The 72,089-nt window shown below is 44.3% G+C and overlaps 3 long non-coding RNA genes across 4 annotated transcripts; all 3 read right to left on the bottom strand.

Annotated features, from left to right (window-relative positions):
* Window positions 1-12,277: 12,277 nt before the first annotated feature.
* On the bottom strand, window positions 12,278-22,042 carry LOC134419957 (uncharacterized). The gene is made up of 3 exons (XR_010028205.1): window positions 21,878-22,042; window positions 15,038-17,793; window positions 12,278-13,892 (listed from the first exon to the last, which is right to left on the bottom strand). It is a non-coding gene; the product is annotated as an uncharacterized LOC134419957 (long non-coding RNA).
* A 5,482-nt stretch (window positions 22,043-27,524) lies between these two features.
* Window positions 27,525-37,302, bottom strand: LOC134419958 (uncharacterized). The gene is made up of 3 exons (XR_010028206.1): window positions 37,133-37,302; window positions 30,293-33,048; window positions 27,525-29,698 (listed from the first exon to the last, which is right to left on the bottom strand). It is a non-coding gene; the product is annotated as an uncharacterized LOC134419958 (long non-coding RNA).
* Window positions 37,303-42,661: 5,359 nt separating this feature from the next.
* Window positions 42,662-50,553, bottom strand: LOC134419960 (uncharacterized). 2 transcript variants are annotated; one of them, XR_010028209.1, is made up of 7 exons: window positions 50,372-50,553; window positions 47,810-47,874; window positions 47,128-47,191; window positions 46,363-46,438; window positions 45,935-46,244; window positions 45,477-45,594; window positions 42,662-44,320 (listed from the first exon to the last, which is right to left on the bottom strand). It is a non-coding gene; the product is annotated as an uncharacterized LOC134419960 (long non-coding RNA). The 2 variants fall into 2 exon arrangements; XR_010028208.1 differs by having other exon boundaries at window positions 42,663-44,320; window positions 50,387-50,553.
* Between the last annotated feature and the right edge of the window lie 21,536 nt (window positions 50,554-72,089).

The raw sequence follows: 72,089 nt of genomic DNA on the forward strand, positions 1-72,089 counted from the left end.
GGCTCTGATGGATGACATGGCAACAGAGAATTAAAAACTCCTCGACAGGATTACATCGACTTCTAGGAAAAGACAAAAGCTTAGGACCCTTCTGAAATCTACTTTTAATCCAAAGCACGGGGATTGTCAGCATGCTGCACCTTCCAGCTTTTCAAAGCAGCTTACCTCTGAAGACCAGGAAACATTGATTTCTACAGAAACAATGGGCAACCCCCAGGCTAATGTCAGCACTACTGTTTAATAGGGGACCTGCCAGCGTGCCAGTCCAGCTTCAAGTGTGCTTTACTTCAGTCTAACGTCCCCACAAAATTCTTCTCACATCTTCCAACCCTGAAATCTTATTTTCCCCTAAATCTTCTCTTCATTAGCAATTTCCAAGTAACATGGTATTTTTACAACATTCAAAAATGTCATGCTGGACTGTGCTAGAGAGTAATCTGCAAATATAAGCTTAGCAAAGTTTGAATTGACTTGAACAGAGAAAAAACCTACAAGTGAACACCTACACCTGCCTACAAAGAGCTAACAAGCCCCTGGCAGCTGCCAGCATCAAAGCACAGCGGATGTTTCTAATACAGGGTAAGGATAACAACATCACCTTCTGTTCTCTCCAGCTTCTTTTCCCTGCAGTCATATTTTGCTTCTTATGATTTTTTTAGTCTCTGTATCTTCTTGGACAGCACCGAGCCCGATGACAAGGATACGAGAGTCTTTCCCTGCCGTAGGGAGAGAACCAGGAAAACAGTTAAAATAAGAACAGGGCAGTTTGAAATTCGTACTTGCAACGAGAAGCAGCGCCTAACCAACAGAACAAAAGTAAACAAAGCACGACACCTCCCTGGGGACAGAAGACTTATAAACTCTCCAGGATTCACAATTCTAGCCACCAACCCCTTCAGGACAGCAGGCAAGTGTCCCCTGGGGTGGTGCTGCACCAAAGAACCATCTGAGAGGTTCCAAAGAGTGAAATGCACAATATTTTGCAAAGACAAAAAATCCTGCAAAATAACAAAAATACAATAGATGTAAACTACAGGGCAAGAGTACAAGTGTTCACTTTAAGAGCTGGAACCATCCAGGTGAGCACCTGATAACTGGATCCTCACCAGAGTTTGAACCCTTCAGGACACAGAAGGGTTTTCCCCAGGAATTTCACAGACTGAGTTTTGATAGAAGCACGCTCGCCGGATTCTCAGAAATGTCGCCCATTCTCCAGGTGTCTGGAGAGAACTGCAAATGGCTCTCACGTAGTTGGAGCTGGTTCTGTAAGGTCTCAGGGTGAATTTCACCAGATGCAACTGAATTGGGCAACTCCCAGTGAGACAGAGGGAACCCAAAGCTTGTTTTACCCAAACCTTGGGTAAGCAGAGCTGCAGCAAATACTGAGGAAACAGACATAACAGGGTAAAAATAATAAAACTATTGCTTTTTCTTTAATCTTGCCTTTTTTTTTTTTTTTTATTCAGATGAGCAAAACAATGAAGGAGAAGGTGAAAAACTCACCATTACTGAACATTTCATCATCTCTAAGCTGAGCATCCTTAGCATAGAGGACTCCAGAGTTAAAATTCACTGATCCCTGGGAAATAAAACCAAATATATGACAAACAGTCAAACAGAAGGCGTAAAAATTTGTTTCCTCTACGGACTTTCAAGTACGTATCTTTGTATATATCCTACACATTACAACATACACTTTACACCATCTCCTAATATATAATAATTTACCTTTAAACTTTGATAGTATAGTGTGGAGAAATGGCTCCATGACAGAGGTCACGCAGACATTCGCTCGTTAGCCGACCAGGAGCTGGGAAAGTACCGAACACAGGTATTTTTGAGTTTTGCACCTGCAAGATAGCGTGTGCCTGGGCCTAGCTGGGTAGGATAACAAGTAGACAGAGAGACGTGGGAAATAGGGAATGTAGGCCCAAAGGAATGAGGAAGAGTTGATGGTATAGTTTAACCAATAGATCGCTTGGCTTACAGAATATTCATAAGCTTATTATGTGCTGTATAAGTGTCTGATACTCTCTGCAATAAACATAGCTTGCTGATCTCATATTGAGTGTCCGAGTCTTCCCTCACCCAAGAGTATAGCATAAAATTATTAACTAAAATTGGTGATCTATTATTATTATTAAGTTGTGCTTAAAGTTATTTTTGCTGTCATGTTCAAAACAATTTTTTTTTTTTTACTGTAATGAATGAGCAATTGATCTCAAAGTCATCACAAGCCCATCAAAAAAACAAAGCTCTATTCACCGGGCAGGTCTGTGAGCTAGAGGGTAGTTAGGCTTGTACTTACCTCTTGCTGTTCATGAACCAATAAATCCTGTCAACAAAACCAGGATCTTTAGCCCACTCCTATTAAAGATTCTACAAGGATGATGGTTTGATTTGTGTTTAGAAGTTTAGATTTAAAATGGCCAGTTCAATGGATAAATAAAGACAGTTGAAGTAGTATTACTTTACTATTATTATTATTATTATTATTGGTATTAGTATTATCAGCTACTGGAAGAAACAAACCAGTAGTATCTATACTTAATTACTTCTATTTCCAGAAAACAATAAAGAAAAAGAACCAAACCAGAAAAAGTCACTTCCTACCTTTTGTATCTCAGGATGATGAATTTCTCTTGGGCACTTCTCCAATTTATCAAGACTCATAGCACTGAAAGGCAAACAAAACAGTGCTTTATAGAAGGCCAAGTGCACGTTTCAAGGCTGAACCACCAACTGATTGCAGTGACAGCAGTTACAACATGAATCAGTCCAAGGGCCTCTCTTAAATGGAATGGAATGTTTTGTGGAACTGCCATTTCTTTCCCAAAATACTAACTTCCAACACTTCCTAAACTTATTTTGCATTTTAAAAACAGAAATTAGTAAGACTCTGTGTGGACATCAGGTTTATTTCCTTCTAATGCACAGAGCTCTGTTCCATCATCCTTCACTTTGGCTCTACACAGAATCATGGTGAGCTTTTTAGGAGTGCTCAATAATCAATTCTATTTCTTTTCCTAGTTCTCTCTCTTCTTCAATAATTAAAGGCAAGTCAAATGAAAAATGACAAGTTCAGCATCAGAGTCACACTTTTCCCCTTTGTCTGCTCAAGAACAGGCTTTAAATCCACTTATTGCTGCCTTCAACGATTCAGACTTGCAAAACCATTCTTACATGTTTTACAGGTTTATCATAAAACCCACAGAACACAAGCTCTGAATTACAGGAAAAGGTACACAGGCAAATATCTAAACTGATTACTTATTTGAAAACACATACCTTAATTCAGATTGCACCCAGAATGTTTCTGTGGGACACTAAGGGAGACATATTTTGTGAGTACCCTGTAAACGAGAAAAGCTAGCATAGATTACAGGACATACTCACTTTTTCTGCATATTCAGATAGAATTATTAATAAAAACAATTAAGTTTAAAAAGAAGGAAGATAACCAAGGTAATTTTACTCAGCTATATTTACTCCCGATTTAGAGAAAAAAAAAAAGGCCCGGGTGCTGCAAAGAAAAAAAAAGTGAACCACAAACGCTTACAGTAGAATTTTAAAACAATCGCTTGGATAAAAGAATCTTATGGAACGTGAAGTAGAAAAAAAGTGAAACCACTATCAGACCTGCCTATTTTCTCACCAGTGTACAAGAAAATCCTAAAAGCAGTATGAAGTCACTGCCTAAAACCGGTCATGGGATGTAACCAAGAACAATTTAGGCATTTGCTAATCTAGACAGAAACCTTTTCTGGATGCTAGTGTCAAATCACAAGTTTTGTCTTTCAGAAGCTCGACAATGCTGGAAAGCATTTTCTCCGGGGCTCGGGAGGGCAGGGGCGGAAGGGGGGGTGACTTTGCAGCTCGCACCTGTGCCATCCGAAGCACACAGCCCGCCCGCTCCCTGCGCTGGGCATTCTCCCGGCCATCTCTGGGTGTCCCGCTCAGCGCCGCTCCATCCGCTGTCACGGCACAAAGAGCCACGAGCACTAACGCAGGCAGCAGCCCCGTCATGCCGGCGATACCGCAGCGCTCCCTGCTCGCAGCGCCCAACACGCGGCGGAGCCGCCTCCGCCCGCAGCACCGGCAGCAGCCCGAGGGAGACGGCTGCAGCTCGGGGGCTCCTCCGGCGCCTCCGCCAGCCCGAGGGCAGCCGCCCCACCGGGACCGCGGGAGCACCCGGCGCCGCTCGCCCGGGGCGGCTCCTGCAGCTCCCGGCCCGCGGCAGCAAAGCACCGCCTCGCCCTCCGCCATCGGCGGGCGGCAGCGCCCCCGCCCCCGGCACCACTGTGTGCGGCCGAGGAACCGGGCGGACGCTCCTTCCGCGCTGCTCAGCTCCGCGCGGGCGGCCAGACGGAGGCTGCGCTCCTCCAGCGTCGCTGTCCCGCGCGGGAGAGGCGCCGGCAGCTGCGCGCGCACAGCCCCGCGCGACCGCCTGGCACGCCAGCCACTCATGTGCCGCGTCGGCCGTTGCGTCACACGCCGCGTCGGTAGCACGGCCTGCCGGGAGTTGTAGTCTCGGGCTGACAGCCACCGCTCCGTCCCCCGGGAGCCACCGGGACCTGCACTCCCTCCTGGGCATCAAACGGGTCCTTCGCCCCAGGGCGGGGAAGGACCTGAGGCAGCACCGCTCCTCCCGAATGCCCTCTCTTTTTCCTTCCAACTCTTTTTACTTTTTTCACTCTGTTTTTCACCACTTCCCTTCCCTTTTCCTTTTCCCTTTCCCTTCCCTTTCCTTTCCCCTTTCTTGTATTTCTAATCTTGGTTTACCTTTCCACCTTTAGAATAAAAAAGCAGCAGTAGAAACTTTCAGGCTACCCGAGAGTAAAAAAAAAACTCTGCAAAACGAAAATGATTTAAAGAAAACTATTTATTCCCTGGGAGCCTGAAATTTTCTACTGCTGCACGTGACACAGAGCTTTTATTCCTTCTTATAGATAGTTGATATTTTATATAAATTTATAGTTTATATTGATGCATTATATTAATAACTATATATAATATGCACCTTATTCAAAAAATATACGGGAATTATTTTTTAAATTATTTACCATATCTACTGCTACAACTTATTTTTCCTTATATTTCTAATTTTTATATAAATCTTTAATGTGTTTATGATATATTTCTATACTTATATTTCTACCTTTATATTATTTGTATTTGTAATTTTTACACTAAAACACCTGCTTTGGCAAAGAAAAAACAAAACCATCCATTATTTTAAACTACCTAAATTTTTTTTATATTTATATTTATCATAATATACAACAAATGATAGATATAGATAGATAGATACATATATCACATACATATTTATATCTATTTTATATCCATTTCCTATAATATATTTAATAAAATATATGCAGTATTACGTGTATTATATACTTTACAATTCATGTTATTTTACATTTACAATTTATTATTAATTTTTGATATATCTGCATATAGTTGCAATACATTTATATATTTGTATTTTTGTTTGGGTTGTATTTACATTTATATTCTCTATTCATATATCTATAAACATACACAATACTCTATTAAAATTAGAGTAACTTATTGTAACATATAATGACTTATGTTACATGTTAAATTTTAAAAATTGACCGAATATATAAAAATAAAATTGGCCCATTCCCATTGCTACACATCTATTTCTTTTGTTTCAATATAGTTAGAGTCATAATTGCATATTTAAAATCCAATTCCTAAATGAAATGACAGAACAAACAGCATCAAATTCCCACCAATATCTTCCAAAAACATCAAGATACCTCCAACACCCAAACAAGTGTCAGCGAAAAAACAAAGAACACTCTTTTCAATAACAATTCTCATCACGACAGAAAAATGGAACCAAAATAAAAGAAAATCCTATAGAAACACACACAGAAAATTACAAAAAGTACTAAAAAAAAGTCAAACCAATCTACTCAACTCAAGACAGTGCCACTCACCCTGAACGACGTTACTAAAAAAAAATAAAAAACAACAAAATTCTACCTCTACACTAACTCAAAGAATAAACAATCCTCTGTAAAGATAACTTTAAAACCTGAACTAATTAACAAAATGGAAAAACATCTCAACCACTAAAAACTAAGAAATTAACTACCCAAATAAATAAATACTTTAAAAACCCACCATATAAATACCCATGTTTCCAAAAAAAACCCTGATAAACAATACGCAAATACATTAAAAGACAACAACAACAACAACAAAGGAAAATAAAGAAACCAACAACAAGAATAATACCAAAAAACAGATAAATCTGCAACAAAAAAATTATTCCCCACTGAATAAACCCATAGTGCCTCAAGTTATCAAAATAAAAATACCACCTAGAAACAAACACAAAGACTAAAGACAAACGTAACCATAAACAATGTCCCCCAAATTACCCGTAACCATAAAACATACACTACAATCAAACAAACCAAACAAATAAAAGCCCTGGAAGACGATAAACACACATGCAATTATCGAGATTAAAAACCCGCTGCTATGAACGACAGGACGCTACCCCAAGCCCCCCAAAACAAACACTACACACTCACGCTAATAAAAGCCACCGCAACAGAATTAAAATGCGAACCGCTGCTTCGCGCTACGACCCGTAAAAACCATTGCGCGCCCTTCTAAACATAATACCCCGGCAAAAAAATATATATCCGACTACAAAACTCAATCCAAAACAAACCATTATCATCCCTACCGGCACCGAGAACCGTGCCCACTCAGGAAGAACACCGTATCCCTTAGCGGACACCCGCTGCAAACCGAACCCAGCGATGCCATCAACGCCTCCAAAGCGCCTCCGAGCCACGGCACCGCCGAACTTGGAGCGGCCGAACCCCGCGCTCGCTGCCGGCCCCGGACGGAGCGCGGCTCCCGGCAGGAAAGCGGCTCCTGCGGCGGCTGCTCCGGTACGCGGGGCCGGCGCCGTCCCGGGGAGCCCCGCCCGCTGCCCCTGCCCGGCGGGGCCGGCACCGGGCCCGGGGCTACCGGCGGCGCCCGAGCCCCGCGCCCGGAGCGGACGGAGCGGCCGGCACCGCCCGGGCCGGCGCAGCAGCGCCCGCGCCGCCTCTGCCGCCCTTGGCCGGCCCGGCCCGGCTCCGCTCGGCTCCGCACGGCTCGCACCGGCGCAGCTCCGCCACTGCCGCCCTCGGCCGGCCCGGCCGCGCCGAATCCCCCGTGCGCCCCGGCAGCTGCCCGGGCCGTGCCAGCAGCGCTCCCGAGCGGGAACGTTCCGGGCCGGGCCGCGGGCACGAGGAGCGCCCTCCAATGCAGCGGCACAGCCCCATTGCAGCCCTGCAAACGCTGCCGGAGCTGCGGCTTCCCGCAACCAACCCCGAAACCGCAGACGGGGCGCACCTCACTTCAACAAGGGCAAAGAAATGTGTTCTCCCCTAAAATTTCACCCCCTAGAAGAGCAGAAAAGTAGGGGCGCTCCCCAAATGAAAGCCTTCGACTGATGGGAAAGGGCGATTTCGACCTCCATTCAAACCCTTGAAAAGGAGGGACACCAGGGCTGCCCCCGCCATTTAAACCCGAGGGTGGTGCAAATGGGGTGGCTGCCTTCAAATCAAACCCATAATGCCACAAGAATACTTTTCCCATTCCCCTTAGAATAGAACGCAGGGATTCCCTGTCACCCCCGGGATACCCCAACAGCCTGCAAAAGGCAGCTTTTCCTGCAATCAACACCCTTAAAACCACAAGTCAAGAGGGATCCCCTCAGGTCAAACGCAGACAATAAGAGAAGAGGAGCTGCTTCCTTCTCCTTAATCCCTTTTGTCCTCGCAAGCTCCATTTTTGTTCCTGGGGATCCGGGGAGGGACTGGCAAGATGAAATTGCAAAGGGGAAGGAGAAAATTCCCCGCTCCAAACCCACACGGGCTCACCTGTTCGGCTGCTGCTCCCCGGCACAAAGATTCGTCCCTCGGCGCCTCCTTTAAGCGATGCTCCACGTACCCAAGCGCGGATCCAGGTGGTGCCCCCGACCCTGTGGGAAGCTCCCGCAGTCCTTCCATGAGACAGCGCCGGGAGCGCCCCATAAACCCCTCCACTCAGCAGCTCCGTGCAAAAGGGAGCTGAGGCAAAGCCTCCCCCTAAAACAGCCTCGCCCCGGCAGGAGCCGGCCCCTCATCATCCTCACACTCACACCTGGGCTGCTCCGAGCCCCCATCATCCTCACAGCTCATACCTGGGCTGCTCCGAGACCCCATTATCCTCACACTCACACCTGGGCTGCTCCGAGCCCCCATCATATATTTTTCATATTTATATTCGCATTTATATTTAGAATTTATATTACTCTATAATAAAAATTATATTATATATTGCATCTCTTCATGTTACTTGCATAGATTTCTATTTCTATTCATAGTTTGGTATTATATCTTTATATCTCTATATATTTATTATATATTTCTGTATGTCGATTTACATTTCTATAGTACTTATATTATTTAAAATAAAACCCCTGCCTCTAACGAAATAAAAAGCAAAGACACCCCTTTCTTTAAAACACATTTAAAAGTTTAAAAATAATTTTGTTTGTCATAATTCTATTCACATCTATATTTGTAATTTTCGTTTGTTATATTTATAGATATTATATATATTGGAGAGAATACCTTTTTATATAATAACATATAGATTCTTTTGACACAATAGATTTCTTTTACTTATATTTATATGTATTAAATATTTATTGATATCGACATATATATGATATATTTGCATTTCTAGTTTTATATTTTTTATGAAATCTCCAGCCCATACCCCAATAAAAGCCAAACAATCCCCAATTTATTTAAACTATATTTAAACATAAATCCTGTCACGGCTGCATTGCACAGCAGTGCCCCAAGCTAATCTGACACTTGTTCATCCCCTGGACCTGAAACTGAACCCGCTCACCTTGATCGCACCTGGCAGAACCATTTTCGTACCTTTTTCTGGCATGTCTTGGTTTTGTTTTCTTTTGTCTTGAGTTTTTGTGGCCTTTATTGCCTCTCTTTTTTTCTGGCACTTCTTGGGGTTTTTTCTTCGTTTCTTCTTGCCCATCTTGGTGTTTTTTCTGGTTTTTCCTTGCCCCCCTTGGGGGTTTTTTTCAGGTTTTTTTTTTTTTTCCTGGGTTTTCCTTTTCTGGATTTTTTCTTTGCCATCTTGGTTTTTTTGTTGCGATTTTTTTTTCTTGCCCATCTTGGGGTTTTCCTCTGGTCTGTTTTCAGGGATTTTTCTTGCCCATCTTCGTTTTTTTTTTTTTTTTTTGTTGGTTTTTCTTTTCTTTTCTTCTTCTATTTTTTTTCCCCCTAGGTTTCTCCTTGCCCTCCTGGTTTTTGGGTTTTTTTATCTTCTTATCTTCCTTCCTTCCTTCCTTCCTTCCTTCCTTCCTTCCTTCCTTCCTTCCTTCCTTCCTTCCTCTCCTTCCTCTCCTTCCTCTCCTTCCTTCCTCTCCTTCCTTCCTCTCCTTCCTTCTTTTTTCCTTTCATTTCCTTTCCTTATTTTCTTTTTTTCTTTTTCTTTCTTTCTTTCCCTGCATTTCTAATCTTGGTTTTCCTTTCTAGCTTTAGAATAAAAAAGCAGCAGTAGTAACTTTCAGGCTACCTGGGAGTAAAAAAACCTCCAAAACGAAAATGATTTAAAGAAAACGATTTATTCCCTGGGAGCCTGAAATTTTCTACTGCTGCACATGACATAGAGCTTTTATTCCTTTTTATAGATAGTTGATATTTTATACTTTATACAGCGCCCCCTGCCGTGTGCACCGGCGCTCTGCAGGCACAGCGATCCCTGCCGTCTGCACAGGCGCACTGCATGCAGAGCGCTGCGGCGTCGTTCGGTTCTGTTTAATGAAACTCGGCTGAATTCGGCGTGGTTCGGCTCTTGGTCTAAACTCGTTTCAGTTCGGCTCTTCGGCTAAACTCGGTCGTATTCGGCACATTGTCTAAATGCGGCTCAAGTCGGCTACACTCGGCTATCGGTTCCAGTCGGCTATCATCGGCTCTTGGTGTAAACTCGGCTGTTTTCGGCCGCACTGGGCTCTTCGGCTCAACTCGGCTGTTTTCGGCCACACTCGGCTCTTCGGTGAAACACGGCTGTTTTCGGCCGCACTCGGCTCTTCGGGGAAACTCGGCTTTTTCCGGCCACACTCGGCTCTTCGGGGAAACTCGGCTCTTTCCGGCCACACTCGGCTCTTCGGGGAAACTCGGCTCTTTCCGGCCACACTCGGCTCTTCGGGGAAACTCGGCTCTTTCCGGCCACACTCGACTCTTCGGCTCTTCGGAACTATTCGGCCCGGCTCGGCTCCCTCAGGGCGGGAAAGCGGACGTGAGAGGACCCCGGCACAGCGAGGCGTTTACCCAGATGCCTCTCACAAACCCGCCAAAATACGCCCGCCCGCGGAGCCCCTGAGCCCACAGCATGTCTCGGGTACACATGAAACGCCACAGAAAAATCCGTCGGGGCCGCCATGACGTCGGTATTCCGTGCAGGCAGTGCAGTTAAACACCCACACGGTCCTCCACTTCCCCGCCCTTTTCGCCGCCATGCTGAGAAGGTCAAACAAAACTCCGCGACATCGCCCACGCGCCACTCCCAAGCTGGCCGCCTCTAGCTGCACGGCTGCAGTACCGCGCTCTGCCCACAAGGCGGCAGCACTGCCGCCCGCCCCAGCCGGGGGCGCAGCGCGCCTCGGGGCTGCGGCAGCGAAGGCGGCAAAAAAGAACAGGGGCGACCCCCGCCGAAAACTGCTCTGAAATAAATGCCCCAAAACAACCGGGAAGAGGGAAAAAAACCGTCTGCCTCTAATCTAATAGGATAAAAGACAAAACAAAACAAAACACAACACAAAAAAAATTATTAAAAAAAATATTTAAATATTTTTTAAAATATTTTTTCATATTAATATTCACATTTCTATTTACAACGTATATTGATGTACACTGTCCATTTATACATTTCTTTTTATAAATACATTTCTATTCCATATTGCATATATCCCTAAAACTTAAATTTATTTGTATATTTTTATAAATATTTTCACATAGTAAGTATACATTTCTGTTACGATTTTTACTTCGGTAACACTTGGATTATTTAAAATAAAACCTTTGCCTCCATCCACATTAAAGCCAAAAAGAACCCCTTTCTTCCAAACTGTACTTAAATATTTTATAAAATTCTATTTTTCAGGTTCATATTCACATTTACATTTAAAATGTATACTTATGTATACTGTTATTTGTATTCTTCATTACATCACTTCCTATTATTTGTATTTATTTATATTTTGTGTTTATATATATATTTATATCTTGATTGTATATCTCAATATTTAGAAATATATAACAATATCTACATTCATACTATTTAAAATAAAAACCCTGCCTCTAACACAACAATAAAAAAAAACCGAACCCTTTCTTTTAAAAAATATTTAAATAGATTTTATCCTAATGTTCAATTGTTATATTCATATTTGTATTTATAATGTATATTAATGTATATTGCTTACTTATATATTTATCTTTACCAATGTCAATTTATAAATAAATTTATATTCTATATTACATCCGATGCGAGTAGGTATTTATATTTTTTATATTTTTTTATTCATATTTTTATATGGATTAAATATTTCTGCGTCAAGATTTTTACTTCTGGAACACGTATAATATTCAAATTAAAAACCCTGCCTCTACTTAAATAAAAGCCAAAACATTCCATTTCTTTTAAACGATATTTACATATTTTTATATTTATATTCCCATTTATAATTTATATTGCCATTTAATGTTATTTATATTCCATGCCACAACTCCTCATATTACTTACATATATTTATATTTAAATTTATATTCATAGTTTAGCAATTTCTCTTTATATATTTATTATATATTTCTATCTTAAGATCCACATTTCTATATTGCTTATATTATTTAAAATAAAACTCCTGCCTCTAACCAAATAAAAACCAAGGACACCCCTTTATTTGAACCAGATTTAAAATTTACGAAGTAAATTTATTTTTCAAAATTATAATGATATTTATATGGATATTTTTATTTATTTTATGCATAGATTTTATCTATATTAGAGGGAATACCTTCTAATATAATCATAGAAATATATTTTCTGTATTATACATATTTTCTTACTTATATTTCTTTAAATTAAATATGTATAGATATTTGTATTTCTATATATATTTGTATATCTGAATTTATATTTTATTGCTATCATTTAAAAACCCCAGCCTATACCCTAATAAAACTGCCCAATTTACTTTAACTCTATTTAAATATTTTTATATTTACAATCTATATTTATATATCTTTGTGTATATATATATAAAATAGACTATCATTTATCTATATGATAACATGTTACAATTATATACCATATATTATAGTTTTATGTATGTATCTGTTATCTATATTTATGTTTACCACTCTAATGTTATATTTATTTTTAAATGTATATTTATTTCTATTTTCATCTCTACATTAAACCATGTCAGTTCATTAACCCGACGCACCAGAGCCACAACAATACTGTACCTTTGTCAGCACCGGCACGCAGCACACGCCCATCCCATCGCAGCACAGCAAAACAAAACCTATTTCTGTTACTAACGGAACAAATATCCCACAACGTCACTGAACCCTAATAAAAACTCAAATAAACCTAACTGTAAATAAATTTTAAATCCCACTATAAAGTAGCCCAAAACCTCCGCACATGCTCATCATAAACTTCCTCCTAAACCAGTATCTCAAAAACCCCAAAAAACTCAAACACACCTTGAAAATGACACAACTGCTAATAAAAACAAACACCCATTAAAAATTAAATCAAACCAACGCACTAGACTCAAAACTGCACAACTGACCCTAAACATTACTAAAAAAAGTCCCCAAAGCTCTACCTTTATGTTAATGCACAAATAATAACATGTAATCTATAAAAGTTATTTCAAAAAATTAAAAAAAATAATTAAAACCATGAAAATAAAAAACCTAAACTATTAAAATATTAAAAAATATCACTACCTAAATTAAAAAACATATTGCCTATAAAAACCCACCATATAAATGCCCCTGTCCCAAAAAATAAAAATAAAAAAAGCTATTGAACCACAAAGAAATCAGAACTTAGGAACACCAAAACCATAATGTTCAAGAACTCACACCACATCCCTTATCATACACCAACTACAAACAAGATAAAGCAATACAATGAATTCTTAAAAACCACCTTAAAACCACTACATTGAAAAACATTTCAAAAATTAAAAACTGCATCTAACAAAAGCCATCTAATAAATTCACACCCAAAACTCCAGCAGCCCAGCTGGCCCTACCAAAGCTCTAGGTTCATACATACAGTAAACAAAACCAAAATCCCAGTAATACCCATCAGAAATCTATGAAAGAACCCTACTGAAATTAATCCTGCCTCAAATACAAACCAACCCATCCAGAAAGTCAGCTTCACTCAAAAAACAATTTACACAGAGTTAATAATACCAAGAAATGAAACAACACACCATATACCACCAATGAATATCATAGTGAAGGAAAAAAAAAACACTACATTTTTTCCTTTTTGTTTTTTAAACTAACTTCTTTTATTAGCTAGAACAAAAGATTTTGCCAGGACTGTAACAACAACAACAACCTCTTTTTCTTCTTCTCCTTCTGAGATGTCCCTTCTCACTCCCAAATTCCTCTCAACTCCTGAGTTTACATCCAAGCAAAAAGCAAAATTCCTGCACTCGTCCCTCCGATGCTCCTGTCAGATTCTCTGTTTCCCTCCACATCTTCTTACACTTTCAGTCCTCACGCTGTCCCGCCGTGATGAGTCTGACAGAAGAATTGGCACATGTTAACAGAGCATTTCCCTCCCTCCCTCCGCTTTCCTCAGCGCATTTCAATCCATCCCAGGCCTGCAGTGATGCACGCTCACCCCAAAGCTCACAGCAAGCATGCAGCAGCTCAGGCTCACTCGGCTCCAGGGCCCAGAGCCTGCAGGCCCTGCAGCTGCCACACGGATGGACCTGGTTCCCTCCCCGGGTGCCCAGAGGGAAACCTGAGGGCAGGCGTCCACCCCGAGGGGGCACCCGCAGCCCCGGGCAGGCATGGAGTCGCCGGCTGCTCTCTGGGGACGACACCCTCCCTGCAGGCCACACTGCCTCGGCCTCTCCCTCCCTGGGGGACAGGCACCTCCAGGGTCTGTGACCAGCCCCCTTCCGTCAGCATCCAGGGGCTCTGTCAGAGCCAGAGGGCTCAATTCGTGGTGAGTACCGATGGCACACAAACGGCAGCCCGAGGAAATCGTGTTCTGGCCTCTAAGTGCTTGGGACAGGGTCTGATTTTTTGTTTTGTACTTGTATGATGATTAGTACAACAGGGCTCTGATGGATGACATGGCAACAGAGAATTAAAAACTCCTCGACAGGATTACATCGACTTCTAGGAAAAGACAAAAGCTTAGGACCCTTCTGAAATCTACTTTTAATCCAAAGCACGGGGATTGTCAGCATGCTGCACCTTCCAGCTTTTCAAAGCAGCTTACCTCTGAAGACCAGGAAACATTGATTTCTACAGAAACAATGGGCAACCCCCAGGCTAATGTCAGCACTACTGTTTAATAGGGGACCTGCCAGCGTGCCAGTCCAGCTTCAAGTGTGCTTTACTTCAGTCTAACGTCCCCACAAAATTCTTCTCACATCTTCCAACCCTGAAATCTTATTTTCCCCTAAATCTTCTCTTCATTAGCAATTTCCAAGTAACATGGTATTTTTACAACATTCAAAAATGTCATGCTGGACTGTGCTAGAGAGTAATCTGCAAATATAAGCTTAGCAAAGTTTGAATTGACTTGAACAGAGAAAAAACCTACAAGTGAACACCTACACCTGCCTACAAAGAGCTAACAAGCCCCTGGCAGCTGCCAGCATCAAAGCACAGCGGATGTTTCTAATACAGGGTAAGGATAACAACATCACCTTCTGTTCTCTCCAGCTTCTTTTCCCTGCAGTCATATTTTGCTTCTTATGATTTTTTTAGTCTCTGTATCTTCTTGGACAGCACCGAGCCCGATGACAAGGATACGAGAGTCTTTCCCTGCCGTAGGGAGAGAACCAGGAAAACAGTTAAAATAAGAACAGGGCAGTTTGAAATTCGTACTTGCAACGAGAAGCAGCGCCTAACCAACAGAACAAAAGTAAACAAAGCACGACACCTCCCTGGGGACAGAAGACTTATAAACTCTCCAGGATTCACAATTCTAGCCACCAACCCCTTCAGGACAGCAGGCAAGTGTCCCCTGGGGTGGTGCTGCACCAAAGAACCATCTGAGAGGTTCCAAAGAGTGAAATGCACAATATTTTGCAAAGACAAAAAATCCTGCAAAATAACAAAAATACAATAGATGTAAACTACAGGGCAAGAGTACAAGTGTTCACTTTAAGAGCTGGAACCATCCAGGTGAGCACCTGATAACTGGATCCTCACCAGAGTTTGAACCCTTCAGGACACAGAAGGGTTTTCCCCAGGAATTTCACAGACTGAGTTTTGATAGAAGCACGCTCGCCGGATTCTCAGAAATGTCGCCCATTCTCCAGGTGTCTGGAGAGAACTGCAAATGGCTCTCACGTAGTTGGAGCTGGTTCTGTAAGGTCTCAGGGTGAATTTCACCAGATGCAACTGAATTGGGCAACTCCCAGTGAGACAGAGGGAACCCAAAGCTTGTTTTACCCAAACCTTGGGTAAGCAGAGCTGCAGCAAATACTGAGGAAACAGACATAACAGGGTAAAAATAATAAAACTATTGCTTTTTCTTTAATCTTGCCTTTTTTTTTTTTTTTTTATTCAGATGAGCAAAACAATGAAGGAGAAGGTGAAAAACTCACCATTACTGAACATTTCATCATCTCTAAGCTGAGCATCCTTAGCATAGAGGACTCCAGAGTTAAAATTCACTGATCCCTGGGAAATAAAACCAAATATATGACAAACAGTCAAACAGAAGGCGTAAAAATTTGTTTCCTCTACGGACTTTCAAGTACGTATCTTTGTATATATCCTACACATTACAACATACACTTTACACCATCTCCTAATATATAATAATTTACCTTTAAACTTTGATAGTATAGTGTGGAGAAATGGCTCCATGACAGAGGTCACGCAGACATTCGCTCGTTAGCCGACCAGGAGCTGGGAAAGTACCGAACACAGGTATTTTTGAGTTTTGCACCTGCAAGATAGCGTGTGCCTGGGCCTAGCTGGGTAGGATAACAAGTAGACAGAGAGACGTGGGAAATAGGGAATGTAGGCCCAAAGGAATGAGGAAGAGTTGATGGTATAGTTTAACCAATAGATCGCTTGGCTTACAGAATATTCATAAGCTTATTATGTGCTGTATAAGTGTCTGATACTCTCTGCAATAAACATAGCTTGCTGATCTCATATTGAGTGTCCGAGTCTTCCCTCACCCAAGAGTATAGCATAAAATTATTAACTAAAATTGGTGATCTATTATTATTATTAAGTTGTGCTTAAAGTTATTTTTGCTGTCATGTTCAAAACAATTTTTTTTTTTTTACTGTAATGAATGAGCAATTGATCTCAAAGTCATCACAAGCCCATCAAAAAAACAAAGCTCTATTCACCGGGCAGGTCTGTGAGCTAGAGGGTAGTTAGGCTTGTACTTACCTCTTGCTGTTCATGAACCAATAAATCCTGTCAACAAAACCAGGATCTTTAGCCCACTCCTATTAAAGATTCTACAAGGATGATGGTTTGATTTGTGTTTAGAAGTTTAGATTTAAAATGGCCAGTTCAATGGATAAATAAAGACAGTTGAAGTAGTATTACTTTACTATTATTATTATTATTATTATTGGTATTAGTATTATCAGCTACTGGAAGAAACAAACCAGTAGTATCTATACTTAATTACTTCTATTTCCAGAAAACAATAAAGAAAAAGAACCAAACCAGAAAAAGTCACTTCCTACCTTTTGTATCTCAGGATGATGAATTTCTCTTGGGCACTTCTCCAATTTATCAAGACTCATAGCACTGAAAGGCAAACAAAACAGTGCTTTATAGAAGGCCAAGTGCACGTTTCAAGGCTGAACCACCAACTGATTGCAGTGACAGCAGTTACAACATGAATCAGTCCAAGGGCCTCTCTTAAATGGAATGGAATGTTTTGTGGAACTGCCATTTCTTTCCCAAAATACTAACTTCCAACACTTCCTAAACTTATTTTGCATTTTAAAAACAGAAATTAGTAAGACTCTGTGTGGACATCAGGTTTATTTCCTTCTAATGCACAGAGCTCTGTTCCATCATCCTTCACTTTGGCTCTACACAGAATCATGGTGAGCTTTTTAGGAGTGCTCAATAATCAATTCTATTTCTTTTCCTAGTTCTCTCTCTTCTTCAATAATTAAAGGCAAGTCAAATGAAAAATGACAAGTTCAGCATCAGAGTCACACTTTTCCCCTTTGTCTGCTCAAGAACAGGCTTTAAATCCACTTATTGCTGCCTTCAACGATTCAGACTTGCAAAACCATTCTTACATGTTTTACAGGTTTATCATAAAACCCACAGAACACAAGCTCTGAATTACAGGAAAAGGTACACAGGCAAATATCTAAACTGATTACTTATTTGAAAACACATACCTTAATTCAGATTGCACCCAGAATGTTTCTGTGGGACACTAAGGGAGACATATTTTGTGAGTACCCTGTAAACGAGAAAAGCTAGCATAGATTACAGGACATACTCACTTTTTCTGCATATTCAGATAGAATTATTAATAAAAACAATTAAGTTTAAAAAGAAGGAAGATAACCAAGGTAATTTTACTCAGCTATATTTACTCCCGATTTAGAGAAAAAAAAAAAGGCCCGGGTGCTGCAAAGAAAAAAAAAGTGAACCACAAACGCTTACAGTAGAATTTTAAAACAATCGCTTGGATAAAAGAATCTTATGGAACGTGAAGTAGAAAAAAAGTGAAACCACTATCAGACCTGCCTATTTTCTCACCAGTGTACAAGAAAATCCTAAAAGCAGTATGAAGTCACTGCCTAAAACCGGTCATGGGATGTAACCAAGAACAATTTAGGCATTTGCTAATCTAGACAGAAACCTTTTCTGGATGCTAGTGTCAAATCACAAGTTTTGTCTTTCAGAAGCTCGACAATGCTGGAAAGCATTTTCTCCGGGGCTCGGGAGGGCAGGGGCGGAAGGGGGGGTGACTTTGCAGCTCGCACCTGTGCCATCCGAAGCACACAGCCCGCCCGCTCCCTGCGCTGGGCATTCTCCCGGCCATCTCTGGGTGTCCCGCTCAGCGCCGCTCCATCCGCTGTCACGGCACAAAGAGCCACGAGCACTAACGCAGGCAGCAGCCCCGTCATGCCGGCGATACCGCAGCGCTCCCTGCTCGCAGCGCCCAACACGCGGCGGAGCCGCCTCCGCCCGCAGCACCGGCAGCAGCCCGAGGGAGACGGCTGCAGCTCGGGGGCTCCTCCGGCGCCTCCGCCAGCCCGAGGGCAGCCGCCCCACCGGGACCGCGGGAGCACCCGGCGCCGCTCGCCCGGGGCGGCTCCTGCAGCTCCCGGCCCGCGGCAGCAAAGCACCGCCTCGCCCTCCGCCATCGGCGGGCGGCAGCGCCCCCGCCCCCGGCACCACTGTGTGCGGCCGAGGAACCGGGCGGACGCTCCTTCCGCGCTGCTCAGCTCCGCGCGGGCGGCCAGACGGAGGCTGCGCCCCTCCAGCGTCGCTGTCCCGCGCGGGAGAGGCGCCGGCAGCTGCGCGCGCACAGCCCCGCGCGACCGCCTGGCACGCCAGCCACTCATGTGCCGCGTCGGCCGTTGCGTCACACGCCGCGTCGGTAGCACGGCCTGCCGGGAGTTGTAGTCTCGGGCTGACAGCCACCGCTCCGTCCCCCGGGAGCCACCGGGACCTGCACTCCCTCCTGGGCATCAAACGGGTCCTTCGCCCCAGGGCGGGGAAGGACCTGAGGCAGCACCGCTCCTCCCGAATGCCCTCTCTTTTTCCTTCCAACTCTTTTTACTTTTTTCACTCTGTTTTTCACCACTTCCCTTCCCTTTTCCTTTTCCCTTTCCCTTCCCTTTCCTTTCCCCTTTCTTGTATTTCTAATCTTGGTTTACCTTTCCACCTTTAGAATAAAAAAGCAGCAGTAGAAACTTTCAGGCTACCCGAGAGTAAAAAAAAAACTCTGCAAAACGAAAATGATTTAAAGAAAACTATTTATTCCCTGGGAGCCTGAAATTTTCTACTGCTGCACGTGACACAGAGCTTTTATTCCTTCTTATAGATAGTTGATATTTTATATAAATTTATAGTTTATATTGATGCATTATATTAATAACTATATATAATATGCACCTTATTCAAAAAATATACGGGAATTATTTTTTAAATTATTTACCATATCTACTGCTACAACTTATTTTTCCTTATATTTCTAATTTTTATATAAATCTTTAATGTGTTTATGATATATTTCTATACTTATATTTCTACCTTTATATTATTTGTATTTGTAATTTTTACACTAAAACACCTGCTTTGGCAAAGAAAAAACAAAACCATCCATTATTTTAAACTACCTAAATTTTTTTTATATTTATATTTATCATAATATACAACAAATGATAGATATAGATAGATAGATACATATATCACATACATATTTATATCTATTTTATATCCATTTCCTATAATATATTTAATAAAATATATGCAGTATTACGTGTATTATATACTTTACAATTCATGTTATTTTACATTTACAATTTATTATTAATTTTTGATATATCTGCATATAGTTGCAATACATTTATATATTTGTATTTTTGTTTGGGTTGTATTTACATTTATATTCTCTATTCATATATCTATAAACATACACAATACTCTATTAAAATTAGAGTAACTTATTGTAACATATAATGACTTATGTTACATGTTAAATATTAAAAATTGACCGAATATATAAAAATAAAATTGGCCCATTCCCATTGCTACACATCTATTTCTTTTGTTTCAATATAGTTAGAGTCATAATTGCATATTTAAAATCCAATTCCTAAATGAAATGACAGAACAAACAGCATCAAATTCCCACCAATATCTTCCAAAAACATCAAGATACCTCCAACACCCAAACAAGTGTCAGCGAAAAAACAAAGAACACTCTTTTCAATAACAATTCTCATCACGACAGAAAAATGGAACCAAAATAAAAGAAAATCCTATAGAAACACACACAGAAAATTACAAAAAGTACTAAAAAAAAGTCAAACCAATCTACTCAACTCAAGACAGTGCCACTCACCCTGAACGACGTTACTAAAAAAAAATAAAAAACAACAAAATTCTACCTCTACACTAACTCAAAGAATAAACAATCCTCTGTAAAGATAACTTTAAAACCTGAACTAATTAACAAAATGGATAAACATCTCAACCACTAAAAACTAAGAAATTAACTACCCAAATAAATAAATACTTTAAAAACCCACCATATAAATACCCATGTTTCCAAAAAAAACCCTGATAAACAATACGCAAATACATTAAAAGACAACAACAACAACAACAAAGGAAAATAAAGAAACCAACAACAAGAATAATACCAAAAAACAGATAAATCTGCAACAAAAAAATTATTCCCCACTGAATAAACCCATAGTGCCTCAAGTTATCAAAATAAAAATACCACCTAGAAACAAACACAAAGACTAAAGACAAACGTAACCATAAACAATGTCCCCCAAATTACCCGTAACCATAAAACATACACTACAATCAAACAAACCAAACAAATAAAAGCCCTGGAAGACGATAAACACACATGCAATTATCGAGATTAAAAACCCGCTGCTATGAACGACAGGACGCTACCCCAAGCCCCCCAAAACAAACACTACACACTCACGCTAATAAAAGCCACCGCAACAGAATTAAAATGCGAACCGCTGCTTCGCGCTACGACCCGTAAAAACCATTGCGCGCCCTTCTAAACATAATACCCCGGCAAAAAAATATATATCCTGTTATGAACAAAAACTCGGTTAATATTTTTTATGAGAAAAAGTTTCAAAAAGGCAGCCAGACCACTGGCCCTGCCCAAGTTCTGTGTGTTTTGTTATTGTAATCACGGGTCGTTGTCGTTAATGGTTGTTTTTGTATTAGTAAAAGCCCTGGCCGGGGCGAGGTAATGGCCCTTCTCCTGGGTGGGGACCTTGCCCGAAGCTAAGTTGTACCTTTCCCAGAATAGTGAAGACACCTGAGAAGGTGGGGGGGGGGGTTATGCAAAGTGACTCGCAAGACCAGAATGCTTTGTGAGACCCCCATCTCCAAACTCATGGAGAAACCCCAAAAACAACGAGCCACCTAAGAGTTGAGAGACTAGAGTGATGTCTGGACGTGAGGAACCGAGTGCTGAGCCTGCAGAGACGCAGAACACCTTCGGACCCTCTCGCCCTGACCATGGGAGTTGACCCCGGAGCTGAGACCAGGCCGACTGAGTGAGAGAAACCAACATCTGACACCATCTTATGGGATCAGGAGACCCAAAAAGGCTCCCAAGAGGATCTGATCCCCAGCTCTGCCCCTGGTGGACAGAGCTGCGCATATCCTCCTCCTCTGAGTCGCCCTGGGAGACGACGGACGCTGCAGACCCGTCGAGCCGCCCAATCCTGAGCTGATCACTTTTTAATTAAGGCATTACACAGCAGAAGAAGTCTCCTGGCCCTGTTTATTTCATATCCGACTACAAAACCCAATCCGAAACGAACCTTTATCATCTCTACCGGCACCGAGAACCGTGCCGCTCAGGAAGAACACCATATCCCTTAGCGGACACCCGCTGCAAACCGAACCCAGCGATGCCATCAACGCCTCCAAAGCGCCTCCGAGCCACGGCACCGCCGAACTTGGAGCGGCCGAACCCCGCGCTCGCTGCCGGCCCCGGACGGAGCGCGGCTCCCGGCAGGAAAGCGGCTCCTGTGGCGGCTGCTCCGGCACGCGGGGCCGGCGCCGCCCCGGGGAGCCCCGCCCGCTGCCCCTGCCCGGCGGGGCCGGCACCGGGCCCGGGGCTACCGGCGGCGCCCGAGCCCCGCGCCCGGAGCGGACGGAGCGGCCGGCACCGCCCGGGCCGGCGCAGCAGCGCCCGCGCCGCCTCTGCCGCCCTTGGCCGGCCCGGCCCGGCTCCGCTCGGCTCCGCACGGCTCGCACCGGCGCGGCTCCGCCACTGCCGCCCTCGGCCGGCCCGGCCGCGCCGAATCCCCCGTGCGCCCCGGCAGCTGCCCGGGCCGTGCCAGCAGCGCTCCCGAGCGGGAACGTTCCGGGCCGGGCCGCGGGCACGAGGAGCGCCCTCCAATGCAGCGGCACAGCCCCATTGCAGCCCTGCAAACGCTGCCGGAGCTGCGGCTTCCCGCAACCAACCCCGAAACCGCAGACGGGGCGCACCTCACTTCAACAAGGGCAAAGAAATGTGTTCTCCCCTAAAATTTCACCCCCTAGAAGAGCAGAAAAGTAGGGGCGCTCCCCAAATGAAAGCCTTCGACTGATGGGAAAGGGCGATTTCGACCTCCATTCAAACCCTTGAAAAGGAGGGACACCAGGGCTGCCCCCGCCATTTAAACCCGAGGGTGGTGCAAATGGGGTGGCTGCCTTCAAATCAAACCCATAATGCCACAAGAATACTTTTCCCATTCCCCTTAGAATAGAACGCAGGGATTCCCTGTCACCCCCGGGATACCCCAACAGCCTGCAAAAGGCAGCTTTTCCTGCAATCAACACCCTTAAAACCACAAGTCAAGAGGGATCCCCTCAGGTCAAACGCAGACAATAAGAGAAGAGGAGCTGCTTCCTTCTCCTTAATCCCTTTTGTCCTCGCAAGCTCCATTTTTGTTCCTGGGGATCCGGGGAGGGACTGGCAAGATGAAATTGCAAAGGGGAAGGAGAAAATTCCCCGCTCCAAACCCACACGGGCTCACCTGTTCGGCTGCTGCTCCCCGGCACAAAGATTCGTCCCTCGGCGCCTCCTTTAAGCGATGCTCCACGTACCCAAGCGCGGATCCAGGTGGTGCCCCCGACCCTGTGGGAAGCTCCCGCAGTCCTTCCATGAGACAGCGCCGGGAGCGCCCCATAAACCCCTCCACTCAGCAGCTCCGTGCAAAAGGGAGCTGAGGCAAAGCCTCCCCCTAAAACAGCCTCGCCCCGGCAGGAGCCGGCCCCTCATCATCCTCACACTCACACCTGGGCTGCTCCGAGCCCCCATCATCCTCACAGCTCATACCTGGGCTGCTCCGAGACCCCATTATCCTCACACTCACACCTGGGCTGCTCCGAGCCCCCATCATATATTTTTCATATTTATATTCGCATTTATATTTAGAATTTATATTACTCTATAATAAAAATTATATTATATATTGCATCTCTTCATGTTACTTGCATAGATTTCTATTTCTATTCATAGTTTGGTATTATATCTTTATATCTCTATATATTTATTATATATTTCTGTATGTCGATTTACATTTCTATAGTACTTATATTATTTAAAATAAAACCCCTGCCTCTAACGAAATAAAAAGCAAAGACACCCCTTTCTTTAAAACACATTTAAAAGTTTAAAAATAATTTTGTTTGTCATAATTCTATTCACATCTATATTTGTAATTTTCGTTTGTTATATTTATAGATATTATATATATTGGAGAGAATACCTTTTTATATAATAACATATAGATTCTTTTGACACAATAGATTTCTTTTACTTATATTTATATGTATTAAATATTTATTGATATCGACATATATATGATATATTTGCATTTCTAGTTTTATATTTTTTATGAAATCTCCAGCCCATACCCCAATAAAAGCCAAACAATCCCCAATTTATTTAAACTATATTTAAACATAAATCCTGTCACGGCTGCATTGCACAGCAGTGCCCCAAGCTAATCTGACACTTGTTCATCCCCTGGACCTGAAACTGAACCCGCTCACCTTGATCGCACCTGGCAGAACCATTTTCGTACCTTTTTCTGGCATGTCTTGGTTTTGTTTTCTTTTGTCTTGAGTTTTTGTGGCCTTTATTGCCTCTCTTTTTTTCTGGCACTTCTTGGGGTTTTTTCTTCGTTTCTTCTTGCCCATCTTGGTGTTTTTTCTGGTTTTTCCTTGCCCCCCTTGGGGTTTTTTTCAGTTTTTTTTTTTTTTTCCTGGGTTTTCCTTTTCTGGATTTTTTCTTTGCCATCTTGGTTTTTTTGTTGCGATTTTTTTTTCTTGCCCATCTTGGGGTTTTCCTCTGGTCTGTTTTCAGGGATTTTTCTTGCCCATCTTCGTTTTTTTTTTTTTTTTTGTTGGTTTTTCTTTTCTTTTCTTCTTCTATTTTTTTTCCCCCTAGGTTTCTCCTTGCCCTCCTGGTTTTTGGGTTTTTTTATCTTCTTATCTTCCTTCCTTCCTTCCTTCCTTCCTTCCTTCCTTCCTTCCTTCCTTCCTTCCTTCCTTCCTTCCTTCCTTCCTTCCTTCCTTCCTTCCTTCCTTCCTTCCTTCCTTCCTTCCTTCCTTCCTTCCTTCCTTCCTTCCTTCCTTCCTTCCTTCCTTCCTTCCTTCCTTCCTTCCTTCCTTCCTTCCTCTCCTTCCTCTCCTTCCTCTCCTTCCTTCCTCTCCTTCCTTCCTCTCCTTCCTTCCTCTCCTTCCTTCTTTTTTCCTTTCATTTCCTTTCCTTATTTTCTTTTTTTCTTTTTCTTTCTTTCTTTCCCTGCATTTCTAATCTTGGTTTTCCTTTCTAGCTTTAGAATAAAAAAGCAGCAGTAGTAACTTTCAGGCTACCTGGGAGTAAAAAAACCTCCAAAACGAAAATGATTTAAAGAAAACGATTTATTCCCTGGGAGCCTGAAATTTTCTACTGCTGCACATGACATAGAGCTTTTATTCCTTTTTATAGATAGTTGATATTTTATACTTTATACAGCGCCCCCTGCCGTGTGCACCGGCGCTCTGCAGGCACAGCGATCCCTGCCGTCTGCACAGGCGCACTGCATGCAGAGCGCTGCGGCGTCGTTCGGTTCTGTTTAATGAAACTCGGCTGAATTCGGCGTGGTTCGGCTCTTGGTCTAAACTCGTTTCAGTTCGGCTCTTCGGCTAAACTCGGTCGTATTCGGCACATTGTCTAAATGCGGCTCAAGTCGGCTACACTCGGCTATCGGTTCCAGTCGGCTATCATCGGCTCTTGGTGTAAACTCGGCTGTTTTCGGCCGCACTGGGCTCTTCGGCTCAACTCGGCTGTTTTCGGCCACACTCGGCTCTTCGGTGAAACACGGCTGTTTTCGGCCGCACTCGGCTCTTCGGGGAAACTCGGCTCTTTCCGGCCACACTCGGCTCTTCGGGGAAACTCGGCTCTTTCCGGCCACACTCGGCTCTTCGGGGAAACTCGGCTCTTTCCGGCCACACTCGACTCTTCGGCTCTTCGGAACTATTCGGCCCGGCTCGGCTCCCTCAGGGCGGGAAAGCGGACGTGAGAGGACCCCGGCACAGCGAGGCGTTTACCCAGATGCCTCTCACAAACCCGCCAAAATACGCCCGCCCGCGGAGCCCCTGAGCCCACAGCATGTCTCGGGTACACATGAAACGCCACAGAAAAATCCGTCGGGGCCGCCATGACGTCGGTATTCCGTGCAGGCAGTGCAGTTAAACACCCACACGGTCCTCCACTTCCCCGCCCTTTTCGCCGCCATGCTGAGAAGGTCAAACAAAACTCCGCGACATCGCCCACGCGCCACTCCCAAGCTGGCCGCCTCTAGCTGCACGGCTGCAGTACCGCGCTCTGCCCACAAGGCGGCAGCACTGCCGCCCGCCCCAGCCGGGGGCGCAGCGCGCCTCGGGGCTGCGGCAGCGAAGGCGGCAAAAAAGAACAGGGGCGACCCCCGCCGAAAACTGCTCTGAAATAAATGCCCCAAAACAACCGGGAAGAGGGAAAAAAACCGTCTGCCTCTAATCTAATAGGATAAAAGACAAAACAAAACAAAACACAACACAAAAAAAATTATTTAAAAAAATATTTAAATATTTTTTAAAATATTTTTTCATATTAATATTCACATTTCTATTTACAACGTATATTGATGTACACTGTCCATTTATACATTTCTTTTTATAAATACATTTCTATTCCATATTGCATATATCCCTAAAACTTAAATTTATTTGTATATTTTTATAAATATTTTCACATAGTAAGTATACATTTCTGTTACGATTTTTACTTCGGTAACACTTGGATTATTTAAAATAAAACCTTTGCCTCCATCCACATTAAAGCCAAAAAGAACCCCTTTCTTCCAAACTGTACTTAAATATTTTATAAAATTCTATTTTTCAGGTTCATATTCACATTTACATTTAAAATGTATACTTATGTATACTGTTATTTGTATTCTTCATTACATCACTTCCTATTATTTGTATTTATTTATATTTTGTGTTTATATATATATTTATATCTTGATTGTATATCTCAATATTTAGAAATATATAACAATATCTACATTCATACTATTTAAAATAAAAACCCTGCCTCTAACACAACAATAAAAAAAAACCGAACCCTTTCTTTTAAAAAATATTTAAATAGATTTTATCCTAATGTTCAATTGTTATATTCATATTTGTATTTATAATGTATATTAATGTATATTGCTTACTTATATATTTATCTTTACCAATGTCAATTTATAAATAAATTTATATTCTATATTACATCCGATGCGAGTAGGTATTTATATTTTTTATATTTTTTTATTCATATTTTTATATGGATTAAATATTTCTGCGTCAAGATTTTTACTTCTGGAACACGTATAATATTCAAATTAAAAACCCTGCCTCTACTTAAATAAAAGCCAAAACATTCCATTTCTTTTAAACGATATTTACATATTTTTATATTTATATTCCCATTTATAATTTATATTGCCATTTAATGTTATTTATATTCCATGCCACAACTCCTCATATTACTTACATATATTTATATTTAAATTTATATTCATAGTTTAGCAATTTCTCTTTATATATTTATTATATATTTCTATCTTAAGATCCACATTTCTATATTGCTTATATTATTTAAAATAAAACTCCTGCCTCTAACCAAATAAAAACCAAGGACACCCCTTTATTTGAACCAGATTTAAAATTTACGAAGTAAATTTATTTTTCAAAATTATAATGATATTTATATGGATATTTTTATTTATTTTATGCATAGATTTTATCTATATTAGAGGGAATACCTTCTAATATAATCATAGAAATATATTTTCTGTATTATACATATTTTCTTACTTATATTTCTTTAAATTAAATATGTATAGATATTTGTATTTCTATATATATTTGTATATCTGAATTTATATTTTATTGCTATCATTTAAAAACCCCAGCCTATACCCTAATAAAACTGCCCAATTTACTTTAACTCTATTTAAATATTTTTATATTTACAATCTATATTTATATATCTTTGTGTATATATATATAAAATAGACTATCATTTATCTATATGATAACATGTTACAATTATATACCATATATTATAGTTTTATGTATGTATCTGTTATCTATATTTATGTTTACCACTCTAATGTTATATTTATTTTTAAATGTATATTTATTTCTATTTTCATCTCTACATTAAACCATGTCAGTTCATTAACCCGACGCACCAGAGCCACAACAATACTGTACCTTTGTCAGCACCGGCACGCAGCACACGCCCATCCCATCGCAGCACAGCAAAACAAAACCTATTTCTGTTACTAACGGAACAAATATCCCACAACGTCACTGAACCCTAATAAAAACTCAAATAAACCTAACTGTAAATAAATTTTAAATCCCACTATAAAGTAGCCCAAAACCTCCGCACATGCTCATCATAAACTTCCTCCTAAACCAGTATCTCAAAAACCCCAAAAAACTCAAACACACCTTGAAAATGACACAACTGCTAATAAAAACAAACACCCATTAAAAATTAAATCAAACCAACGCACTAGACTCAAAACTGCACAACTGACCCTAAACATTACTAAAAAAAGTCCCCAAAGCTCTACCTTTATGTTAATGCACAAATAATAACATGTAATCTATAAAAGTTATTTCAAAAAATTAAAAAAAATAATTAAAACCATGAAAATAAAAAACCTAAACTATTAAAATATTAAAAAATATCACTACCTAAATTAAAAAACATATTGCCTATAAAAACCCACCATATAAATGCCCCTGTCCCAAAAAATAAAAATAAAAAAAGCTATTGAACCACAAAGAAATCAGAACTTAGGAACACCAAAACCATAATGTTCAAGAACTCACACCACATCCCTTATCATACACCAACTACAAACAAGATAAAGCAATACAATGAATTCTTAAAAACCACCTTAAAACCACTACATTGAAAAACATTTCAAAAATTAAAAACTGCATCTAACAAAAGCCATCTAATAAATTCACACCCAAAACTCCAGCAGCCCAGCTGGCCCTACCAAAGCTCTAGGTTCATACATACAGTAAACAAAACCAAAATCCCAGTAATACCCATCAGAAATCTATGAAAGAACCCTACTGAAATTAATCCTGCCTCAAATACAAACCAACCCATCCAGAAAGTCAGCTTCACTCAAAAAACAATTTACACAGAGTTAATAATACCAAGAAATGAAACAACACACCATATACCACCAATGAATATCATAGTGAAGGAAAAAAAAAACACTACATTTTTTCCTTTTTGTTTTTTAAACTAACTTCTTTTATTAGCTAGAACAAAAGATTTTGCCAGGACTGTAACAACAACAACAACCTCTTTTTCTTCTTCTCCTTCTGAGATGTCCCTTCTCACTCCCAAATTCCTCTCAACTCCTGAGTTTACATCCAAGCAAAAAGCAAAATTCCTGCACTCGTCCCTCCGATGCTCCTGTCAGATTCTCTGTTTCCCTCCACATCTTCTTACACTTTCAGTCCTCACGCTGTCCCGCCGTGATGAGTCTGACAGAAGAATTGGCACATGTTAACAGAGCATTTCCCTCCCTCCCTCTGCTTTCCTCAGCGCATTTCAATCCATCCCAGGCCTGCAGTGATGCACGCTCACCCCAAAGCTCACAGCAAGCATGCAGCAGCTCAGGCTCACTCGGCTCCAGGGCCCAGAGCCTGCAGGCCCTGCAGCTGCCACACGGATGGACCTGGTTCCCTCCCCGGGTGCCCAGAGGGAAACCTGAGGGCAGGCGTCCACCCCGAGGGGGCACCCGCAGCCCCGGGCAGGCATGGAGTCGCCGGCTGCTCTCTGGGGACGACACCCTCCCTGCAGGCCACACTGCCTCGTCCTCTCCCTCCCTGGGGGACAGGCACCTCCAGGGTCTGTGACCAGCCCCCTTCCGTCAGCATCCAGGGGCTCTGTCAGAGCCAGAGGGCTCAATTCGTGGTGAGTACCGATGGCACACAAACGGCAGCCCGAGGAAATCGTGTTCTGGCCTCTAAGTGCTTGGGACAGGGTCTGATTTTTTGTTTTGTACTTGTATGATGATTAGTACAACAGGGCTCTGATGGATGACATGGCAACAGAGAATTAAAAACTCCTCGACAGGATTACATCGACTTCTAGGAAAAGACAAAAGCTTAGGACCCTTCTGAAATCTACTTTTAATCCAAAGCACGGGGATTGTCAGCATGCTGCACCTTCCAGCTTTTCAAAGCAGCTTACCTCTGAAGACCAGGAAACATTGATTTCTACAGAAACAATGGGCAACCCCCAGGCTAATGTCAGCACTACTGTTTAATAGGGGACCTGCCAGCGTGCCAGTCCAGCTTCAAGTGTGCTTTACTTCAGTCTAACGTCCCCACAAAATTCTTCTCACATCTTCCAACCCTGAAATCTTATTTTCCCCTAAATCTTCTCTTCATTAGCAATTTCCAAGTAACATGGTATTTTTACAACATTCAAAAATGTCATGCTGGACTGTGCTAGAGAGTAATCTGCAAATATAAGCTTAGCAAAGTTTGAATTGACTTGAACAGAGAAAAAACCTACAAGTGAACACCTACACCTGCCTACAAAGAGCTAACAAGCCCCTGGCAGCTGCCAGCATCAAAGCACAGCGGATGTTTCTAATACAGGGTAAGGATAACAACATCACCTTCTGTTCTCTCCAGCTTCTTTTCCCTGCAGTCATATTTTGCTTCTTATGATTTTTTTAGTCTCTGTATCTTCTTGGACAGCACCGAGCCCGATGACAAGGATACGAGAGTCTTTCCCTGCCGTAGGGAGAGAACCAGGAAAACAGTTAAAATAAGAACAGGGCAGTTTGAAATTCGTACTTGCAACGAGAAGCAGCGCCTAACCAACAGAACAAAAGTAAACAAAGCACGACACCTCCCTGGGGACAGAAGACTTATAAACTCTCCAGGATTCACAATTCTAGCCACCAACCCCTTCAGGACAGCAGGCAAGTGTCCCCTGGGGTGGTGCTGCACCAAAGAACCATCTGAGAGGTTCCAAAGAGTGAAATGCACAATATTTTGCAAAGACAAAAAATCCTGCAAAATAACAAAAATACAATAGATGTAAACTACAGGGCAAGAGTACAAGTGTTCACTTTAAGAGCTGGAACCATCCAGGTGAGCACCTGATAACTGGATCCTCACCAGAGTTTGAACCCTTCAGGACACAGAAGGGTTTTCCCCAGGAATTTCACAGACTGAGTTTTGATAGAAGCACGCTCGCCGGATTCTCAGAAATGTCGCCCATTCTCCAGGTGTCTGGAGAGAACTGCAAATGGCTCTCACGTAGTTGGAGCTGGTTCTGTAAGGTCTCAGGGTGAATTTCACCAGATGCAACTGAATTGGGCAACTCCCAGTGAGACAGAGGGAACCCAAAGCTTGTTTTACCCAAACCTTGGGTAAGCAGAGCTGCAGCAAATACTGAGGAAACAGACATAACAGGGTAAAAATAATAAAACTATTGCTTTTTCTTTAATCTTGCCTTTTTTTTTTTTTTTTTATTCAGATGAGCAAAACAATGAAGGAGAAGGTGAAAAACTCACCATTACTGAACATTTCATCATCTCTAAGCTGAGCATCCTTAGCATAGAGGACTCCAGAGTTAAAATTCACTGATCCCTGGGAAATAAAACCAAATATATGACAAACAGTCAAACAGAAGGCGTAAAAATTTGTTTCCTCTACGGACTTTCAAGTACGTATCTTTGTATATATCCTACACATTACAACATACACTTTACACCATCTCCTAATATATAATAATTTACCTTTAAACTTTGATAGTATAGTGTGGAGAAATGGCTCCATGACAGAGGTCACGCAGACATTCGCTCGTTAGCCGACCAGGAGCTGGGAAAGTACCGAACACAGGTATTTTTGAGTTTTGCACCTGCAAGATAGCGTGTGCCTGGGCCTAGCTGGGTAGGATAACAAGTAGACAGAGAGACGTGGGAAATAGGGAATGTAGGCCCAAAGGAATGAGGAAGAGTTGATGGTATAGTTTAACCAATAGATCGCTTGGCTTACAGAATATTCATAAGCTTATTATGTGCTGTATAAGTGTCTGATACTCTCTGCAATAAACATAGCTTGCTGATCTCATATTGAGTGTCCGAGTCTTCCCTCACCCAAGAGTATAGCATAAAATTATTAACTAAAATTGGTGATCTATTATTATTATTAAGTTGTGCTTAAAGTTATTTTTGCTGTCATGTTCAAAACAATTTTTTTTTTTTTACTGTAATGAATGAGCAATTGATCTCAAAGTCATCACAAGCCCATCAAAAAAACAAAGCTCTATTCACCGGGCAGGTCTGTGAGCTAGAGGGTAGTTAGGCTTGTACTTACCTCTTGCTGTTCATGAACCAATAAATCCTGTCAACAAAACCAGGATCTTTAGCCCACTCCTATTAAAGATTCTACAAGGATGATGGTTTGATTTGTGTTTAGAAGTTTAGATTTAAAATGGCCAGTTCAATGGATAAATAAAGACAGTTGAAGTAGTATTACTTTACTATTATTATTATTATTATTATTGGTATTAGTATTATCAGCTACTGGAAGAAACAAACCAGTAGTATCTATACTTAATTACTTCTATTTCCAGAAAACAATAAAGAAAAAGAACCAAACCAGAAAAAGTCACTTCCTACCTTTTGTATCTCAGGATGATGAATTTCTCTTGGGCACTTCTCCAATTTATCAAGACTCATAGCACTGAAAGGCAAACAAAACAGTGCTTTATAGAAGGCCAAGTGCACGTTTCAAGGCTGAACCACCAACTGATTGCAGTGACAGCAGTTACAACATGAATCAGTCCAAGGGCCTCTCTTAAATGGAATGGAATGTTTTGTGGAACTGCCATTTCTTTCCCAAAATACTAACTTCCAACACTTCCTAAACTTATTTTGCATTTTAAAAACAGAAATTAGTAAGACTCTGTGTGGACATCAGGTTTATTTCCTTCTAATGCACAGAGCTCTGTTCCATCATCCTTCACTTTGGCTCTACACAGAATCATGGTGAGCTTTTTAGGAGTGCTCAATAATCAATTCTATTTCTTTTCCTAGTTCTCTCTCTTCTTCAATAATTAAAGGCAAGTCAAATGAAAAATGACAAGTTCAGCATCAGAGTCACACTTTTCCCCTTTGTCTGCTCAAGAACAGGCTTTAAATCCACTTATTGCTGCCTTCAACGATTCAGACTTGCAAAACCATTCTTACATGTTTTACAGGTTTATCATAAAACCCACAGAACACAAGCTCTGAATTACAGGAAAAGGTACACAGGCAAATATCTAAACTGATTACTTATTTGAAAACACATACCTTAATTCAGATTGCACCCAGAATGTTTCTGTGGGACACTAAGGGAGACATATTTTGTGAGTACCCTGTAAACGAGAAAAGCTAGCATAGATTACAGGACATACTCACTTTTTCTGCATATTCAGATAGAATTATTAATAAAAACAATTAAGTTTAAAAAGAAGGAAGATAACCAAGGTAATTTTACTCAGCTATATTTACTCCCGATTTAGAGAAAAAAAAAAAGGCCCGGGTGCTGCAAAGAAAAAAAAAGTGAACCACAAACGCTTACAGTAGAATTTTAAAACAATCGCTTGGATAAAAGAATCTTATGGAACGTGAAGTAGAAAAAAAGTGAAACCACTATCAGACCTGCCTATTTTCTCACCAGTGTACAAGAAAATCCTAAAAGCAGTATGAAGTCACTGCCTAAAACCGGTCATGGGATGTAACCAAGAACAATTTAGGCATTTGCTAATCTAGACAGAAACCTTTTCTGGATGCTAGTGTCAAATCACAAGTTTTGTCTTTCAGAAGCTCGACAATGCTGGAAAGCATTTTCTCCGGGGCTCGGGAGGGCAGGGGCGGAAGGGGGGGTGACTTTGCAGCTCGCACCTGTGCCATCCGAAGCACACAGCCCGCCCGCTCCCTGCGCTGGGCATTCTCCCGGCCATCTCTGGGTGTCCCGCTCAGCGCCGCTCCATCCGCTGTCACGGCACAAAGAGCCACGAGCACTAACGCAGGCAGCAGCCCCGTCATGCCGGCGATACCGCAGCGCTCCCTGCTCGCAGCGCCCAACACGCGGCGGAGCCGCCTCCGCCCGCAGCACCGGCAGCAGCCCGAGGGAGACGGCTGCAGCTCGGGGGCTCCTCCGGCGCCTCCGCCAGCCCGAGGGCAGCCGCCCCACCGGGACCGCGGGAGCACCCGGCGCCGCTCGCCCGGGGCGGCTCCTGCAGCTCCCGGCCCGCGGCAGCAAAGCACCGCCTCGCCCTCCGCCATCGGCGGGCGGCAGCGCCCCCGCCCCCGGCACCACTGTGTGCGGCCGAGGAACCGGGCGGACGCTCCTTCCGCGCTGCTCAGCTCCGCGCGGGCGGCCAGACGGAGGCTGCGCCCCTCCAGCGTCGCTGTCCCGCGCGGGAGAGGCGCCGGCAGCTGCGCGCGCACAGCCCCGCGCGACCGCCTGGCACGCCAGCCACTCATGTGCCGCGTCGGCCGTTGCGTCACACGCCGCGTCGGTAGCACGGCCTGCCGGGAGTTGTAGTCTCGGGCTGACAGCCACCGCTCCGTCCCCCGGGAGCCACCGGGACCTGCACTCCCTCCTGGGCATCAAACGGGTCCTTCGCCCCAGGGCGGGGAAGGACCTGAGGCAGCACCGCTCCTCCCGAATGCCCTCTCTTTTTCCTTCCAACTCTTTTTACTTTTTTCACTCTGTTTTTCACCACTTCCCTTCCCTTTTCCTTTTCCCTTTCCCTTCCCTTTCCTTTCCCCTTTCTTGTATTTCTAATCTTGGTTTACCTTTCCACCTTTAGAATAAAAAAGCAGCAGTAGAAACTTTCAGGCTACCCGAGAGTAAAAAAAAAACTCTGCAAAACGAAAATGATTTAAAGAAAACTATTTATTCCCTGGGAGCCTGAAATTTTCTACTGCTGCACGTGACACAGAGCTTTTATTCCTTCTTATAGATAGTTGATATTTTATATAAATTTATAGTTTATATTGATGCATTATATTAATAACTATATATAATATGCACCTTATTCAAAAAATATACGGGAATTATTTTTTAAATTATTTACCATATCTACTGCTACAACTTATTTTTCCTTATATTTCTAATTTTTATATAAATCTTTAATGTGTTTATGATATATTTCTATACTTATATTTCTACCTTTATATTATTTGTATTTGTAATTTTTACACTAAAACACCTGCTTTGGCAAAGAAAAAACAAAACCATCCATTATTTTAAACTACCTAAATTTTTTTTATATTTATATTTATCATAATATACAACAAATGATAGATATAGATAGATAGATACATATATCACATACATATTTATATCTATTTTATATCCATTTCCTATAATATATTTAATAAAATATATGCAGTATTACGTGTATTATATACTTTACAATTCATGTTATTTTACATTTACAATTTATTATTAATTTTTGATATATCTGCATATAGTTGCAATACATTTATATATTTGTATTTTTGTTTGGGTTGTATTTACATTTATATTCTCTATTCATATATCTATAAACATACACAATACTCTATTAAAATTAGAGTAACTTATTGTAACATATAATGACTTATGTTACATGTTAAATATTAAAAATTGACCGAATATATAAAAATAAAATTGGCCCATTCCCATTGCTACACATCTATTTCTTTTGTTTCAATATAGTTAGAGTCATAATTGCATATTTAAAATCCAATTCCTAAATGAAATGACAGAACAAACAGCATCAAATTCCCACCAATATCTTCCAAAAACATCAAGATACCTCCAACACCCAAACAAGTGTCAGCGAAAAAACAAAGAACACTCTTTTCAATAACAATTCTCATCACGACAGAAAAATGGAACCAAAATAAAAGAAAATCCTATAGAAACACACACAGAAAATTACAAAAAGTACTAAAAAAAAGTCAAACCAATCTACTCAACTCAAGACAGTGCCACTCACCCTGAACGACGTTACTAAAAAAAAATAAAAAACAACAAAATTCTACCTCTACACTAACTCAAAGAATAAACAATCCTCTGTAAAGATAACTTTAAAACCTGAACTAATTAACAAAATGGATAAACATCTCAACCACTAAAAACTAAGAAATTAACTACCCAAATAAATAAATACTTTAAAAACCCACCATATAAATACCCATGTTTCCAAAAAAAACCCTGATAAACAATACGCAAATACATTAAAAGACAACAACAACAACAACAAAGGAAAATAAAGAAACCAACAACAAGAATAATACCAAAAAACAGATAAATCTGCAACAAAAAAATTATTCCCCACTGAATAAACCCATAGTGCCTCAAGTTATCAAAATAAAAATACCACCTAGAAACAAACACAAAGACTAAAGACAAACGTAACCATAAACAATGTCCCCCAAATTACCCGTAACCATAAAACATACACTACAATCAAACAAACCAAACAAATAAAAGCCCTGGAAGACGATAAACACACATGCAATTATCGAGATTAAAAACCCGCTGCTATGAACGACAGGACGCTACCCCAAGCCCCCCAAAACAAACACTACACACTCACGCTAATAAAAGCCACCGCAACAGAATTAAAATGCGAACCGCTGCTTCGCGCTACGACCCGTAAAAACCATTGCGCGCCCTTCTAAACATAATACCCCGGCAAAAAAATATATATCCTGTTATGAACAAAAACTCGGTTAATATTTTTTATGAGAAAAAGTTTCAAAAAGGCAGCCAGACCACTGGCCCTGCCCAAGTTCTGTGTGTTTTGTTATTGTAATCACGGGTCGTTGTCGTTAATGGTTGTTTTTGTATTAGTAAAAGCCCTGGCCGGGGCGAGGTAATGGCCCTTCTCCTGGGTGGGGACCTTGCCCGAAGCTAAGTTGTACCTTTCCCAGAATAGTGAAGACACCTGAGAAGGTGGGGGGGGGGGTTATGCAAAGTGACTCGCAAGACCAGAATGCTTTGTGAGACCCCCATCTCCAAACTCATGGAGAAACCCCAAAAACAACGAGCCACCTAAGAGTTGAGAGACTAGAGTGATGTCTGGACGTGAGGAACCGAGTGCTGAGCCTGCAGAGACGCAGAACACCTTCGGACCCTCTCGCCCTGACCATGGGAGTTGACCCCGGAGCTGAGACCAGGCCGACTGAGTGAGAGAAACCAACATCTGACACCATCTTATGGGATCAGGAGACCCAAAAAGGCTCCCAAGAGGATCTGATCCCCAGCTCTGCCCCTGGTGGACAGAGCTGCGCATATCCTCCTCCTCTGAGTCGCCCTGGGAGACGACGGACGCTGCAGACCCGTCGAGCCGCCCAATCCTGAGCTGATCACTTTTTAATTAAGGCATTACACAGCAGAAGAAGTCTCCTGGCCCTGTTTATTTCATATCTGACTACAAAACCCAATCCGAAACGAACCTTTATCATCTCTACCGGCACCGAGAACCGTGCCGCTCAGGAAGAACACCATATCCCTTAGCGGACACCCGCTGCAAACCGAACCCAGCGATGCCATCAACGCCTCCAAAGCGCCTCCGAGCCACGGCACCGCCGAACTTGGAGCGGCCGAACCCCGCGCTCGCTGCCGGCCCCGGACGGAGCGCGGCTCCCGGCAGGAAAGCGGCTCCTGTGGCGGCTGCTCCGGCACGCGGGGCCGGCGCCGCCCCGGGGAGCCCCGCCCGCTGCCCCTGCCCGGCGGGGCCGGCACCGGGCCCGGGGCTACCGGCGGCGCCCGAGCCCCGCGCCCGGAGCGGACGGAGCGGCCGGCACCGCCCGGGCCGGCGCAGCAGCGCCCGCGCCGCCTCTGCCGCCCTTGGCCGGCCCGGCCCGGCTCCGCTCGGCTCCGCACGGCTCGCACCGGCGCGGCTCCGCCACTGCCGCCCTCGGCCGGCCCGGCCGCGCCGAATCCCCCGTGCGCCCCGGCAGCTGCCCGGGCCGTGCCAGCAGCGCTCCCGAGCGGGAACGTTCCGGGCCGGGCCGCGGGCACGAGGAGCGCCCTCCAATGCAGCGGCACAGCCCCATTGCAGCCCTGCAAACGCTGCCGGAGCTGCGGCTTCCCGCAACCAACCCCGAAACCGCAGACGGGGCGCACCTCACTTCAACAAGGGCAAAGAAATGTGTTCTCCCCTAAAATTTCACCCCCTAGAAGAGCAGAAAAGTAGGGGCGCTCCCCAAATGAAAGCCTTCGACTGATGGGAAAGGGCGATTTCGACCTCCATTCAAACCCTTGAAAAGGAGGGACACCAGGGCTGCCCCCGCCATTTAAACCCGAGGGTGGTGCAAATGGGGTGGCTGCCTTCAAATCAAACCCATAATGCCACAAGAATACTTTTCCCATTCCCCTTAGAATAGAACGCAGGGATTCCCTGTCACCCCCGGGATACCCCAACAGCCTGCAAAAGGCAGCTTTTCCTGCAATCAACACCCTTAAAACCACAAGTCAAGAGGGATCCCCTCAGGTCAAACGCAGACAATAAGAGAAGAGGAGCTGCTTCCTTCTCCTTAATCCCTTTTGTCCTCGCAAGCTCCATTTTTGTTCCTGGGGATCCGGGGAGGGACTGGCAAGATGAAATTGCAAAGGGGAAGGAGAAAATTCCCCGCTCCAAACCCACACGGGCTCACCTGTTCGGCTGCTGCTCCCCGGCACAAAGATTCGTCCCTCGGCGCCTCCTTTAAGCGATGCTCCACGTACCCAAGCGCGGATCCAGGTGGTGCCCCCGACCCTGTGGGAAGCTCCCGCAGTCCTTCCATGAGACAGCGCCGGGAGTGCCCCATAAACCCCTCCACTCAGCAGCTCCGTGCAAAAGGGAGCTGAGGCAAAGCCTCCCCCTAAAACAGCCTCGCCCCGGCAGGAGCCGGCCCCTCATCATCCTCACACTCACACCTGGGCTGCTCCGAGCCCCCATCATCCTCACAGCTCATACCTGGGCTGCTCCGAGACCCCATTATCCTCACACTCACACCTGGGCTGCTCCGAGCCCCCATCATATATTTTTCATATTTATATTCGCATTTATATTTAGAATTTATATTACTCTATAATAAAAATTATATTATATATTGCATCTCTTCATGTTACTTGCATAGATTTCTATTTCTATTCATAGTTTGGTATTATATCTTTATATCTCTATATATTTATTATATATTTCTGTATGTCGATTTACATTTCTATAGTACTTATATTATTTAAAATAAAACCCCTGCCTCTAACGAAATAAAAAGCAAAGACACCCCTTTCTTTAAAACACATTTAAAAGTTTAAAAATAATTTTGTTTGTCATAATTCTATTCACATCTATATTTGTAATTTTCGTTTGTTATATTTATAGATATTATATATATTGGAGAGAATACCTTTTTATATAATAACATATAGATTCTTTTGACACAATAGATTTCTTTTACTTATATTTATATGTATTAAATATTTATTGATATCGACATATATATGATATATTTGCATTTCTAGTTTTATATTTTTTATGAAATCTCCAGCCCATACCCCAATAAAAGCCAAACAATCCCCAATTTATTTAAACTATATTTAAACATAAATCCTGTCACGGCTGCATTGCACAGCAGTGCCCCAAGCTAATCTGACACTTGTTCATCCCCTGGACCTGAAACTGAACCCGCTCACCTTGATCGCACCTGGCAGAACCATTTTCGTACCTTTTTCTGGCATGTCTTGGTTTTGTTTTCTTTTGTCTTGAGTTTTTGTGGCCTTTATTGCCTCTCTTTTTTTCTGGCACTTCTTGGGGTTTTTTCTTCGTTTCTTCTTGCCCATCTTGGTGTTTTTTCTGGTTTTTCCTTGCCCCCCTTGGGGGTTTTTTTCAGTTTTTTTTTTTTTTTTCCTGGGTTTTCCTTTTCTGGATTTTTTCTTTGCCATCTTGGTTTTTTTGTTGCGATTTTTTTTTCTTGCCCATCTTGGGGTTTTCCTCTGGTCTGTTTTCAGGGATTTTTCTTGCCCATCTTCGTTTTTTTTTTTTTTTTTGTTGGTTTTTCTTTTCTTTTCTTCTTCTATTTTTTTTCCCCCTAGGTTTCTCCTTGCCCTCCTGGTTTTTGGGTTTTTTTATCTTCTTATCTTCCTTCCTTCCTTCCTTCCTTCCTTCCTTCCTTCCTTCCTTCCTTCCTTCCTTCCTTCCTTCCTTCCTTCCTTCCTTCCTTCCTTCCTTCCTCTCCTTCCTCTCCTTCCTTCCTCTCCTTCCTTCCTCTCCTTCCTTCTTTTTTCCTTTCATTTCCTTTCCTTATTTTCTTTTTTTCTTTTTCTTTCTTTCTTTCCCTGCATTTCTAATCTTGGTTTTCCTTTCTAGCTTTAGAATAAAAAAGCAGCAGTAGTAACTTTCAGGCTACCTGGGAGTAAAAAAACCTCCAAAACGAAAATGATTTAAAGAAAACGATTTATTCCCTGGGAGCCTGAAATTTTCTACTGCTGCACATGACATAGAGCTTTTATTCCTTTTTATAGATAGTTGATATTTTATACTTTATACAGCGCCCCCTGCCGTGTGCACCGGCGCTCTGCAGGCACAGCGATCCCTGCCGTCTGCACAGGCGCACTGCATGCAGAGCGCTGCGGCGTCGTTCGGTTCTGTTTAATGAAACTCGGCTGAATTCGGCGTGGTTCGGCTCTTGGTCTAAACTCGTTTCAGTTCGGCTCTTCGGCTAAACTCGGTCGTATTCGGCACATTGTCTAAATGCGGCTCAAGTCGGCTACACTCGGCTATCGGTTCCAGTCGGCTATCATCGGCTCTTGGTGTAAACTCGGCTGTTTTCGGCCGCACTGGGCTCTTCGGCTCAACTCGGCTGTTTTCGGCCACACTCGGCTCTTCGGTGAAACACGGCTGTTTTCGGCCGCACTCGGCTCTTCGGGGAAACTCGGCTCTTTCCGGCCACACTCGGCTCTTCGGGGAAACTCGGCTCTTTCCGGCCACACTCGGCTCTTCGGGGAAACTCGGCTCTTTCCGGCCACACTCGGCTCTTCGGGGAAACTCGGCTCTTTCCGGCCACACTCGACTCTTCGGCTGTTCGGAACTATTCGGCCCGGCTCGGCTCCCTCAGGGCGGGAAAGCGGACGTGAGAGGACCCCGGCACAGCGAGGCGTTTACCCAGATGCCTCTCACAAACCCGCCAAAATACGCCCGCCCGCGGAGCCCCTGAGCCCACAGCATGTCTCGGGTACACATGAAACGCCACAGAAAAATCCGTCGGGGCCGCCATGACGTCGGTATTCCGTGCAGGCAGTGCAGTTAAACACCCACACGGTCCTCCACTTCCCCGCCCTTTTCGCCGCCATGCTGAGAAGGTCAAACAAAACTCCGCGACATCGCCCACGCGCCACTCCCAAGCTGGCCGCCTCTAGCTGCACGGCTGCAGTACCGCGCTCTGCCCACAAGGCGGCAGCACTGCCGCCCGCCCCAGCCGGGGGCGCAGCGCGCCTCGGGGCTGCGGCAGCGAAGGCGGCAAAAAAGAACAGGGGCGACCCCCGCCGAAAACTGCTCTGAAATAAATGCCCCAAAACAACCGGGAAGAGGGAAAAAAACCGTCTGCCTCTAATCTAATAGGATAAAAGACAAAACAAAACACAACACAACACAAAAAAATTATTAAAAAAAATATTTAAATATTTTTAAAAATATTTTTCATATTAATATTCACATTTCTATTTACAACGTATATTGATGTACACTGTCCATTTATACATTTCTTTTTATAAATACATTTCTATTCCATATTGCATATATCCCTAAAACTTAAATTTATTTGTATATTTTTATAAATATTTTCACATAGTAAGTATACATTTCTGTTACGATTTTTACTTCGGTAACACTTGGATTATTTAAAATAAAACCTTTGCCTCCATCCACATTAAAGCCAAAAAGAACCCCTTTCTTCCAAACTGTACTTAAATATTTTATAAAATTCTATTTTTCAGGTTCATATTCACATTTACATTTAAAATGTATACTTATGTATACTGTTATTTGTATTCTTCATTACATCACTTCCTATTATTTGTATTTATTTATATTTTGTGTTTATATATATATTTATATCTTGATTGTATATCTCAATATTTAGAAATATATAACAATATCTACATTCATACTATTTAAAATAAAAACCCTGCCTCTAACACAACAATAAAAAAAAACCGAACCCTTTCTTTTAAAAAATATTTAAATAGATTTTATCCTAATGTTCAATTGTTATATTCATATTTGTATTTATAATGTATATTAATGTATATTGCTTACTTATATATTTATCTTTACCAATGTCAATTTATAAATAAATTTATATTCTATATTACATCCGATGCGAGTAGGTATTTATATTTTTTATATTTTTTTATTCATATTTTTATATGGATTAAATATTTCTGCGTCAAGATTTTTACTTCTGGAACACTTATAATATTCAAAATAAAAACCCTGCCTCTACTTAAATAAAAGCCAAAACATTCCATTTCTTTTAAACGATATTTACATATTTTTATATTTATATTCCCATTTATAATTTATATTGCCATTTAATGTTATTTATATTCCATGCCACAACTCCTCATATTACTTACATATATTTATATTTAAATTTATATTCATAGTTTAGCAATTTCTCTTTATATATTTATTATATATTTCTATCTTAAGATCCACATTTCTATATTGCTTATATTATTTAAAATAAAACTCCTGCCTCTAACCAAATAAAAACCAAGGACACCCCTTTATTTGAACCAGATTTAAAATTTACGAAGTAAATTTATTTTTCAAAATTATAATGATATTTATATGGATATTTTTATTTATTTTATGCATAGATCTTATCTATATTAGAGGGAATACCTTCTAATATAATCATAGAAATATATTTTCTGTATTATACATATTTTCTTACTTATATTTGTTTAAATTAAATATGTATAGATATTTGTATTTCTATATATATTTGTATATCTGAATTTATATTTTATTGCTATCATTTAAAAACCCCAGCCTATACCCTAATAAAACTGCCCAATTTACTTTAACTCTATTTAAATATTTTTATATTTACAATCTATATTTATATATCTTTGTGTATATATATATAAAATAGACTATCATTTATCTATATGATAACATGTTACAATTATATACCATATATTATAGTTTTATGTATGTATCTGTTATCTATATTTATGTTTACCACTCTAATGTTATATTTATTTTTAAATGTATATTTATTTCTATTTTCATCTCTATATTAAACCATGTCAGTTCATTAACCCGACGCACCAGAGCCACAACAATACTGTACCTTTGTCAGCACCGGCACGCAGCACACGCCCATCCCATCGCAGCACAGCAAAACAAAACCTATTTCTGTTACTAACGGAACAAATATCCCACAACGTCACTGAACCCTAATAAAAACTCAAATAAACCTAACTGTAAATAAATTTTAAATCTCACTATAAAGTAGCCCAAAACCTCCGCACATTCTCATCATAAACTTCCTCCTAAACCAGTATCTCAAAAACCCCAAAAAACTCAAACACACCTTGAAAATGACACAACTGCTAATAAAAACAAACACCCATTAAAAATTAAATCAAACCAACGCACTAGACTCAAAACTGCACAACTGACCCTAAACATTACTAAAAAAAGTCCCCAAAGCTCTACCTTTATGTTAATGCACAAATAATAACATGTAATCTATAAAAGTTATTTCAAAAAATTAAAAAAAATAATTAAAACCATGAAAATAAAAAACCTAAACTATTAAAATATTAAAAAATATCACTACCTAAATTAAAAAACATATTGCCTATAAAAACCGACCATATAAATGCCCCTGTCCCAAAAAATAAAAATAAAAAAAAATATTGAACCACAAAGAAATCAGAACTTAGGAACACCAAAACCATAATGTTCAAGAACTCACACCACATCCCTTATCATACACCAACTACAAACAAGATAAAGCAATACAATGAATTCTTAAAAATCACCTTAAAACCACTACATTGAAAAACATTTCAAAAATTAAAAACTGCATCTAACAAAAGCCATCTAATAAATTCACACCCAAAACTCCAGCAGCCCAGCTGGCCCTACCAAAGCTCTAGGTTCATACATACAGTAAACAAAACCAAAATCCCAGTAATACCCATCAGAAATCTATGAAAGAACCCTACTGAAATTAATCCTGCCTCAAATACAAACCAACCCATCCAGAAAGTCAGCTTCACTCAAAAAACAATTTACACAGAGTTAATAATACCAAGAAATAAAACAACACACCATATACCACCAATGAATATCATAGTGAAGGAAAAAAAAAACACTACATTTTTTCCTTTTTGTTTTTTAAACTAACTTCTTTTATTAGCTAGAACAAAAGCTTTTGCCAGGACTGTAGCAACAACTTCTTTTTCTTCTTCTCCTTCTGAAATGTCCCTTCTCACTCCCAAATTCCTCTCAACTCCTGAGTTTACATCCAAGCAAAAAGCAAAATTCGTGCACTCATGCGTTCGCTGCTCCTGTCAGATTCTCTGTTTCCCTCCACATCTTCTTACACTTTCAGTCCTCACGCTGTCCCGCCGTGATGAGTCTGACAGAAGAATTGGCACATGTTAACAGAGCATTTCCCTCCCTCCCTCCCTCCCTCCCTCCGCTTTCCTCAGCGCATTTCAATCCATCCCAGGCCTGCAGTGATGCACGCTCACCCCAAAGCTCACAGCAAGCATGCAGCAGCTCAGGCTCACTCGGCTCCAGGGCCCAGAGCCTGCAGGCCCTGCAGCTGCCACACGGATGGACCTGGTTCCCTCCCCGGGTGCCCAGAGGGAAACCTGAGGGCAGGCGTCCACCCCGAGGGTGCACCCGCAGCCCCGGGCAGGCATGGAGTCGCCGGCTGCTCTCTGGGGACGACACCCTCCCTGCAGGCCACACTGCCTCGGCCTCTCCCTCCCTGGGGGACAGGCACCTCCAGGGTCTGTGACCAGCCCCCTTCCGTCAGCATCCAGGGGCTCTGTCAGAGCCAGAGGGCTCAATTCGTGGTGAGTACCGATGGCACACAAATGGCAGCCTGAGGAAATCGTGTTCTGGCCTCTAAGTGCTTGGGACAGGGTCTGATTTTTTGTTTTGTACTTGTATAAGATTAGTACAACAGGGCTCTGATGGATGACATGGCAACAGAGAATTAAAAACTCCTCGACAGGATTACATCGACTTCTAGGAAAAGACAAAAGCTTAGGACCCTTCTGAAATCTACTTTTATTCCAAAGCACGGGGATTGTCAGCGTGCTGCACCTTCCAGCTTTTCAAAGCAGCTTACCTCTGAAGACCAGGAAACATTGATTTCTACAGAAACAATGGGCAACCCCCAGGCTAATCTCAGCACTACTGTTTAATAGGGGACCTGCCAGCGTGCCAGTCCAGCTTCAAGTGTGCTTTACTTCAGTCTAACGTCCCCACAAAATTCTTCTCACATCTTCCAACCCTGAAATCTTATTTTCCCCTAAAGCTTCTCTTCATTAGCAATTTCCAAGTAACATGGTATTTTTACAACATTCAAAAATGTCATGCTGGACTGTGCTAGAGAGTAATCTGCAAATATCAGCTTAGCAAAGTTTGAATTGACTTGTCCAGAGATAAAACCTACAAGTGAACACCTACACCTGCCTACAAAGAGCTAACAAGCCCCTGGCAGCTGCCAGCATCAAAGCACAGCGGATGTTTCTAATACAGGGTAAGGATAACAACATCACCTTCTGTTCTCTCCAGCTTCTTTTCCCTGCAGTCATATTTTGCTTCTTATGATTTTTTTAGTCCCCGTATCTTCTTGGACAGCACCGAGCCCGACGACAAGGATACGAGAGTCTTTCCCTGCCGGGCGGAGAGAACCAGGAAAACAGTTAAAAAAAGAACAGGGCAGTTTGAAATTCGTACTTGCAACGAGAAGCAGCGCCTAACCAACAGAACAAGAGTAAACAAAGCATGATACCTCCCTGGGGACAGAAGACTCATAAACTCTCCAGGATTCACAATTCCAGCCACCAACCCCTTCAGGACAGCAGCCAAGTGTCCCATGGGGTGGTGCTGCACCAAAGAACCATCTGAGAGGTTCCAAAGAGTGAAATGCACAGTATTTTGCAAAGACAAAAAATCTTGCAAAATAACAAAAATACAATAGATGTAAACTACAGGGCAAGAGTACAAGTGTTACCTTTGGCAGCTGGAACCATCCAGGTGAGCACCTGATAACGGGATCCTCGCCAGAGTTTGAACCCTTCAGGACACAGAAGGGTTTTCCCCAGAAATTTCACAGACTGAGTTTTGATAGAAGCACGCTCGCCGGATCCTCAGAAACGTCACCCATTCTCCAGGTGTCTGGAGAGAACTGCAAATGGCTCTCACGTAGTTGGAGCTAGTTCTGTAAGGTCTCAGGGTGAATTTCACCAGATGCAACCAAACTGGGCAACTCCCAGTGGGACAGAAGGAACCCAAACCTTGGGTAAGCAGAGCTGCAGCAAATACTGAGGAAACAAACATAACAGCGTAAAAAATAATAAACCATCCTTTTTTTTCTCTTGCTTTTGTTTTTTTTTCTTATTCAGATCAGCATAGCAATTAAAGAGAAGGTGAAAAACTCACCATTACTGAACATTTCATCACCTGTAAGCTGAGCATCCTTAGCATAGTGGACTCCAAAGTTAAAATTCACCGATCCCTGGGAAATAAAGCCAAATATCGTATGGTAAAAAATCAAACAGCAGACATAAAAATTTGTTTCCTCTAAGCACTTTCAGGTACGTATGTATCTTTGCATTACACATTAGAACATATACTTTATACCATCACCTAATACATAATAATTTACCTTTAAATTTTGATAGTATAGCATGAATTTTTAACTTAAACTGGTGATCTATTATTATTCAGTTGGTGCCTAAAGTTATTTCTGCTGTCACGTTCAAAAAAACATGAATTTTTTTTACTGGAATGAGCAATTGATTTCAAAGTCATCACAAGCCCACCAAAACACAAAGCTGGGTTCACTGGACGGGTCTGTGAGCTAGAAGTAGTTAGGCTTGTACTTCCCTCTTGTTCTTCCAGAACCAATAAATCCTGTCAACAAAACCAGGATCTTTAGCCCGCTGCTGTGAAAGATTCTACAAGGATGATGGTTTGATTTGTGTTTAGAAGTTTTGATTTGAAATGGCCAGTTCAATGGATAAAGACAGTTTACGTAGTATTACATTACTGTTATTATTGTTTCTATTGTTATTTTTACTAGTACTACTGCTATTGTTATCACCTGCTACTGGAAGAAACAAACCAGTAGTACCTATACTTAATTACTTTTATTTCCAGAAAATAATAAAGAAAAAGAACCAAACCAAAAATGTCACTTCCTACCTTTTATATCAAGGGATGAAAAATTTCTCTTGGGCTCTTCTCCAATTTATCAAGACTCATAGCACTGAAAGGCAAACAAAACAGTGCTTTATAGAAGGCCAAGTGCACGTTTCAAGGCTGAACCACCAACTGATTGCAGTGACAGCACTTACAACATGAATCGTTCCCAGAGCCTCTGTGAAATGGAATGTTCTGTGGAACTGCCGTTTCTTTCCGAAAACACTAACTTCCAACACTTCCTAATCGTATTTTGTATTTTAAAACAAAAGAAGTTAGTGAGACTCTGTGAGGAGGTCAGGTTTAAATTTATTTCCTTGCAAAGCACAGAGCTCTGTTCCATCACCCTTCCCTTTGGCTCTACACTGAACCATGGTGAGCAGTTGAGGAGTGCTCAATAATCAATTCTATTTCTCTCTTTTTCTAGTTCTCTCTATTCCTAAATCATTCAAGACAAGTCAAATGAAAAATGACAAGTTCAGCATCAAAGTCACACTTTTTCCCTTTGTCTGGTCAAGAACAGGCTCTAAATCCACTTATTGCTACCTTCAAGGTTTAAGACTTGCAAAACCATTTTTACATGTTTTACAGGTTTATCATAAAACCCACAGAACGCAAGCTCTGAATTACAGGAAAAGGTACACAGGCAAATATCTAAAGGGATCACTTATTTGTAAATACATACCTTGATAGAGATCGCACTGAGAACCTTTCCGTGGGACTCTAAGGGACGCATGCTTTCTGAGCACCCTGTAAACAAGAAAAGCGACGATATATTACAGGACATCCCCACTTTTTCCACATATTCAAATAGGATTTTTAATAAAAACAGTTCAGTTACAAAAGAAGGAAGAAAACCAAGCTAATTTTACTCAGCTGTATTTACTGCCGATTTAGAGAAAAATGCCGGGCCGCGTCGCCCGTTGCGTCACACGCCGCGCCAGCAGCAGGGCCTGCCGGGAGTTGGAGTCTCGGGCTGACAGCCACTCATGTGCCGCGATAGCCGTTGCGTCACACGCCGCGCCGGCAGCACGGCCTGCCGGGAGTTGGAGTCTCGGGCTGACAGCCACCGCTCCGTCCCCCGGGAGCCACCGGGACCTGCACTCCCTCCCGGGCATCAAACGGCTCCTTCGCCCCAGGGCGGGGAAGGACCTGAGGCAGCACCGCTCCTCCCCAATGCCCTCTCTTTTTCCCTCCAACTCTTTTTACTTTTTTCACTCTGTTTTTCACCACTTCCCTTCCCTTTTCCTTTTCCTTTTCCCTTTCCCTTCCCTTTCCTTTCCCCTTTCTTGTATTTCTAATCTTGGTTTACCTTTCCACCTTTAGAATAAAAAAGCAGCAGTAGAAACTTTCAGGCTACCCGAGAGTAAAAAAAAAAAATCTGCAAAACGAAAATGATTTAAAGAAAACTATTTATTCCCTGGGAGCCTGAAATTTTCTACTGCTGCACGTGACACAGAGCTTTTATTCCTTCTTATAGATAGTTATATTTTACATATATTTATAGTTTATATTGATGCATTATATTAATAACTATATTTAATATGCACCTTATTCAAAAATATACGGGAATTTTTTTTTTATTATTTACCATATCTACTGCTACAACTTATTTTTCCTTATATTTCTAATTTTTATATAAATCTTTAATGTGTTTATGATATATTTCTATACTTATATTTCTACCTTTATATTATTTGTATTTGTAATTTTTACACTAAAACCCCTGCTTGGGCAAAGAAAAAACAAAACCATCCATTATTTTAAACTACCTATTTTTTTTTTTATATTTATATTTATCATAATATACAACAAATGATAGATATATATAGATAGATAGATCACATCCATATTTATATCTATTTTATATCCATTTCCTATATTATTTTAAAAAAATATACACAGTATTACTTGTACTATATATTGTATCAATTTATGTTATTTTACATTTACAATTTATTATTAATTTTTTATATATCTGCATATAGTTGCAATACATTTATATATTTGTATTTTTGTTTGGGTTGTATTTACATTTATATTCTCTATTCATATATCTATAAACATACACAATACTCTATTAAAATTAGAATAACTTATTGTAACATATAATGACTCATGTTACATGTTAAATTTTAAAAATTGACCGAATATATAAAAATAAAATTGGCCCATTCCCATTGCTACACATCTATTTCTTTTGTTTCAATATAGTTAGAGTCATAATTGCATATTTAAAATCCAATTCCTAAATGAAATGACAGAACAAACAGCATCAAATTCCCACCAATATCTTCCAAAAACATCAAGATACCTCCAACAGCCAAACAAGTGTCAGCAAAAAAACAAAGAACACTCTTTTCAATAACAATTCTCATCACGACAGAAAAATGGAACCAAAATAAAAGAAAATCCTATAGAAACACACACAGCAAATTACAAAAAGTACTAAAAAAAAGTCAATCCCATCTACTAAACTCAAGACAGTGCCACTCACCCTGAACGACGTTACTAAAAAAAATAAAAAACAACAAAATTCTACCTCTACACTAACTCAAAGAATAAACAATCCTCTGTAAAAATAACTTTAAAACCTGAACTAATTAACAAAATGGAAAAACATCTCAACCACTAAAAACTAAGAAATTGACTACTCAAATAAATAAATACTTTAAAAACCCACCATATAAAAACCCACGTTCCCAAAATAAACCATGATAAACAATACGCAAATACATTAAAAGACAACAACAACAAAAAAAGAAAATAAAGAAAGCAACAACAAGAATAATACCAAAAAACACAGATAAACTGAAATCTGCAACAAAAAACTTATTCCCAACTGAATAAACCCATAGTGCCTCAAGCTATCAAAATAAAAATACCACCTAGAAACAAACACAAAGACTAAAGACAAACGTAACCATAAACAATGTCCCCCAAATTACCCGTAACCATAAAACATACACTACAATCAAACAAACCAAACAAATAAAAGCCCTGGAAGACGATAAACACACATGCAATTATCGAGATTAAAAACCCGCTGCTATGAACGACACGACGCTACCCCAAGCCGCCCAAAACAAACACTATACACTCACGCTAATAAAAGCCACCGCAACAGAATTAAAATGCGAACCGCTGCTTCGCGCTACGACCCGTAAAAAACATTGCGCGCCCTTCTAAACATAATACCCCGGCAAAAAAATATATATCCGACTACAAAACTCAATCCGAAACAAACCATTATCATCCCTACCGGCACCGAGAACCGTGCCCGCTCAGGAAGAACACCGTATCCCTTAGCGGACAGCCGCTGCAAACCGAACCCAGCGATGCCATCAACGCCTCCAAAGCGCCTCCGAGCCACGGCACCGCCGAACTTGGAGCGGCCGAACCCCGCGCTCGCTGCCGGCCCCGGACGGAGCGCGGCTCCCGGCAGGAAAGCGGCTCCTGCGGCGGCCGCTCCGGCACGCGGGGCCGGCGCCGTCCCGGGGAGCCCCGCCCGCTGCCCCTGCCCGGCGGGGCCGGCACCGGGCCCGGGGCTACCGGCGGCGCCCGAGCCCCGCGCCCGGAGTGGACGGAGCGGCCGGCACCGCCCGGGCCGGCGCAGCAGCGCCCGCGCCGCCTCTGCCGCCCTTGGCCGGCCCGGCCCGGCTCCGCTCGGCTCGCACCGGCGCGGCTCCGCCACTGCCGCCCTCGGCCGGCCCGGCCGCGCCGAATCCCCCGTGCGCCCCGGCAGCTGTCCGGGCCGTGCCAGCAGCGCTCCCGAGCGGGAACGTTCCGGGCCGGGCCGCGGGCACGGGCAGCGCCCTCCAATGCAGCGGTACAGCCCCATTGCAGCCCTGCAAACGCTGCCGGAGCTGCGGCTTCCCGCAAGCCAACCCCGAAACCGCAGACGGGGCGCACCTCACTTCAACAAGGGCAAAGAAATGTGTTCTCCCCTCCAATTTCACCTCCTAGGAGAGCAGAAAAGTAGGGGCGCTCCCCAAATGAAAGCCTTCGACTGATGGGAAAGGGCGATTTCGACCTCCATTCAAACCCTTGAAAAGGAGGGACACCAGGGCTGCCCCCGCCATTTAAACCCGAGGGTGGTGCAAATGGGGTGGCTGCCTTCAAATCAAACCCATAATACCACAAGAATACTTTTCCCATTCCCCTTAGAATAGAACCCCCTGGATACCCCGAACAGCCTGGAAAAGGCAGCTTTTCCTGCAATCAACACCCTTAAAACCACAAGTCAAGAGGGATCCCCTCAGGTCAAACGCAGACAATAAAAGAAGAGGAGCTGCTTCCTTCTCCTTAATCCCTTTTGTCTTCATAAGCTCCATTTGTGTTCCTGGGGAACCGGGGAGGGACTGGCAAGATGAAATTGCAAAGGGGAAGGAGAAAATTCCCCGCTCCGAACCCACACGGGCTCACCTGTTCGGCTGCTGCTCCCCGGCACAAAGATTCGTCCCTCGGCGCCTCCTTTAAGCGATGCTCCACGTACCCAAGCGCGGATCCAGGTGGTGCCCCCGACCCTGTGGGAAGCTCCCGCAGTCCTTCCATGAGACAGCGCCGGGAGCGCCCCATAAACCCCTCTGTTGTGGTGTGCTGTAATGTCCCATTTTGGCCTTCCAGGTCACTTTCCCAGGTGTGCCTATGTCTCTCTCCCTTCCCCCTTACCCCCATGCTGAGTGAGTCCTGTCACTCAGACCTAACGTTCCAGCAAGGCGTCGTGTGGTTGGTCAAGTTTAAAGGATGCCCCTATGCCCAGAGGTCATTGGCCTGTCTGGGTGTCATCTTCCCCTGAGACCCTGCCCCTCTCACCTGGTTGGTGGCTCACCTGTACCTCCCCTCCCCCTGTCCCTGAGCTTAAAAAGGTGATCAGACCATGCGGTCTTGGTTCTGTTGGAGCAGGTCCTCACGTTCAGACCTCTGTAACCATGGAATAAACCTCTGGACATGAAACCCTCCAGCAGAATCCTCTCCCTTTTCTTCACCATCGCCTGAAGCTATCCTCCTGAGGTAACGGGGTCCCTTACAAGCCTGGACTTGTTCGGTGCCCAGCTGCAACCACCAGCAAGCTAAGGTATCTCTGCAGCGACACACCGCAGTTGCTGCCTTTGGCCCAGCAGCGAGGGTCAGACTGGCCCAGGCACAATCTAACTGGTAATATTGGGAGCCACTTTTTCTCCAATATTTGGCGTCCCTGAGGCGGGCAAAGCGACTCTGCAGCCGAAGACAGACCTGCAGTGCCTTGGAGAAGCTTCTGGCAGCCGTGCATCCAGCTGAAAGGGGCTTTGGTTTATTCGCCCTCGGCTAGAGACTTAGGGAATATTCCCAGAAGAAGTTTCGTGGACTGTTCGGCGCCTCTGGAAAGCCCAGCTCCTTTCTGGTGAGCAGATTTTCCAGAGGGAGGACAGGGTAGCCTCTCTCGCCCAAGAGAGGTCCTGTTCCGGTGAAGAGACCTGCCTGTACCCAGCCAGCTACAGCTTCCATTTTGGGTGAGTATCTCTGCTCTCGGTAGGGCAGGATCTCAAAAACAGACTCTGCCGTGAGTTCTGTTCCTTTTTGCATTTGCATTTTTGGCTGCGCAGCCCCACAGACGGGAATTCATTGATTTCTAGCTATTAGCTTTCTGCCGCGTGTTTTGCTGTCTTTTCGAATTCGCGCGGGAGCTCTCTCTCTCTTCCTTTTGGCTCTGCAAGCTCGGCTCTCTCCACGTGGTCGGGAGATCTTTCTCTCTCTCTCTGTGCGGGGGAGGGGGGTGTTCTCTGCACACGCGGCGCGGGGGGCCCCGGTTTCGGCTTGCCGCGTGGCGTGGCTGCTCTCTCTGCTCCGCGGGGGGGTGCATTCCACGGCGGGGGAGGCTTTGTTTCTGCCTCTGCTCGGCAGGGCGTGCCCTGCTGCTGCTGCCCGGGAATTTGAAAAGCAGTATATACAGCTGCATTGTGAAGCTTTTGTCGGCTCGTTATCCCTTTCCATCTGTGGTTTTTTTTTTTTTGAAATCGGTAGCTGATTTTGGCTTTGTTTTTGGTCAGGCGGGATTTAGTACTTTGCTTTTTACATCTAACATGGGTTTGAAACTCAGCATTGTACAAAAAGGAGTGTATTATAATATTGTTAGCATTTTAAATAGTAGTAATGTGAAGTTCTCAAAGGGAAAATTGAAACAGTTTATAAGATGGCTTTTCCTCCACTTCCCACAAATCTCCCCTGAAGAAATCCACAACATTCAATTCTGGGATAAAGTTGCAAATGAATTGATAACCTTAGGACAATCTGGCAATGCCCCCTCGGCTAAATTTGTGTTTTGGAGTTTACAAATTCGTACAGCATTGCTCAAACAAAAGGAAATGGAGAAAAAGCCAAATGTAAAGCCATGTACCTCTACTCTCCCTGTTTCTCCCTCTCCTAGTTCTAAAACCCCTAAACCTCTTTCCCCAAAACTTAGTATTTTAAACAGATCAAACTCATTGGGAAGTCGACGCCCAAATTCTGTTGAAATGCCTGAGTTGCCCTCTCCAGAAGGCCCTGGCCAGCCTGCGTGGAATCTTTCCCAATCCTTTGTGTCCCCTCCTCTGAAACCCACAGCACGTGGTAGCTTTGCAGAGAGTAGTGTTACCCAAAATGGCCCCCAGTCCCTAGGGGGTCCACAAGATGGTGGATGCCACGTGGCATCTTCCCAAACCTGGTCTTCTTCTTCCCAAAATCCCCTTAAGCATCCCAAAACTCCAGCCCCATCCCCCTCTCCTCCTGTTCCTCGTGACACCTTTCCCCCTCCCCCTCCCTTTCCTGCAATACCCTCAGCTCCGCCCCTCTACTCCTCCCAGGGGGCGTCTGCTGACGTGATGTCACCAGGTGTCCCCGCCCCCTGCCTGCCCCTTGACCCCGCCCCCTGTTCCCACGGTTTCCCCGCCCCTTGCCGGCCCCCTGTCCCCGCCCCCTGTCCCCGTTGCGTCTCCGCCCCCTCCCCGGGTTCCCACGGTGGGGACACACCCACTGCCATCCCCCAAACCTGTGTCTGTGATCCCAATGCTTCTGTTTCAAGGGATACAGAGCAGGGAACAGCAGACCCAATGCATAGTCCCATGTTGTCACTGGCTCCTGTTACCTTTCAGACTGCTGCTCAGGGGGGAGCAGTTCCAACTGCTAATTGGAGTTCTTTTGGACGGCAATTGATTAAAGAGATCTGTAAGTCTCATAAAGAATATGGTCCACACAGTCCATATTTCCGTGGCCTTTTAAATTCTGAATTGAGTAGGACTGTAGTGATTCCACATGATTTAAAACAGCTTTTTTCCTGTCTAATGACCTCCACGGAATTTAAATTATGGGAAATAGCATGGAAACAAATGCTAAAAGATGCTCTCCCAGGCTTGCATGCTGATCCAAACACAGCCAAAGACAACAGTGGTAACCCTATCACCATTGAGCTCCTCTGTGGTGAGGGCCAATGGTCTTCTCCCTCGATCCAAGCTACTGCAATTCCTGCAGAAACACTCGAAAAAGTAAAGGAAGCAGCTGAAAAAGCATTCTTTTCCCTACAACCTGAGGGGCCTTTTGAGCCCTATAGTAAAATTAAACAGCTACCATCAGAGCCTTTTTTGAAATTTGTAGAAAGGTTAACTAGAGCTATTGAAATACAAGTTAAAAAAGAGAATGCTAGGGAAGCAATTTTAGAGGAATTGGCGTTTACAAATGCAAATGAACAGTGTCAAGCGGCAATCCTGAGCCTTCCTCTCGAACCTACCCCTACGTTAAAGGACATGCTTCTAGTGTGTAACAGGAAAGTGCCTCTGATGACTGTGGCTGAAGACACCAGACCAAGGCTGCTGCCAAGACCACCTCAGCGTGTCGCCGTTGCCAGCCCTGCGCCTTTTCCCTCAGCACATCAGTACCCTGGGCAGCAGCGGAGACCAGCAATGGTTGAGCCCACAAAACCATGCCTGCTTTGTAACAACCTAGGGCACTGGAGTAACCAGTGCCCCCTGAAAAGGGAATTTGATGAATTTAGAAATGGCAGGGGAGGAGAACTACAAGCCCTCCCTGGGGGTCAACAACAACAAAAAAACTGAAGAGCCAGCGCCGGCCTGCCAGGCGCATAGACACAAAAAGAGCAGGCCAAGGGAATAAGGGTAGCAAAACAAATCAAGCGCGCGATAATATTAATGATTGTGTAAGTGAAGCAGGTGCTTCAAAGACTGTGTATGATTTAAGTGATCCTGTGTTAACCACATCTTCTGTCAATGAGCCTTACAGGTTGCAGCTGACTGAGTCACTCCATCTGGAGGACACTGATTGGCATTTTGTGTCTGTAAATCCTGAACAGAAAGGTACTTGGAGCCGGATTCGTTGTAAGTACATCGTCATTGGGGACACCAAACACACACCACAAGAGATCGAAATTGCTCCGGGAATGACAACATCAGATCCTGAGCAATTCGTTCTCGGCCTGCATTGTTTCCACCCACCCCTGTTTCTTCCCAAGGGACAAATTGTTGCACAAGCTATCCCTGTGCCATCTTTACCTGAAAATATCAAAAAACAAGGGCCCACAGTCGCCCGGGTCCAAGTTATTGGAAAAGACAAACCCAAATTATGGTGTAATGTCAGTGGGGGTGGGGAGTCTAAACGCATTGAGATGCTTGTAGACACAGGTGCAGACTGCACAGTAATTCCGGTACAAGACTGGCCAGCACATTGGCCTTTGCAAAATGTTGCCGGTCACCTTCAAGGAGTAGGAGATCTGCAATTGGCAAGACAATCCAAAAGCATTATTCAATTTGAGGGACCAAACGGACAATTGGCTAATATCCGTCCATTTGTGTTGGATTATTCAGAACCTTTGTTAGGGAGAGATTTAATGGCCCAGTGGGGTGTCACAATTGATATTCCAGACTCTCCACAGCATATTTGTACAGCAGTCACTGAACAACAGCGCCCCACCCCAAAACTGAAGTGGATAACAGACAAACCAGTTCAGGTGAAACAGTGGCCGCTAAGTAAACAAAAAATAAAGGTGCTTGAAGAACTAGTGGAAGAGCAACTAAAAAAGGGCCACATTGTGGAGACCATGTCCCCATGGAACTCTCCAGTGTTTGTCATCCAAAAAGCTGACAAAAAGAGATGGCGGCTCCTCTGCGACCTCCGACAAATTAATAATGTAATTGAAGATATGGGTTCTCCCCAGCCTGGTATGCCATCCCCAACAATGCTTCCCCAAGATTGGAAATTAGCTGTTATTGATATTAAGGATTGTTTTTTCCAAATCCCCTTGCACCCTGACGATGCACCGCGTTTTGCATTCTCAGTCCCTTCTATTAATATGGAATCCCCTATGAAAAGGTACCATTGGACCGTTCTTCCTCAGGGATTAAAGGTATCTCCAGCTATTTGCCAGTGGTATGTGTCTTCCCTGCTTTCCCCAGTACGTGCAGCCGCAGAGAAGGCCATCATCTATCATTATATGGATGATATCCTTGTGTGTGCCCCCAATGATGATTTACTCACGCATGCGCTTGACCTAACGATCGATGCATTGATTGTTGCAGGGTTCGAGCTCCAGGAAAAGAAAATTCAAAAGATGCCACCTTGGAAGTATTTGGGCTTAGAAATTGGAAATAGGACCATTGTTCCTCAAAAATTAGAAATCAATCCAAAGATCAAGACCCTTGCGGATGTCCACAAGTTGTGTGGGTCTTTGAATTGGGTAAGACCATGGCTCGGTCTGACTAATGAAGACCTTGCCCCTCTTTTCAATTTATTGAAAGGGGGAGAGGACCCAGGTGCTCCTAGGTCTATTACCCCAGAGGCACAGAAAGCTCTAGAAAAGGTTCAGATTGCAATGTCCACAAGACAGGCCAACCGATGCCGGCCTGACCTGCCATTCAAATTTATCATTCTAGGTAAGTTGCCACACCTCCATGGAATTATTTTCCAGTGGGAGGAAAAACAAACACCTAAGGCAAAGAACACACCAAAAAAGGACCGGGACCAGAGGGACCCTCTCTTGATCATAGAATGGGTTTTCCTCAGTCACAAAAGGTCCAAGAGACTGACAAAGCCTCAGGAGCTGGTAGCAGAACTGATCCGGAAAGCAAGGACCCGGATCAGGGAGTTAGCAGGATGTGATTTTAAGTGCATTCACATTCCAGTTGAGTTAAAATCAGGTCAAAATACTATGAAAATACTGGAACAATTGTTTCAAGAAAATGAAGTGTTGCAGTTTGCTCTGGATTCCTACTCAGGACAAATTTCGGTAGCGCGGCCCGCTCACAAATTGTTCGAACAAGATGTTCAATTTACCTTAAAACTGAGAAGTGCTCTAAGTAGGAGACCTTTAAAAAGGGCTCTAACTGTCTTCACAGATGCATCCGGGAGGTCCCACAAGTCTGTTATGACTTGGAAGGATCCTCAAACCCAGACAGACATTGCTGAGGTGGAAGGTTCACCTCAGGTTGCTGAATTGGCTGCGGTTGTTAGGGCCTTTGAAAGGTTCTCAGAACCATTTAATCTGATTACAGACTCTGCATATGTGGCAGGAGTAGTATCCAGGGCAGATCAAGCAATACTGCAAGATGTGTCTAACATCGCACTTTTCGAATTGCTCTCAAAGCTGGTAAAGTTAGTCACTCACCGAGAGCAACCATTTTATGTGATGCATGTCAGATCACACACTGACTTGCCGGGGTTTATCGCTGAAGGCAACAGAAGGGCAGATGCTCTTGCTGCACCTGCAGTGATGGCCACTCTCCCAAATGTTTTTGAACAGGCAAAAATCAGCCACCAGCTTTTCCACCAAAATGCACCTGGCCTGGTTCGTCAGTTTAACATCACTCGAGAACAGGCCAAAGCGATTGTGGCCACATGCCCAAATTGCCAACAACATGCACTCCCTACAGTGAGTACGGGAGCAAACCCAAGGGGACTGAACAATTGTGAACTGTGGCAAACAGATGTAACACACATACAGTCTTTTGGACGGCAGAAATATGTTCATGTTAGTGTAGATACCTTTTCTGGAGCGGTCTATGCTTCTGCCCACACAGGAGAATCATCTATTGATGCTACTAAGCACCTCTTGCAGGCTTTTTCTTTCATGGGCATCCCCAAGGAGCTGAAAACTGATAATGGGCCTGCTTACAAATCCAAGGAATTTGGGAGCTTCCTGCAGCAATGGGGAGTAGAGCACAAAACTGGCATCCCCTACTCCCCTACAGGTCAAGCCATTGTAGAAAGAACTCACCGTGATATTAAAAGGGTCCTGGACCAGCAACAACAGGTTCTGAAGGTAGAACCTCCCCACATCCGGTTATCCAGGGCGCTATTCACAATAAATTTTCTGAATTGTTCTTTTGACAGCCTGAACCCACCCATCCTACGCCACTTTGGGGGGAGCAATCATAGGTTAATTAAGGAAAAACCTCCAGTTTTAGGAAAGGACCCTGAGACTTGGAAAATGGTGGGACCTTACAAATTGGTTACTTGGGGACGTGGATATGCCTGTGTGTCCACCCCCTCTGGTTTAAGGTGGGTTCCTTCCAAATGGGTAAAGCCCTATGTTCCCAAGGTATCAGAGAAATCTACAGAAGCACCCCAGGTTGCTCATGCTGCCTGGAGAAGAAAACGCCGCACGCGTTCTCTGGAGGAAATTCCATTTAAGCCTCCTATCTGGAATAGTTTATAATATATATTTGTTTCAAGTTTTTGTGGCAGTTTAGATCCCACTGTTCGTGTGTAGCCTCGAGACACCATGAGACCGAGCCTGCTTCTCGTCCTACTCGTGATCATCCCACCTGTGACCTCCTGCATAGTGCCTCAGCCCAAACCACATATGGACTACCTTGACAAAGGCTCTCAGACATCAACAGAGAAACTGACAACAGGCTGAGTGGACTGTTCAAGGGCTGGGGACTCTCGGGCTGGTTGGGATCTATTCTGAAAACTGTGTTTTTAGTGCTGTTTATTTTAGTTATAGTTATTGTAGTTTTTAGCATTGTTTTTGGACTAATCAAACGCATGGTTCTCAAGTTAATTTCAAGCTCATCTCCCCCTCCTGAGGTCTACCATTTGGAAGCCCTCCGTGCTCCAATGGATGACCTAGAAGCCTCAGTGGAAAACACTGACCCTCCTGTAGAGGAAGAACTGATTTACCAACCATGGTTTGGCAATCATTCTGCACCACAAACATAGTCCTCTTCTTTTTAAACAAAACTAGGGGGAGATGTTGTGGTGTGCTGTAATGTCCCATTTTGGCCTTCCAGGTCACTTTCCCAGGTGTGCCTATGTCTCTCTCCCTTCCCCCTTACCCCCATGCTGAGTGAGTCCTGTCACTCAGACCTAACGTTCCAGCAAGGCGTCGTGTGGTTGGTCAAGTTTAAAGGATGCCCCTATGCCCAGAGGTCATTGGCCTGTCTGGGTGTCATCTTCCCCTGAGACCCTGCCCCTCTCACCTGGTTGGTGGCTCACCTGTACCTCCCCTCCCCCTGTCCCTGAGCTTAAAAAGGTGATCAGACCATGCGGTCTTGGTTCTGTTGGAGCAGGTCCTCACGTTCAGACCTCTGTAACCATGGAATAAACCTCTGGACATGAAACCCTCCAGCAGAATCCTCTCCCTTTTCTTCACCATCGCCTGAAGCTATCCTCCTGAGGTAACGGGGTCCCTTACAAGCCTGGACTTGTTCGGTGCCCAGCTGCAACCACCAGCAAGCTAAGGTATCTCTGCAGTGACACACCGCAGTTGCTGCCTTTGGCCCAGCAGCGAGGGTCAGACTGGCCCAGGCACAATCTAACTGGTAATATTGGGAGCCACTTTTTCTCCAATACCCCTCCACTCAGCAGCTCCATGCAAAAGGGAGCTGAGGCAAAGCCTCCCCCTAAAACAGCCTCGCCCCGGCAGGAGCCGGCCCCTCATCATCCTCACACTCACACCTGGGCTGCTCCGAGCCCCCATCATTCTAACAGCTCACACCTGGGCTGCTCCGAGCCCCGATCATCCTCACACTCACACCTGGGCTGCTCCGAGCCCCCATCATCCTCACACTCACACCTGGGCTGCTCCGAGCCCCCATCATCATTACAGCTCACACCTGGGCTGCTCCGAGCCCCAATCATATATTTTTCATATTTATATTCGCATTTATATTTAGAATTTATATTACTCTATAATAAAAATTATATTATATATTGCATCTCTTCATGTTACTTGCATGGATTTCTATTTCTATTCATAGTTTGGTATTATATCTTTATATCTCTATATATTTATTATATATTTCTGTATGTCGATTTACATTTCTAAAGTACTTATATTATTTAAAATAAAACCCCTGCCTCTAACGAAATAAAAAGCAAAGACACCCCTTTCTTTAAAACACATTTAAAAGTTTAAAAATAATTTTGTTTGTCATAATTCTATTCACATCTATATTTGTAATTTTCATTTGTTATATTTATAGATATTATATATATTGGAGAGAATACCTTTTTATATAATAATAGATACATTCTTTTGACACAATAGATTTCTTTTACTTATATTTATATGTATTAAATATTTATTGATATCGATATATATATATTTGCATTTCTAGTTTTATATTTTTTATGAAAACTCCAGCCCATACCCCAATAAAAGCCAAACAATCCCCAATTTATTTAAACTATATTTAAACATAAATCCTGTCACAGCTGCATTGCACAGCAGTGCTCCAAACTAATCTGACACTTGTTCATCTCCTGGACCTGAAACTGAACCCGCTCACCTTGATCACACCTGGCAGAACCATTTTCGTACCTTTTTCTGGCATGCCTTGTTTTTGGGTTTTTTTGTCTTGAGTTTTTGTGACCTTTATTGCCTCTCTTTCTTGCCTTGTTTCTTGGGGCTTTTACTCCCTTTTTCCTTGATTTTTTTCTGGCACTTCTTGGGGTTTTTTCTTCGTTTCTTCTTGCCCATCTTGTTGGGTTTTTTTAGTTTTTCCTGTTTTTCCTTGCCCCCCTTGGGGTTTTTTTTTTTCAGGTGTTTTGTTTTTTGGTTTTTTTTCCTTGGATTTTCTTGGCCTTCTTTTTTTTTCTTTTCTGGATTTTTTCTTCCCCATCTTGGTTTTTAGTTCTGATTTTATTTCTTGCCCATTTTGGGGTTTTTCTCTGGTCTGTTCTCAGGGATTTTTCTTGCCCATCTTGGGTACTTTTCTGTTTTGTTTTGGTTTTTTTTTTTTTTTTTTCTCTGCCTTTCTTACGTTTTTTTCTGGTTTATTTTTTTTTCTGGGATTTTTCTCGCCCATCTTGGGGGTTTATTCTGGGCTTTTTCATGCCCATCTTGGGGTTTTCTTCTGCGTTTTTTTCTTGCCCATCTTGTTCTTGTTTTTCGGGGTTTTTTTTTTTTTTTTTTTTTTTTTTGTCTTTATTTTGTTTTATTCCTGTTTTTATTTCTGTGGTATTTCTGGGATTTTTCTTGCTCATCTTAGATTTTTCAGGGAGGGAGGTTTCTCACCCAGCTCGAGGTTTTTTTTTTTTTATGTGGGTTTGTTTTTTTTTGTTTTTATTTTTTTTTTCCGTAGGTTTCCCCTTGCCCTCCTGGTTTTTGGGTTTTTTGTCTGTCTTCCTTCCTTCCTTCCTGTCCTTCCTTCTTTCTTCCTTTCATTTCCTTTCCTTATTTTTTTTGTCTTTTTCTTTCTTTCTTTCCCTGCATTTCTAATCTTGGTTTTCCTTTCTAGCTTTAGAATAAAAAAGCAGCAGTAGTAATTTTCAGGCTACCTGGAAGTAAAAAAAACTCCAAAACGAAAATGATTTAAAGAAAACGATTTATTCCCTGGGAGCCTGAAATTTTCTAATGCTGCACATGATATAGAGCTTTTATTCCTTCTTATAGATAGTTGATATTTTATACTTTATACAGCGCCCCCTGCCGTGTGCACCGGCGCACTGCAGGCACAGCGATCCCTGCCGTCTGCACAGGCGCACTGCAGGCACAGCGCTGCGGCGTCGCCTTTTACGACAGTCGTGCTTTACAGCAGTCGCGCTTTACGACAGTCGCGCTTTATGGCACCTTTTACGACAGCGCTTCTTTACGGCACCTTTTACGACAGTCGCGCTTTACGACAATCTTTACGACAGTCGAGTCGCGCTTTACGGCACCTTTTACGACAGTCGCGCTTTACGGAACCTTTTACGACAGGTCTGCTTTACGGCACCTTTTGCGACAGTTCTGCTTTACGGCACCTTTTACGACAGTCGCGATTTACGACACCTTTTACTACAGTCTTGCTTTACGGCACCGTTTACGGCAGTCGCGCTTTACGGCCGTATTTACGACAGTCGCGCTTTACGGCACCTTTTACGACAGTCGCGCTTTACGGCACCTTTTACGACAGTCGCGCTTTACGGCACCTTTTACGACAGTCGCGCTTTACGGCCGTATTTACGACAGTCGCGCTTTACGGCCGTATTTACGACAGTCGCGCTTTACGGCACCTTTTACGACAGTCGCGCTTTACGGCACCTTTTACGACAGTCGCGCTTTACGGCCGTATTTACGACAGTCGCGCTTTACGGCCGTATTTACGACAGTCGCGCTTTACGGCACCTTTTACGACAGTCGCGCTTTACCGCAGTCTTTACGACAGTCGCGCTTTACGGCACCTTTTACGACAGTCGCGCTTTACGGCACCTTTTACGACAGTCGCGCTTTACGGCCGTATTTACGACAGTCGCGCTTTACGGCACCTTTTACGACAGTCGCGCTTTACGGCCGTATTTACGACAGTCGCGCTTTACGGCCGTATTTACGACAGTCGCGCTTTACGGCCGTATTTACGACAGTCGCGCTTTACGGCACCTTTTACGACAGTCGCGCTTTACGGCCGTATTTACGACAGTCGCGCTTTACGGCCGTATTTACGACAGTCGCGCTTTACGGCCGTATTTACGACAGTCGCGCTTTACGGCACCTTTTACGACAGTCGCGCTTTACGGCCGTATTTACGACAGTCGCGCTTTACGGCGCCTTTTACGACAGTCGCGCTTTACGGCACCTTTTACGACAGTCGCGCTTTACGGCCGTATGTGCGACAGTCGCGCTTTACGGCCGTATTTACGACAGTCGCGCTTTACGGCCGTATTTACGACAGTCGCGCTTTACGGCCGTATTTGCGACAGTCGCGCTTTACGGCCGTATTTACGACAGTCGCGCTTTACGGCCGTATTTACGACAGTCGCGCTTTACGGCCGTATTTACGACAGTCGCGCTTTACGGCTGTATTTACGACAGTCGCGCTTTACGGCACCTTTTACGACAGTCGCGCTTTACGGCACCTTTTACGACAGTCGCGCTTTACGGCCGTATTTACGACAGTCGCGCTTTACGGCCGCATTTACGACAGTCGCGCTTTACGGAACCTTTTACGACAGTCGCGCTTTACGGCACCTTTTACGAGAGTCGCGCTTTACGGCCGTATTTACGACAGTCGCGCTTTACGGCCGCATTTACGACAGTCGCGCTTTACGGCACCTTTTACGACAGTCGCGCTTTACGGCCGTATTTACGACAGTCGCGCTTTACGGCCGTATTTACGACAGTCTCGCTTTACGGCCGTATTTACGACAGTCGCGCTTTACGGCCGTATTTACGACAGTCGCGCTTTACGGCACCTTTTACGACAGTCGCGCTTTACGGCCGTATTTACGACAGTCGCGCTTTACGGCACCGTTTACGACAGTCGCGCTTTACGGCCGTATTTACGACAGTCGCGCTTTACGGCACCTTTTACGACAGTCGCGCTTTACGGCCGTATTTACGACAGTCGTGCTTTACGGCCGTATTAACGACAGTCGCGCTTTACGGCCGTATTTGCGACAGTCGCGCTTTACGGCCGTATTTACGACAGTCGCGCTTTACGGCCGTATTTACGACAGTCGCGCTTTACGGCCGTATTTACGACAGTCGCGCTTTACGGCACCTTTTACGACAGTCGCGCTTTACGGCCGTATTTACGACAGTGGCGCTTTACGGCCGTATTTACGACAGTCTCGCTTTACGGCCGTATTTACGACAGTCGCGCTTTACGGCCGTATTTACGACAGTCGCGCTTTACGGCACCTTTTACGACAGTCGCGCTTTACGGCCGTATTTACGACAGTCGCGCTTTACGGCCGTATTTACGGCAGTCGCGCTTTACGGCCGTATTTACGACAGTCGCGCTTTACGGCCGTATTTACGACAGTCGCGCTTTACGACACCTTTTACGACAGTCGCGCTTTACGGCACCTTTTACGACAGTCGCGCTTTACGGCACCTTTTACGACAGTCGCGCTTTACGGCCGTATTTACGACAGTCGCGCTTTACGGCCGTATTTACGAAAGTCGCGCTTTACGGCCGTATTTACGACAGTCGCGCTTTACGGCCGTATTTACGACAGTCGCGCTTTACGGCACCTTTTACGACAGTCGCGCTTTACGGCACCTTTTACGACAGTCGCGCTTTACGGCCGTATTTGCGACAGTCGCGCTTTACGGCCGTATTTACGACAGTCGCGCTTTACGGCCGCATTTACGACAGTCGCGCTTTACGGCCGTATTTGCGACAGTCGCGCTTTACGGCCGTATTTACGACAGTCGCGCTTTACGGCCGTATTTACGACAGTCGCGCTTTACGGCACCTTTTACGACAGTCGCGCTTCACGGCACCTTTTACGACAGTCGCGCTTTACGGCCGTATTTACGACAGTCGCGCTTTACGGCCGCATTTACGACAGTCGCGCTTTACGGCACCTTTTACGACAGTCGCGCTTTACGGCCGTATTTACGACAGTCGCGCTTTACGGCCGTATTTACGACAGTCGCGCTTTACGGCCGTATTTACGACAGTCGCGCTTTACGGCCGTATTTACGACAGTCGCGCTTTACGGCCGTATTTACGACAGTCGCGCTTTACGGCCGTATTTACGACAGTCGCGCTTTACGGCCGTATTTACGACAGTCGCGCTTTACGGCACCTTTTACGACAGTCGCGCTTTACCGCAGTCTTTACGACAGTCGCGCTTTACGGCACCTTTTACGACAGTCGCGCTTTACGGCCGTATTTACGACAGTCGCGCTTTACGGCCGTATTTACGACAGTCGCGCTTTACGGCACCTTTTACGACAGTCGCGCTTTACGGCCGTATTTACGACAGTCGCGCTTTACGGCCGTATTTACGACAGTCGCGCTTTACGGCCGTATTTACGACAGTCGCGCTTTACGGCACCTTTCACGACAGTCGCGCTTTACGGCACCTTTTACGACAGTCGCGCTTTACAGCACCTTTTACGACAGTCGCGCTTTACGGCCGTATTTACGACAGTCGCGCTTTACGGCCGTATTTACGACAGTCGCGCTTTACGGCACCTTTTACGACAGTCGCGCTTTACGGCCGTATTTACGACAGTCTCGCTTTACGGCCGTATTTACGACAGTCGCGCTTTACGGCCGTATTTACGACAGTCGCGCTTTACGGCACCTTTTACGACAGTCGCGCTTTACGGCCGTATTTACGACAGTCGCGCTTTACGGCCGTATTTACGACAGTCGCACTTTACGGCCGTATTTACGGCAGTCGCGCTTTACGGCCGTATTTACGACAGTCGCGCTTTACGGCCGTATTTACGACAGTCGCGCTTTACGGCACCTTTTACGACAGTCGCGCTTTACGGCCGTATTTACGACAGTCACGCTTTACGGCCATATTTACGACAGTCGCGCTTTACGGCCGTATTTACGACAGTCGCGCTTTACGGCACCTTTTACGACAGTCGCGCTTTACGGCCGTATTTACGACAGTCGCGCTTTACGGCACCTTTTACGACAGTCGCGCTTTACGGCACCTTTTACGACAGTCGCGCTTTACGGCCGTATTAACGACAGTCGCGCTTTACGGCCGTATTTGCGACAGTCGCGCTTTACGGCCGTATTTACGACAGTCGCGCTTTACGGCTCCTTTTACGACAGTCGCGCTTTACGGCTCCTTTTACGACAGTCGCGCTTTACGGCCGTATTTACGACAGTCGCGCTTTACGGCCGTATTTGCGACAGTCGCGCTTTACGGCCGTATTTACGACAGTCGCGCTTTACGGCACCTTTTACGACAGTCGCGCTTTACGGCACCTTTTACGACAGTCGCGCTTTACAGCACCTTTTACGACAGTCGCGCTTTACGGCCGTATTTACGACAGTCGCGCTTTACGGCACCTTTTACGACAGTCGCGCTTTACGGCCGTATTTACGACAGTCTCGCTTTACGGCCGTATTTACGACAGTCGCGCTTTACGGCCGTATTTACGACAGTCGCGCTTTACGGCACCTTTTACGACAGTCGCGCTTTACGGCACCTTTTACGACAGTCGCGCTTTACGGCCGTATTTACGACAGTCGCGCTTTACGGCCGTATTTACGACAGTCGCGCTTTACGGCCGTATTTACGACAGTCGCGCTTTACGGCCGTATTTACGACAGTCGCGCTTTACGGCCGTATTTACGACAGTCGCGCTTTACGGCCGTATTTACGACAGTCCCGCTTTACGGCACCTTTTACGACAGTCCCGCTTTACGGCACCTTTTACGACAGTCGCGCTTTACGGCCGTATTTACGACAGTCGCGCTTTACGGCCGTATTTACGACAGTCGCGCTTTACGGCCGTATTTACGACAGTCGCGCTTTACGGCCGCATTTACGACAGTCGCGCTTTACGGCCGTATTTACGACAGTCGCGCTTTACGGCCGTATTTACGACAGTCGCGCTTTACGGCCGTATTTACGACAGTCGCGCTTTACGGCCGTATTTACGACAGTCGCGCTTTACGGCCGTATTTACGACAGTCGCGCTTTACGGCCGTATTTACGACAGTCGCGCTTTACGGCCATATTTACGACAGTCGCGCTTTACGGCCGTATTTACGACAGTCGCGCTTTACGGCACCTTTTACGACAGTCCCGCTTTACGGCACCTTTTACGACAGTCGCGCTTTACGGCCGTATTTACGACAGTCGCGCTTTACGGCCGTATTTACGACAGTCGCGCTTTACGGCCGCATTTACGACAGTCGCGCTTTACGGCACCTTTTACGACAGTCGCGCTTTACGGCCGTATTTACGACAGTCGCGCTTTACGGCCGTATTTACGACAGTCGCGCTTTACGGCCGTATTTACGACAGTCGCGCTTTACGGCCGTATTTACGACAGTCGCGCTTTACGGCCGTATTTACGACAGTCGCGCTTTACGGCCGTATTTACGACAGTCGCGCTTTACGGCACCTTTTACGACAGTCGCGCTTTACGGCCGTATTTACGACAGTCGCGCTTTACGGCCGTATTTACGACAGTCGCGCTTTACGGCACCTTTTACGACAGTCGCGCTTTACGGCCGTATTTACGACAGTCGCGCTTTACGGCACCTTTTACGACAGTCGCGCTTTACGGCCGTATTTACGACAGTCGCGCTTTACGGCACCTTTTACGACAGTCGCGCTTTACGGCCGTATTAACGACAGTCGCGCTTTACGGCCGTATTTGCGACAGTCGCGCTTTACGGCCGTATTTACGACAGTCGCGCTTTACGGCTCCTTTTACGACAGTCGCGCTTTACGGCTCCTTTTACGACAGTCGCGCTTTACGGCCGTATTTACGACAGTCGCGCTTTACGGCCGTATTTACGACAGTCGCGCTTTACGGCCGTATTTGCGACAGTCGCGCTTTACGGCCGTATTTACGACAGTCGCGCTTTACGGCCGTATTTACGACAGTCGCGCTTTACGGCCGTATTTACGGCAGTCGCGCTTTACGGCCGTAATTACGGCAGTCGCGCTTTACGGCCGTATTTACGACAGTCGCGCTTTACGACACCTTTTACGACAGTCGCGCTTTATGGCACCTTTTACGACAGTCGCGCTTTACGGCCGTATTTACGACAGTCGCGCTTTACGGCCGTATTTACGACAGTCGCGCTTTACGGCCGCATTTACGACAGTCGCGCTTTACGGCCGTATTTGCGACAGTCGCGCTTTACGGCCGTATTTACGACAGTCGCGCTTTACGGCACCTTTTACGACAGTCGCGCTTTACGGCCGCATTTACGACAGTCGCGCTTTACGGCCGCATTTACGACAGTCGCGCTTTACGGCACCTTTTACGACAGTCGCGCTTTACGGCCGTATTTACGACAGTCGCGCTTTACGGCCGTATTTACGACAGTCGAGCTTTACGGCCGTATTTACGACAGTCGCGCTTTACGGCCGTATTTACGACAGTCGCGCTTTACGGCCGTATTTACGACAGTCGCGCTTTACGGCCGTATTTACGACAGTCGCGCTTTACGGCCGTATTTGCGACAGTCGCGCTTTACGGCCGTATTTACGACAGTCGCGCTTTACGGCCGCATTTACGACAGTCGCGCTTTACGGCCGTATTTGCGACAGTCGCGCTTTACGGCCGTATTTACGACAGTCGCGCTTTACGGCACCTTTTACAAAAGTCGCGCTTTACGGCCGCATTTACGACAGTCGCGCTTTACGGCCGCATTTACGACAGTCGCGCTTTACGGCACCTTTTACGACAGTCGCGCTTTACGGCCGTATTTACGACAGTCGCGCTTTACGGCCGTATTTACGACAGTCGCGCTTTACGGCCGTATTTACGACAGTCGCGCTTTACGGCCGTATTTACGACAGTCGCGCTTTACGGCCGTATTTACGACAGTCGCGCTTTACGGCCGTATTTACGACAGTCGCGCTTTACGGCCGTATTTACGACAGTCGCGCTTTACGGCCGTATTTACGACAGTCGCGCTTTACGGCCGTATTTACGACAGTCGCGCTTTACGGCACCTTTCACGACAGTCGCGCTTTACGGCACCTTTTACGACAGTCGCGCTTTACAGCACCTTTTACGACAGTCGCGCTTTACGGCCGTATTTACGACAGTCGCGCTTTACGGCCGTATTTACGACAGTCGCGCTTTACGGCACCTTTTACGACAGTCGCGCTTTACGGCCGTATTTACGACAGTCTCGCTTTACGGCCGTATTTACGACAGTCGCGCTTTACGGCCGTATTTACGACAGTCGCGCTTTACGGCACCTTTTACGACAGTCGCGCTTTACGGCCGTATTTACGACAGTCGCGCTTTACGGCCGTATTTACGACAGTCGCACTTTACGGCCGTATTTACGGCAGTCGCGCTTTACGGCCGTATTTACGACAGTCGCGCTTTACGGCCGTATTTACGACAGTCGCGCTTTACGGCACCTTTTACGACAGTCGCGCTTTACGGCCGTATTTACGACAGTCACGCTTTACGGCCATATTTACGACAGTCGCGCTTTACGGCCGTATTTACGACAGTCGCGCTTTACGGCACCTTTTACGACAGTCGCGCTTTACGGCCGTATTTACGACAGTCGCGCTTTACGGCACCTTTTACGACAGTCGCGCTTTACGGCACCTTTTACGACAGTCGCGCTTTACGGCCGTATTTACGACAGTCGCGCTTTACGGCCGTATTTGCGACAGTCGCGCTTTACGGCCGTATTTACGACAGTCGCGCTTTACGGCTCCTTTTACGACAGTCGCGCTTTACGGCTCCTTTTACGACAGTCGCGCTTTACGGCCGTATTTACGACAGTCGCGCTTTACGGCCGTATTTGCGACAGTCGCGCTTTACGGCCGTATTTACGACAGTCGCGCTTTACGGCACCTTTTACGACAGTCGCGCTTTACGGCACCTTTTACGACAGTCGCGCTTTACAGCACCTTTTACGACAGTCGCGCTTTACGACCGTATTTACGACAGTCGCGCTTTACGGCCGTATTTACGACAGTCGCGCTTTACGGCACCTTTTACGACAGTCGCGCTTTACGGCCGTATTTACGACAGTCTCGCTTTACGGCCGTATTTACGACAGTCGCGCTTTACGGCCGTATTTACGACAGTCGCGCTTTACGGCACCTTTTACGACAGTCGCGCTTTACGGCACCTTTTACGACAGTCGCGCTTTACGGCCGTATTTACGACAGTCGCGCTTTACGGCCGTATTTACGACAGTCGCGCTTTACGGCCGTATTTACGACAGTCGCGCTTTACGGCCGTATTTGCGACAGTCGCGCTTTACGGCCGTATTTGCGACAGTCGCGCTTTACGGCCGTATTTACGACAGTCGCGCTTTACGGCCGTATTTACGACAGTCCCGCTTTACGGCACCTTTTACGACAGTCGCGCTTTACGGCCGTATTTACGACAGTCGCGCTTTACGGCCGTATTTACGACAGTCGCGCTTTACGGCCGCATTTACGACAGTCGCGCTTTACGGCACCTTTTACGACAGTCGCGCTTTACGGCCGTATTTACGACAGTCGCGCTTTACGGCCGTATTTACGACAGTCGCGCTTTACGGCCGTATTTGCGACAGTCGCGCTTTACGGCCGTATTTACGACAGTCGCGCTTTACGGCCGTATTTACGACAGTCGCGCTTTACGGCACCTTTTACGACAGTCGCGCTTTACGGCCGTATTTACGACAGTCACGCTTTACGGCCATATTCACGACAGTCGCGCTTTACGGCCGTATTTACGACAGTCGCGCTTTACGGCACCTTTTACGACAGTCGCGCTTTACGGCACCTTTTACGACAGTCGCGCTTTACGGCCGTATTTGCGACAGTCGCGCTTTACGGCCGTATTTACGACAGTCGCGCTTTACGGCCGTATTTACGACAGTCGCGCTTTACGGCCGTATTTGCGACAGTCGCGCTTTACGGCCGTATTTACGACAGTCGCGCTTTACGGCCGTATTTACGACAGTCCCGCTTTACGGCACCTTTTACGACAGTCGCGCTTTACGGCCGTATTTACGACAGTCGCGCTTTACGGCCGTATTTACGACAGTCGCGCTTTACGGCCGCATTTACGACAGTCGCGCTTTACGGCACCTTTTACGACAGTCGCGCTTTACGGCCGTATTTACGACAGTCGCGCTTTACGGCCGTATTTACGACAGTCGCGCTTTACGGCCGTATTTACGACAGTCGCGCTTTACGGCCGTATTTACGACAGTCGCGCTTTACGGCCGTATTTACGACAGTCGCGCTTTACGGCACCTTTTACGACAGTCGCGCTTTACGGCCGTATTTACGACAGTCGCGCTTTACGGCCGTATTTACGACAGTCGCGCTTTACGGCACCTTTTACGACAGTCGCGCTTTACGGCCGTATTTACGACAGTCGCGCTTTACGGCACCTTTTACGACAGTCGCGCTTTACGGCCGTATTTACGACAGTCGCGCTTTACGGCACCTTTTACGACAGTCGCGCTTTACGGCCGTATTAACGACAGTCGCGCTTTACGGCCGTATTTGCGACAGTCGCGCTTTACGGCCGTATTTACGACAGTCGCGCTTTACGGCTCCTTTTACGACAGTCGCGCTTTACGGCTCCTTTTACGACAGTCGCGCTTTACGGCCGTATTTACGACAGTCGCGCTTTACGGCCGTATTTACGACAGTCGCGCTTTACGGCCGTATTTGCGACAGTCGCGCTTTACGGCCGTATTTACGACAGTCGCGCTTTACGGCACCTTTTACGACAGTCGCGCTTTACGGCCGTATTTACGGCAGTCGCGCTTTACGGCCGTAATTACGGCAGTCGCGCTTTACGGCCGTATTTACGACAGTCGCGCTTTACGACACCTTTTACGACAGTCGCGCTTTATGGCACCTTTTACGACAGTCGCGCTTTACGGCCGTATTTACGACAGTCGCGCTTTACGGCCGTATTTACGACAGTCGCGCTTTACGGCACCTTTTACGACAGTCGCGCTTTACGGCCGTATTTACGACAGTCGCGCTTTACGGCACCTTTTACGACAGTCGCGCTTTACGGCCGTATTTACGACAGTCGCGCTTTACGGCACCTTTTACGACAGTCGCGCTTTACGGCCGTATTTACGACA

Source organism: Melospiza melodia, chromosome 6 (genome assembly GCF_035770615.1).
Source record: "Melospiza melodia melodia isolate bMelMel2 chromosome 6, bMelMel2.pri, whole genome shotgun sequence".
Taxonomy (NCBI): domain Eukaryota; kingdom Metazoa; phylum Chordata; class Aves; order Passeriformes; family Passerellidae; genus Melospiza; species Melospiza melodia.